Source organism: Macaca mulatta, chromosome 17 (genome assembly GCF_049350105.2).
Source record: "Macaca mulatta isolate MMU2019108-1 chromosome 17, T2T-MMU8v2.0, whole genome shotgun sequence".
Lineage (NCBI taxonomy): Eukaryota > Metazoa > Chordata > Mammalia > Primates > Cercopithecidae > Macaca > Macaca mulatta.
The window spans coordinates 34,756,729-34,828,817 of record NC_133422.1 but is presented as its reverse complement, the minus strand read 5'-3'; positions in this window follow the sequence as shown (position 1 = coordinate 34,828,817).

Sequence of the window (72,089 nt, the reverse complement as noted above, 5' to 3'; positions counted from 1 at the left end):
ATGGTAAGACTGGTGAATAATTTTATATTAATGATTTTATCTGCACTGCACCTAAAATGATTAAATATTTTCTGAATTAATTTAGGGGATGTCTGACTAGTACTCATCTCAAAATAAAAGAGAATAGAAAAATGCAAAAAAAAAAAAAAAAAACCAAAGATGAGTAATTTAGGCAGGTACGTTCTATAATTGTATTTACATCATTGGAGTCAATATATATAACCAATATCAATCCATTTTTTAAAAAACTGTTGATTCTGAAAATTATTTTAATAAATTTCAAAACTTCTAGAAGTAAAGTAATAGCTTGTTTAAAAAATTATCTAGCCTTTAGAAAGGCTGAGATAGACATACTAAGGTACCTCCGTTCGATGCCATTGAGAGGAAAAATAGAATAGAAATGAAGAAAGGTAAGAAAGATATCCACAGCTGTGCTTTCCTTTCTTGAATATATTTTCTGATAATAAATTCAGGGCTGAGAGAATGAGAAATCGAACAAAAAGCAGAGTCTAAATGACTAAAAAGATTAGGGACACTTTCATTACTCTCAACAGAATGGGGAAACAGAAGTGTAGTTCAGGACCGAAAGAAGGAAGAAGCCTCAGTAAAAAACCAGGTTTGTAGTTCGACCCCCAAAGGGCTACAGCTTAGGAGCAAAGACAAACCAGAAATGGACTAATCTTCACAAAAATTAAAGGGTAAATTTATAACAGTTCAATCTCTGATTGGATTGAGGTGATCTGTCTCTATAATATTGTATGTCAAGGTCTTAAGTAAATTTTGTTAGGAATAATAAAACATCATCCAGAGTTTCGATTGTTTCCATACATATTTCAAACACTATGTCAGGCAATCAAAAAAAAAAAAAATTACTAGGCATAGTAGCAGACAAAAACGCATGGTCAGAGCTGGGACTCTTGCAGAATCAAGTAAATTCTCAATGTACCATAATTCCCACAGTTACCCAGTATAAATAAAACTGACCCAATAGTCCCATAGTCTCCTTTCTTTCTTTCTTTCTTTCTTTCTTTCTTTCTTTCTTTCTTTCTTTCTTTCTTTCTTTCTTTCTCTTTCTCTTTTTCTTTCTTTTTCTTTCTTTCTTTCTTTCCTTTCTTTCTCTCTTTCTCTTTCTTCCTTTTTCTTTCCTTCCTTCCTTCCTTCTTTCCCTCCCTCCTTCCCTCTTTCCCTCTCTCTCTCATTCTCTCTCTTTCTCTCTCTGTCTCTCCTTCCTTCCTTCCTTCCTTCCTTCCTTCCTTCCTTCCTTCCTTCCTTCCTTCCTCCCTCCTTCCTTCTTCCCTCCCTCCCTCTCTTCTTTCCTTTTCTCTTTCTCTTTCTTTCTTTCTTTCTTTCTTTCTTTCTTTCTTTCTTTCTTTCTTTCTTTCTTTCTTTCTTTCTTTCCTTTCTTTCTTTCCTTTCTTTTTTTTCTTTCTTTCTTTCTCTTTCTCTCTCTTTCTTTCTTTCTTTCTTTTTCTTTCTTTTCTTCTTTCGTTCATAGAAATTGATCCTTCTCATCTTAAAGCTTAAAATATATAATTTCTTTTTATCTGAGTTCCTTCCTGAGGAAATGACCTTCAGACGTCTCCCAAAAAGTATCAAAAAACTGAAACTCATCAGATCTCCACATCCAGACAAGAGATGCGGGACCCTTCATTCATTAGGATTGCTTCCCTGCCTCTCTCGAGTTCTTGTTTTCTCATACACTGCACATTTCTTCCGTGTTATTTAAAGTCTAGTTTTGGTCAGTTAGGGAGACTGATTTGAGATTGAGCACCTGATTAAAGCCTTCGTCCTTGGCAATACTTGTCCTTTCAGTGATTGGCTTCCTGTTCAGTGAGCAGCAGAATCTGGACTGAAACATTGGATTTTCGGTAACATTAACTCTGGAATAAACGTCGACACAACTGCTAAAAGTGATTTCTAAAAGCAATAGGATTTTGGGCGGGAGGGAGTGAACACAGAAAAAAAAAAAAAAAAGATACCATGACAAGTTTCCCCCCCCACACACCCCCCGTTTTTCCAACATTTTGTTTGAGTACAGGTTATGATAAATATGCACTGGGTATATAAAGTTTGATTGCACAGTCTTCTTGGACTGGTAAACCTAATAGAGTTTGGAAAAACTAGACCCACTGGAAATAAAGGAGATAATCACATTTTAAAAAGACAGCAGGCCAAGTGTGGTGGCTCATGCCTGTAATCCCAGTGCTCTGGGAGGCCGAGACGGGCGGATTACGAGGTCAGGAGATCCAGACCCTCCTGGCTAACACAGTGAAACTCCATCTCTATTAAAAATACAAAAAATTAGCCGGGCGTGGTGGCGGCTGCCTGTAGCCCCAGCTACTCGGGAAGCTGAGGCAGGAGAATGGCGTGAACCCGGGAGGCGGAGCTTGCAGTGAGCCGAGATGGCTTCACTGCACTCCAGCCTGGGTCATAGAGCGAGACTCGGAATCCAAAAAAAAAAAAAAAAAGAGAGAGAGAGAGAGCAAAAGTGAAGAAACCTCAAATTCTATGCGTAAACTTTTCCTAATTTCTGACTGACCCTGGAACCCACGTGTGCAAGGCAAACTCAAAGCATACCAGCTAAGCAATTTGAAAACCCATTCAAAAGATATATTACTGTTTTACTCAAATCAGGATATAAGTTACTATCATTTAATACATAATCAGAGGATAACCAAAAAAAGTTACCCTTTCTCAAGAGAAAAGGCAATTAATGGAAACGAACATTGTAATAATTCAAATCTTAAAAATGACAAAAAATTTAAAGCAGTTTTATTATTATGTTTATGAGAAAAGTGCATGAATAAAAAGAGAAAGCTTAATGATAGTTATGGAACTAAAAAGAAAATATCATTCTATTTATAATTTATAATAGCAATGTATAAATTTTAGAAGAAAAATTCAATGGATTTGATGACTGTAGCCTGCAACATAATCACTCTGAAGAATAAACGGAAAAATCAGTTGCTGAAGCATGAACAACATGAGCAGAAACTCAGGTAGATGTGGGGCAGGAAGATAATCTATATGTAATTAGTGTCCTGAAAAAGAAGATAAACAGAATGAGGTAGAAAAGTATTTTAAAAACCTATAACCCCAAATGTCCCAAATTTTCCAAACTTGGTGATCAGATTAAATAAGTTCATTGCCTTATTTTTCTGTGCTGCTCTAATGAAATACCACAGATTAGTTAACACATAAAGAACAAATATTTATTCTTACAATTCTTGAGCCTAAAACTTTCCAAGATCACGGTGCTGGCATGTGATGAGGACTCTTTTGCTCCATTTTTCACATAGCACAAAGTGGAAGGTACAAAAACAGACAAATTCAGCCTCTTATATGGCAGAAGATCAGAAGAGAGTGAACTTACTCTCAGAAGTCCTTTTCATTGTGGTATTAATCCATTCATGAGAGGAGAGCCTTCATAGTCAAAACATCTCTCAAAGGTCCCACCTTTCAACACTGTTTCATTGAGGATTCAGTTTCTAACACAAGGATTTTAGGAGACACATTCAAACCATAGCACTAAGCAAACACTAAGTAGAACTAATATGAAAAAGAAAAAGCCATGCCTTAGCACATCATTTTCAAAAGGCTGAAAAGTAAAGATAAAAATTTGACAGCAATAGGAGAAACATTATAAAAACAGAAGAGTAAAAATTCCCAATGAAATTCCAAATGAAGACTTAAAGACATCAGTGAAATAAAAATAATAAAAGCCATAAAACCATAATCCTATATCCACCAAAAATATCACTCAGGATGAAATCAAAGGGAAGACATTTTCTGAATTAAATTAAAAGCGCTAGAAGTATTTGTTGCCAGTAGACCTCCACAAAAGGAAATGCTAAAGGATGTTTTCCAGACTGAAAGAAGTGATAGCAGATGGAAATCTGGATCTACAGGAAGGAATAGAAAGCACTAAAAATGGTAAATGTCTGGGTAAATATGAAGAAAAAATACATTTTATCTTTTCTTTCCTTCTTTTTTAAAAGCATAAAACTTCTTAAAACAAAGGAATAAAACAGTTGCTGGTGGGATTCACAGCTAGAAGAGTAAATGATCCTAATAAGCTTTTAAATTTTCTATGTCAATACTAGTAGACTGTGGATAGTTCAGTAGCATATATTGAAATCCCTAGATTTCAGTGAAATTAAAACATTGAAAATAGAAATATTTAGTATAAGAGCCGAAGACTCTAAAAATTTTTGAGTGTACAAAAGGACTTGTTCATTTCAGAGATACAGTATTTTCATGGATTTGAAGACTTAAGATTGTTAGTGTTAAAGTTCTATATATCCCTATAATTTTATATATTAATGAATTTTAATCTTATTAGAATTGTATAAATGACAAGCTGAATACAAAATCTACATGAAAATTAAAATAAGCAAAATTGTCAAAATCATCTTCTAAAAGTAGAATAAAGTTGAAGGGCGAAAAATACATGACATCAAGACCAACTATAGTGCTACAGTCCTTAAGACCAGGTAATTATGTCATAAGAGGTAACACATTAATCAATGGAGTAGAAAACAGAGTGCAGAAAAAAATACACATTATTACTATCCTTTGATTTTTAACAAAGATGCCAAAGCAACCAATAGGGAAGTTAAGGTGTTTTCAAAAAGTGAACAGGAATTACTGTATATCAATAATGGGAAAAAATAAACATAAACCTCTACCTCACACTATATTATAAAATAATTAATGTGTATCACAGACAGAGTAAAATTAGAATCCTTAGAGAATTTTATCTCTTTCAACTTGAGGGGTACATGTACAGGATGTGCAGGTTTGTTACTAGGTAAACATGTGTCATGGTGATTTACTGCACAGATCATCCCATCGCCCAGGAATTAAGCACTGAACCCATCACCTATTCTTCCTAATGCTGTCCCTCCCCCAAACCCCCACAGGTGACCAGTCTGTGTTGTTCCCCACAACATGTCCATGTTTTCTTATCAATTAGCACCTACTTAGAAGCAAGAAAATGCATTGTTTGGTTTTCTGTTCTTGCGTTAGTTAGCTGAGAATAATGGCTTCCAGCTCCACTCCATCCATGTCCTTGCAAAAGACATGATCTTGTTCCTTTTTATGGCTGCATGGTATTCCATGGTGTATATGTAGCATATTTTCTTTATTCAGTGTATAATTGATGGGCATTTAGGTTGATTTCATGACTTTACTACTGTGGATAGTCCCACAATAACATACAGGTACATGTATCTTTATAACATAATAATTTACATTCCTTCGGATATATAACCAGTAATAGGATTGCTGGGTCAAAAGGTAGTTTTGCCTATAGGTCTTTGAGAAGTTGCCACAATGTCTTCCACAATGGTTGAACTAATGTACACTCCCACCAACAGTATGCAAGTGCTTCTTTCTCTGCACAGCCTCACCAGCACCTGTTGTTTTTTGACAATTTAGTAATAGCCATTTTGATTGGCATGAGATGATGTCTCATTTGTGGTTTTGATTTGCATTTCTGTAACGATCAGTGATGTTGGTTTTTTTTTTTTTCATATGTTCGTTGGCCGCATGTATGTTTTCTTTTGAGAAGTGTCTGTTCATGACTTTTGCTCACTTTTTCATAGGGTTGCTTGTTTTTTTGTTTTTCTTTTCTTGTAAATTTAAGTTCTTTGTAGATTCTGGATATTAGACATTTTTCAGATGGATAGATTGTAAAATTTTTCTTCTATTTTTTAGGTTGTCTGTTCACTTTGGTGATTGTTTCTTTTGTTATGCAGAAGCTCTTTAGTTTAATCAGATCCTATTTGTCAATTTTTGCTTTTGTTGTAATTGATTTTGTATTTTTGTCATGAAATCTTTGCCCCCTACATCTAGAAAATCCCATAGTCTCAGCATAAAAGCTTCCTAAGCTGATAAGCAACTTCAGCAAAGTTTCAGGATATAAAATCAATGTGCAAAAATTGCTAGCATTCCTATACATAAGCAACAGGCAAGCAGGGAGCCAAATCATGAATGAACTCCTATTCACAATTGCTACAAAAAGAATAGAATATCTAGAAATACAGCTAAAAAGGGAAATGAAGGACATCTTCAAGGAGGACTACAAACCATTGTTTAGAGAAACCAGAGAGAATGCAAACTAATGGAAAAGCATTCCATGCTCATGGATAGGAAGAATCAACATTGTGACAGTTTTAGATTCAGTGCTACTCCCACTAAGATACCTTTGACATTCTTCACAGAATTAAAAAAAAAAAAATAAAAATTAATATGGAACCAAAAAAGAACCTAATATAGACAAGTCAATCCTAAGCAAAAAGAACAAAGCTGGAGGCATAATGCTACCTGACTTTAAATCATACTACAAGGCTACAGTAGCCAAAACACCATGGTACTGGTATAAAAGCAGATATATGGACCAATGGAAAGAATAGAGAACCCAGAAATAATACTGCACATCTGCAGACATCTGATCTACAACAAACCTGACCAAAACAAGTAACGGGGAAAGGATAGCCTATTTCATAAATGGTACTGGGAGAACTGGCTAGCGATATGCAGAAATTAAAACTGGAACTTTTCCTTGCAGTATATACAAAAAATTAAATCAAGATGAATTAAAGACTTAAATGTAAAACCCAAAACTATGAAATCCATAGAAGAAATCCTAAAGCATTTGTTAAAAAAAACTTAGTACAATATCTTTGTGTTTGGGGATGGGCTAATGCATCTTAAGAGAGAGAAAGTAACATACACAAAATTGAAAATTGAGAAATAGAATTTCATTAAAGTTAAAAGTTTTGATCATCAACAAACATCATTAAGTAAATGAATAGGCACGTCACATACTGAGAAAATTATTTTTCTATTGTGTATCTCACAGAGTTGGTATTCGGATTATGGAAAGAATGCCCATAACTCAAGAAAAAGTAAAAGAGAAAATGCCCCAATAAAAATGGGCAAAAAGTTTGAGCTACCTTCATAAATGAAGACTCATGAATGGCCAATAATTGTATGAAGAATTTATCAAAATTTTCCATTACGATAATGCAAATTAAAATTATTAAGGAAGTTTCACTACACATATACCAGAATGGCTAAAATTGAAAACAGTGGAGAAAACAAATGTTGGTGAAGATATAACACAATCAAAAGTCTCAAACACTGTCTTTGGGAATATAAAACATACAATCATCTTGAAAAAAGTTCTGGATACTTTCATATCTTTTTTTGTTTTTGTTTGTTTTTGCAGAATTTTTGAAAATTTTTATAATAACATGTTGGAGATGAAACAGAAAAAGTAAAAACAAGCAACTGTGAAATTCATTGAAAGTCGAGATTTTCAAGTTATATAAGGAGTTAAAGTCAGGTAAAGAGTTTTAAATAATTGTGGTTAAATGTATTGGAAATTACATAACCAGATAAAGAATTGAGGCAGAGTATTCGAAACTTTGAGATAAAAGCCAAGTGCAAAGACTGAAAAATACATAACCAATTAAGTTATAAAATGAGTCTAATGGTAGATTAAACACAGAAAGTGGGGTAATCTGAAGGATAGATAAGATGAAGTAAATAAGTTGGGAGAAAAAAGTATGGGAAATACAGTCATAGCTAACGAAGAGACATGAGGTCTAATTTACAAAGTAAATTGAGAAATAGAAAATTCAGTAAAACACTGAATTTTTCATCCATAAAATAGACATAACACTACATAATCATTATACACTTTAGGTATAACATATGTAAAATGACTAAAATTAGTGAACACTGAATAAAAACCAGTGATTTTAAGAGTGGTGATTATTAGTGATGGTAAAATTGTCATTAATAGTCAAGATTATAGCCTGAGCATAATTTGCTAGTAATATCACATTTTGATATTTTAACTATATGCATTATTATCTCTGTCTCTATCTTTGTCTCTACCTCTATCTCTGTATATTTTATTGACATTGGGGTCATAATTTACCTCTCTTTTTATACCTAAGACATTAGCAGGTGTTAATGCAGACTTTGAATAAACATTGGTAGAACTTTCAGCATGATATATCAAAGATGACTATGCATATTCTGTGCACCAGCAATTTCAGTCCTAAGTGAACACCTAAAGAGTATGCAAGAGTGTTCATTGCAGCATAATTTCTTTTCTTTTCTTTTTTTTTGTTTTATTTTTCTTCAGACGAAGTCTCGCTCTTGTCCCCCAGGCTGGAGTGCAATGGCGTGATCTCAGCTCACTGCAACCTCCGCCTCCCATGTTCAAGTGATTCTCCTGTCTCAGCCTCCCAAGTAGCTGGGATTACATGTGCCTGCCACCATGCCTGGCTAATTTTTGTATTTTTAGTAGAGACAGGTTTCACCATGTTGGCCAGGCTGGTCTCGAACTCCTGACCTCAGTTGATCCGCCTGCCTCAGCCTCCCAAAGTGCTGGGATTACAGGCGTGAGCTACCATGCCAGCCCACTGCAGCATAACTTCTAATAGCAACCAACTGGGAAAAGAAATTAAAATATCTATTAGTAGAATTGGTAAATTAAAAAATAGATAAGTAAATTACCTTGTATTAACAAATTGAATGCTAAACAGCAGTGAAAATCAACCATAGCTCGAGTGAACAAAAAAGGCATATTTGCTGAATACAGTATATAGAATAGAACTTAGGTAAGAACTAATACGTGCAATATGATTTTAGTTATGTAAAATTCAAAAATAAGCCTATATAAAATATAATCTATGTTATTATAAATTATTATAATGTTTACCTTAAAGGTTTGTGACTGTGAGTGACTTACGAATGTATTTTTCAGTACAGTTAATGCTCTATTTCTTTAGTCATATTGGGATTAAATAGTTGCATTTTAATTGTAATCATTCAGATTCCTTGAGCTGTACAGTTAAGATATGTATATGAAGTGATAGTTCCATAAAACACAGATAACATTTGTTTTTCTAATCTTCAATTTGTACAATACTTAATAAATGGAGCTATTACTAGTAGGCCAATTCACATATTGTATGCATTATTCAATTGTATCACAAGGCATATTTGTGAGAAATCCTGATAAAAGCAATGATAATTATGAGATAACAGGTATGTCCATTTATATATACAGAGGAACAGAGAGAGGCACTTTATTTTGCTCCTATCTGCTATATATAATAATAAATTTTGGAAATATTGTAAAATGCAATAGTAGAAAATCTCTGAAAAACTGGTAACAGGAACGTAATCTTGTTTGGGGTCCCCAGGACTGGACAAACAATATAGTGGAAGGACATTTTAAGTCTATTGACCCAACATAAGAAGGTGACTCAAACCCAGTGTTTTTCCAATCCCCAACCTAACAACAGAAGTCAGCCCAGGTAGGTTTATTGTTCTGTTAGATCAAACAGGCGTCCCCCCAAAAGACAAGGGAAGTCTGGCACTGCAGGCAAGAGGATCTATTGGAAGATCTGCTAACAATAGGCAATTAGGGAAAGCACCATGCTTCACCATTGGCTTTAAGAGTCTTCTTCCATCAGTATTGCCCTATCTACTGCTGATTGATTTGGAACAGTGGGTGAGAACACCAAGAAGGATCCTGAAATGATAAAGTGACCCCAAAATGCTGGGACTGCCAGTGGGCAATGGCAAAAAGGATGTCAGCACAACAGTGAGCACTGGCCATAGCTCCTTATGAGTATCAGCCATCTCTCCTTCACTGGGAGATATAAAGGTCATTGGCAGCGCTATTAAGAAGAGCACAATAAGTGGTCTTGCCCAAGAAGTTCTTTGTCCTTGTGGGCCTGGCACATCTGTCACCACTGGAAAGCATGAGGGTAACCAGACAACACTGACAGGAGAACACCCAGCATAACAAGTGACCCAGCTGACAAATTCTGTCTGTCTCAGTACACCTAAGCTACCACAGCCTACCAAGAGATAACCTATTTGCTTGGGAGTACCTGTACAGTGGATTCTTTCATGACAATTACTGGTCCAGGGAAGCCCTTTCATTTTCATAGGCTTGATTCCCTTCCCGTCTAAGATAAACTCAGTGACCCAGCCTGGGAAACTCCATTTGACCCCTCAACCACCACCTGCAGGGACCAAAGGGAGCCTCAACAACACCAGATAAATCAAACCAACTGAAAATACACTGCCAAAAAAACAAAAAAACAAACAAACAAAAAAAAACCCACCTCACTGGATGGGCTTAATAGTAAAATAGAGATGATTGAAAACAGAATTGGTGAACTTGAGATCAACAGAATTTACCCAATCTGAACTCACAGAGAAGGTGGACTGAAAAAAGAAAAACAGAACCTCAAAGGCATTTGGATATAACAAAAGACCCAACTTTGTATTATTTTACTCCCAGAAAGAGATAATAAACATAATTAAGGTGAAAGTGGTATCAGAAATAATAATGGCTGAAAGCTTTTAAAATTTGACAAAAGAGCTACATACATATGCAAGAAACTTAGTAAACTCCAAGCATAATAAATGTAAAGAAATCCACAGCATATCTAACATTTGAAAATAAGAAGGAAATAAATTATTTTGAAAGTAGCCAGAGTGAAATAACACATTACCTATACGGGGAACACCAATTTAACTGACAGCAGATTTCTCATCTGAACCATAGGGGCAAGGAGGAAGTAGCACAGTTTTTACAAGCCGAAAGAAAATTTCCATCAGTAGTGAATGCTGTATTTGACAAAAGTATCCTTCAGGAATGAAAAGCATAGTGTAATAATATACTGTTTATAATAAACTAATCTCAAACTCAACAACATAGTTTGATAGAAAAATATGGATAAAAATATAACATGTAAACAGTAATCAAGAAAAAACCTGGCTATATTAATACTGAGTAAAGAAAATGACTAGAGACAAATTATATATTAAATAATGATTAAATGATCAAACCACCAAGACGACACATGATCCTAAATGCAGTAACCTTATAACAAAGTCTTAAATTACTAGATGCAAAAACTGATAGAGTTAAAAAGAAGAACAGATAACTTTACAATTTTTCTGGGAATATTAATAACTCCCTCACTTCACTTTGTCAGTAACTGAAAAAAACTATGAGAAAATCAGCAAGAATACAGATCTTAAGAGCACAGTCCTTCAACAGAATCTAACCGATGCATATAGAACAATTGCACCCAATAATAGCACTCCTGGAACTTTATCAAAAGAAAGTTTTCTGTGTATTAAATCAACATAACTTTGGAATTCTATTTTGATATATGCATAGTGTTTTTAAGGCATCTCTTCACGGAGCTTTTTGGAGGGAGTTGCTCTAGGTATTCCACTACATATCCATAATATATCACAATCTACTGGTGTTCTCGTTTTACTATTTAAGTATAAAAGCTTTCTTTCTCTTTATGTCTCTTCACTTCCCTCATTTTATAATATATTTGTCTTAAATATTCCCTCTCCATACACTTAGGAGCACATTACAGAGTTTGTAATTTTGCTTTAACCATCAAACATAATTTAGAGGAATCAAGAGGAAAAGCAATGCCTATTTTATGTACCCATATTTTTGCTTATTGTATTCCTTTTTCCCCTCTTACGTCCCTAGATTCTGTTTTTAAGCCTTTCTTTCAGTTTAGCACACTTGCTTTAGCCATTATTTTATGGTAGGTTTCTTGGCCATAATTTCTTTAGTTTTTCTTCATGTGAGAATGTCTTAATTTTCCTTTAATTCCCCAAAGGTATCTTCACTGGGCATAAGAGTCTGAACAAACAGTTCTTTTCTTCTGGTACATGAAAAGTATTGTTTATTTCCTATTTCTGGCATCCATGGTTTCTGATGAGGAATACAAGTACTGTTTTATTTAACTTATTTTTCCACTATAGACAAATACTTTTTTCGTTTCTGGTTGCTTTTAAGGTATGTGCTTTCATTTTAGTTTTCAGGAAGTAATTATGTTGTGTCTTGGTGCAGATTTATTTGGCTCTATCTTGTTTGAAGGTAGCTCAGCTTCTTTAATCTATAAGTTTATGTCTCTTGCCAAATTTGGAGAATTTTCATCCATTATTTCTATAAGTCCTTTCATAGCTCCTCCCTCTTTTGCCTCTCTTTCCAGACATTCAATTACATGGTATTAAATCTTTCATTATTGTCTCAAAGCTACTGAGATTTGTTCATGTTTTCCAGTCATATTATCCAGATTGCATAAATTCTATTGTTCCATCTTTCAGTTCCCTGTTTTTTTTTTTTTCTTTGTTGCTATCATTGCTATTTTCCATGACCTCCATTTTGCTGCTGAGCCCATCCTGAGATTTTAATTTTAATTATTGCACTTTTCAGTTCTAATATTTCCATTTGGTTCTTCTTTACATGTTCAATTTCTTTGAAGAGGCTCTCTGTGTTTTCATTTTTTCAATTATGTTTACAATTGCTCATTGAATAATTTTTATATTGACTGCTTTAAAGTCTTTGTCATATATTCCTAACATCTCAGTCATTTCAGCATTGACATAAATGAACCTTTTTAAAAAATTTAATTTGGAGTCCAGGCACGGTGACTCACATCTATAATTCCAGTACTCTGGGAGGCAGAGGTGAGAGGATCGCTCGACCCCAGGAAAAAAAAGACTGCAGTGAGCTGTGAACGTGCCACTGCACTCCAGCCTAGGCAGCAGAGCAAGACACTGTCTCATAAACAAAGCAAAACATATCTAATTTGGAATCTTCTGGTTCTTGGTATAATGATTGATTTTTCAACTGAAGCCTAAACATTTTTTATTATGTTATTCGAGTCTGGATCCTATTTAAATTTTCTCTTTTAACTGGTCTTTTCTGACACTGTTCTAGCAGTGGAGAACATTGCCTTGGTGCTGCCAAATGGTGGCAGAAGCCCAGATTTCCCGCACAATCTCTATTGATTCCTGGGGTGAGGCATTGTTCCTTGTGATTGCTGGGCTAGGATAAGGTAGGAGTCATGACCATGTAGATCTTTGGAATATGTTGCACTTTTTACAAATCCTTATAGGTATCTCATTTTCAATATTTTTTTTATTTTTTCATTTTATTTTATATTTTTTTGCAAGCCTCTTGTTTGCCCTAATTAGTATATTCAACTCAAGCAGCTGTGATGTTAAACAATTGCCATTGCTTTTTTTGTTTTGAATGCCCTGGCTAAGGGTTTGTTTTGTTTTCTTTTCTTTTTTCTTTTTTTCTTTTTCTTTTTCTTTTTTTTTTTTTTCGGAGTCTCTGCTCACTACAACCTCCGCCTCCCAGGTTCCAGAGATTCTCCTAATTCAGCTTCCTGAGTAGCTGGGATTACAGGCACGCACCACCACGCCTGCCTAATTTTTCTACTTTTACTAGAGACGGGATTTCACCATGTTGGTCAAGCTGGTCTCAAACTCCTGACTTCGCGATCCGCCCGCCTTGGCCTCCCAAAGTGCTGGGATTACAGGCATGAGCCACCGCGCTCAGCTCTGGCTAAGGGTTTTTAAGTGAGAGAGCTCTGATGCCTCTGCAAACAAATGCTGTGAATTAGACTTTTCCAGGAAACGGCCAGACAGGCCAAATAGTGACAATCTTTAAAGATGGAGACTCTTTGAGAACCTGCATGGCCATTCTGGCCTCTGTAATGGCAGTTAGGCTGCTGGTTTGGACAGCTCTCATGGTTGTGAGGCTGCTGGATTCAAGGCTACAATAGAGCTGGGGCTACGGAAATGGAAATAGGGCAAGTTAAAACCCCACAAAGCTTCTGTCTTTACAATTAAGTCATGTTTCTTGGATAGCCACCTTTTCAATTAGCCTTTGGTTAATTTCCAGAGTTCTGAAAAAGTCCATTTAAGTTTTTGTGTTAGTGTTCTCATTGTTTTTATGGAGGCGCATTTTTTATGGAGGTGCATATTTTCTTAGGTGAATATTTACTCCGCCATTCCAATGTTGCCAAGGTACTTGCTTGAAACTGCCGAAGTTTGGGCATGTTTGTTTTGTAGCAATAGATAACACAGAAAACCTTCGAATGGTGGGGGAGAAAAGTGTAAAAATGAAGCATAATGCATTTTAAAGTCTGCATATATTAGTATGGCCTAGAAAAAATAAAATAGCTTCTGAAATCTACTATTCCTTTTTGAATTCTGATTACTTAGCAATAGTTTAATATTTTTCTGACACTGTAGAGTGTTCTTTATTGAGCAGTAGGCTTTATTAGCCATTATTCTACTCCATACAATTAATAAGCCATTTATATCAAAAATTGCTTCTTTGATTAGTATGAAATAAAAAGATGCTCTCTTGTTGATTAAATGTATTGTTGTTTTAATTCTGTTTTACCCCTTAGGCCACTATCAATGTCAAATTTGTTTTAGCCAAGAGGCATGACTACAGTGTTTCATCATGAAATATACATGGTCATAAATTATGAAAAAAGTTACCAACAACTCATGTAAATTTACGTATTTCTATTTAAGGTGTAGACTTATAACATATGTACATTATCTTCCCAAATTTAGTAACTTTGCTTGTTTGATATAAAACAAAAAAAAAACACAAAAAACTAATGATAAAAATAAAAATACATTATTCAATAACTTCATACATCTATGAAATAGGCTAGTTCCAGAATCATGTATTATTATAGATTATAATCTATTTGTTGCTTTGCTTTTATATAGTAACAGAGTAACATACTTCTTTTTTGGACAAACTACTCTACTTGTCTTAAGATAGACAGGACAAAAATGTTTGGAAGTAAATTAACTAATATTAAATTTTTTGCTCATTACAACTTTATATACATACATACATATATATATATGTGTGTGTGTGTGTGTGTGTGTGTGTATATATATATATATATATATATATGCCGGTCCTTGTAACTATGACCTAAGCCACTCTCCAGAATATATAATTTTAAAGTATTGTACCCTATAAATACATATGATTATTATGTGTTAATTAAGAAAAGAAAAAAAAAAAAACTAAAGACAGAGTAAAGTGAAATGCAAAAACCACAGAAGTAAAACTAATCTTTCAATGATAGTATCTAAAAATATTAGGCAATCCACAGTGTAGGATAAAATATTTGGAGGAAATACATACATATATAGTCACACACACACACACATATATGTGTGTGTATATATATGTATGTGTGTATATGTACATATCTATGTATATGTATTTAATATACATGAAAAACAACATTTATCCAGAATACATATTTGAAATTTCTAGAATTCAATAATAAAAAAATTACAAAAGAGACAAAATATCTGTATTGATCTCCAAATGGAAGATAAAGGACTGTAAGCACATACAAAAATATTTAGAATTATATCAGGGAAATGCAAGTTAAACCTCCATTAGATAACACTATTATTCTACTAGAATGACTAAAAATTAAAAATTGACTACAGCAATTGTTGGTGAGGGTATGTAAAGACCAGATCAATCCCAATATTGCTGATAAGAATATGGACATTGCATATTGAAAATGGCTCTCGGTTTCCTACAAATTTAAACAGACACCTACCATATGATCCAGCAGTTTTATTTATAAGAATCACTATTGTCAAATGGAAATCTATATTCACACAAAGACTAGTACTGAGAATGCACATAGCATCCGTATTTGTAAGAGACACAAACTGAAAGCCACTCAAATGCCCATCAACCAGAGATCTGATAAATCGATCACAATAGATTTATACTTAACAATAAAATGAACTAAACTACTGATACATATAAAACTTGGATGAATCTCACAATAAAAAAAATCGGACAAATGAGTACATTTATAAGAAATTTGTGTTTCCATTTATACGGAAATGTAGAATGGGCAAAACTGGTCTTCCTGGAAAAAACAAGCTTAGTTTACTTTGTGGGGAAAGTGACAGATAAAAGCAATGAAGAAACTTCCTGGGGTGATGTAGATGTTCTGTATCTTAAAAGAAGTGTAGATTACATGCAGTATTCATTTGTCAAAAGTTATTGATTGTGACCTTAATATTTTTTATTTTGCTCTGTATAAAATTTATCTTTGAAAAATCAGTAAATATTGAAAACTAGCTTATGTATTTGTTTTTCATAGTGATATGGGCTAGAAATTATGAAACTATCTCCTGTGTCCTAGCATTGAGCAAAGGAGTAAATATATTGAAAAAAGGGACTTGTAGTTTCTTTCTATCAGGGAAGAAAATTATAAATATTCATGGGGAAAGTTGATAATGCATTTTGTGGCCTTGATTGGAAATGGGAGTATCAGTGAAAACAAGTGGTGCATGGGAGAAGGCAGAAAAAGGTAGAGAAGAAAAAGTCCCGTCTTCTATGAGAGACTAGAAGCAATGTCACATCAGCAACAATGCGCGTATTTAACACTCAGACTTCAGTTTCTAAATAATATCCTCCATTGAAAAAAAGCCAGAGATCTTAAAGGAAATGCTGATTTCAGAGTCACAAAATGTCAAAAATAAGCCTAAAATACTTTGTTTCAGAAAGCAAGACAGTCCTCAAAGAATTATGGTAACCTGGTGATAGAGCACAGGAGGTAGTTTGAAATGGCTCTTCCTGGTTAACTCTGGGAGAATTTTATCATGAAAATAAATAGCAACATTTTGTGATTATCACTGAATAAAGTGGGAATCCATAACATCACTTGTATAAATCAATGAGTTAATGAACAATAAATAAATGAAGATAATGTTCTTCATTGTAAAATGGTAAATAATAAACATAAAAGATTTGAAGGAGTTATAAAAATATCAATGGAGGCTGTGAAATTGTAGCAAGAAACAGAATATTTAAGACTCTCTCAGTACCTTCCAACAAATTATTTAACAAAAAGAGAATTAGTAACTGTATAGTCAGAAATCCTGGTATGTACAACCATAAACAAGTGTTTAAATGTAATAATGGGATAAACTGCTGTTCTTTGCCCCTTGATATAATGAACTTAGATACAATGTTACTTTTGTACAAAAAGGTATGACATCACCTAATCAAATCATAAGGAAACATCAAAAAATGTAAATGGAAAGATATTTCTACAAAATAATTGGCCTGTACTTCAAAAAAAAAATCACTATGCAAGGCTATGGAATTGTTCTAGATAAAGTAAACCAAACAATGAAGTATTAAAAAATGATCTTGAATTCAATTCCTTATTAGGGAAGAAAACTACCATAAGGAACATTATTAGGATATCTGATGATATTTGAAAATGGACTGTGAATTAGATGGTAATATTGTTTCAACATTGCTTTCTGATTTTTATAACTGTTCAGTAGAGTATGTAAGAGAATGTTCTTATTCTTAAGAAATATACACTATTTAAGGTTAAAGAGTACACATACCTTTAAATTACCTGCAAATGGTTTACAATGGTATGCATGTGCATGTAAATATATATGGATTGTCTGATAAAGGAAAAGAGAGAAAATATAAATGATGGTTGAATCAGAGTGAAGGATATGTAAGCATTCCATGTAAGGATTTCTGAAATTTTCTGTAAGTTTGAATTATATCAAATTGAAATTTTCAAAATAGATGGAAATGTTAGAAACAAAATTCATGAGAAAAGAAGGAAGTTGAAATAATAGAATCACTGAAGTAGCTTCTAAGTGTAGAGATATCTATTCTTAGGTGTGGTGGTACTGTAAACTGTTCATTGTACAATGTTTCACAACTTTCATATGTATTTCTTACACTATGTATCATATCACATATTACACATTAACAATTGAGGTGTTTATGGAATACCATTCAGCCTTTTTAAAAAGCAAGAAATTCCATCATTTGTAATGTGGATGAACCTGGAGGACATTATGCTAAGTGAAATATGCCAGGTACAAGAAGACAAATATTGCATGATCTCTCACTTACATGTGAAATATAAAAAAATCAAACTCATAGAATTAGAGTGTAGGGAGGGGGCAGGGAGGTGAATAGGGAGAGGATATACATTGGTAAAAGCATACGAAGTTTCAGTTAGACAAGGATAGGTTCTGGTGGTCTGTTGCACAGCATGGTAATTATAGTTAGTAATAATGTACTGTGTATTTCAAAATAGCTTTAAGAAGTAGATTTTAAATATTTTCACCATACACAAATGATAAGTTTTTGAAGCAATTTTTATGATAAAGGGCCAGATTTGATCATTCCATCATTGTATTCCATGGAATACAATGCATGTATTCCAATGTATACATGCATTGAACTATCACTGTACCCCATACATTTATATAACTATTAATTGTTAATTAAAAGTAAGATAAAAGTTTTAAAAAGTTAAAAATTAGGTGTATGAAAAATTCGGATGAAACAATAGTTAGAACCATAATTTGAAACTTCTTGTGATTGACCTTTATTTCATTGTTTACCACAGCAAAAAGCCACTCTAAGATATCAGTAGCATAAAATATAAATAAAAAATGAGTCATTAATTTCAAACTATAGATTATAAAGGAAGCTGACATTTCTGCCCAGAGGCAGCGATATTTTGAGGCTTTAAAAATCACTACCAGTATCACAGACATCAGGTGTCTTTTCTGGGACAGCACATTAGCTTCCCAAGGACAAGATTTTACATATCCAAAATAAAAGAATTTTGTATTAACTTACATCTTGGTTTTAGTTCCTCAGTTCTTCTTTTTTTTTTTTAATCAGTGCAGATCCTTTCTATTTGTTTTTACTTTTATAGTTCATTATCATTCAGCTTCACTGAGCAGTTTATACTGACAGTGAAAAAAGGAGACTTTCACTTTATAACTCACCTTGATCAACTGATAAATAACTATGAAGTTACTGACCATTTTATGTTATTGAGAATACTAGAGCACTTTCGAATTGTTGAGAACTGAAAAGAAACCTGGTGTTAATCTACTTATATCCGGATTTGAACAATGATTATTTTAAAATTTTGTTTGGAACTATTTGGTACGTTCTTTCTGTGGTGTAAAAAGGTTTTCAGCAATCATTGCTTGATAAAACTTCACAGGTGTATGAGTCTGCCTTGTTTGTGGTTTATAAAGAATTTTTAACTTTCAAAAGTTTTGTTTTATAAAATTTCGGGTTAACTTCTCATCAGAATCTTGACTTTATTAACTGATATAACAAAAATAAAAGAAGTAATTTTATTTCCTTGCTGCTGAGGTAGTCATTTGAACATAAGAGATGTTATACATATATGCATGATGAGACACACTGCTAGTAATTAAATCTAAATTCTGGTGCGTAGTTTTCTTCGAACTAAATTAATTTTCGTGAAAAAGAAAAATTTTTTTTCTTAAGATTTCTAACTTTTTTTAAAAAAAATAAAACATTTTTAAGGGGCAGGAGTGAGAAGGAAAGCCACTCTTTCAAATTCTGTAAATACAACACAAAGCTGCTGAAGGCAAGTGCTTACTATTCCACTCTTAACCCTATAATAATCAGGTTATTCCACCTGGATTAGCACCTCTCTCCCCATTTTGGGCCTTATATAGCTAAAAAACACGTTGAAAACTTACTAATACCAGTAGGTTGCAAATTTCATTACCTAACTTTAAGAAACATAGTAGTATAACTACATGTAAAAGTAAAATAGAGGGTATTGAAAGTTTATGCCAAGTGTCCCATAAACATTCCAATATTAGAAATATAAACAGATGTTTTAAATAGTTTTACAATATGATTGCAAATATCATATGCTTTCTTATAAATGGGAACCTATATATAAGGTAAGAAATCCAATTTAAATTTCCAGGATTGTTTATTTTAAATTAAAAAGCTTATGGTTTGTTTGTTTCATCCATTATTTTGTCTTATTATTTTTAGGTCAGAACCTTGTTAAGAAACAGTAAAGGAAACAATAGAAGATGGCTTGCTTTTCATGTAAGAAAAGATGTTAATTGTAGTAATTTTACTTAGAATCAGAATTAATGAATAGAATCAATAGTTATGCAGTCTTTATAATCATCCCAATAATGACTGATATAAAATTTCACCTGATTTCAAAATTACTTTACTTTTTTTTTTTTTTATCTCATTGCAACTAGCAATCACATGATACAACAGAACACATGTGTCTTAACTATCAGTTAATACAATGACAGTAATCAGGTCAACTGTCATACTCAAAGAATTAATATCTATGCTGAGATTACAATTAGAGTCCAACAAATATATGTTGCTTTGTAATTATCCCTGTGTCAAGTCCTCCCTTTCTTCTTTTCTTCCTTCCTCCCTCCCTCTCTCCTTCTCTTCCTTCCTTCCTTTCTCTTTCCTTATATTATTCTTATGATACCCAATTATGTATAAGTGCTATAAGTGCTACTCAAATTGACCTTAATTATATGAATAAGTCAATGAAACGCATCATTTAATTAAGTGATAAAACCACGTTTAACGGGAAACAAAACAAAACAGGAAAATGGTCTGAACCTTATTTTCAATTGGCCTAGAAATTGTTTGTTAGATTTTCTCAGAGTAAAAACACAAAATTTTATCTCAAAGGAAATGCATGATATCACTGTATTAGCATGAAAAAACTAGAAAAAGAATGAATAAGAAACAATAGCATTTGCATAACTACATTGTATATTCACTATATATATTTACTACATATTTATACATTACTACAATATTGAATAATACAACATTATATGTGAACTGTTTACTTTTATTGGTAAATAAGAAACTTTTTAAAAGGTTCAGGTGTGTGTGTTTGTGTGTGTGTGTGTGTGTGTGTGTCTGTGTGGTGTGTTTAAATATTTATTTATTCAGCAAACTTTCTTCTCTACTGGTATGTTAAGGTATTATTTAATATGGTATAATATAGTGTAGTACAGTAACATACGGTAAATTTATAGTTCAATTCCCAAAATGCTTCCAGCAATATGAGTGGCAAAAGTCTAGAGTTTACCCAGTAGCCTTCCCAACAATTAAATTACGTAGGAGTACTTGAAAAGCCAAGGAAAAATCCCCAGCTTCTTAATCATTATCAGAACTGCTTCTGCACTGGCACAGAGGTTCCATGTTCATTTCTCTTAATGTCCTTTTGCTTTGTTGAGCCTGGTCCTAAAGCAAATGGGTTCCCACTATTATATACACCAATAACCTTTTTACGCCTGTGCTCATTACAATGAGCCTCTATGCCCTTACACTTGATCTCTGAATACCTGAGATTTACTGCTCTTCTCTTTCTTGATGTGTTCTTTCCAAGCAGACTTCCATATTCTAGCCCCCACTAAAAAGCACAGTTTTTCTAAAACACTGCTCTACAAAGTGTGGGTTATAAGATATTAATAGGTGTGGAATCAATTTTGTGCATCATTATAAGAAATTTTAGTTAAAATACAGGTATCAAATAGAAAATAGTGCATTACAGTAATTAAGAATGAGATTATTTTGTGAAGATTTTGGGTGTTAAGTTTTCGTTTTTCTAAAGAAGTTCTGCGGCCTATTCATATCAAGTAAAAATAATAATTCAATAATCAGTAGGTCAATGAAAATGTTAAAAGAAAAATTAAAAAGTAAATTTAAAGCAAACGAGAAAAGAAATAGAACATATGAAAACATAGGGGGCATAGGAAAATCAGCTCTAAATGTAAAGCTTATAGCAATGAACATCTACATCAAAAAAAAAAAAAAAAGAAAATTCTCAAATAAACAACCTAATGTTGTACCTCAAGGAACTAGAAAAATATAAAAAGAAATCAAGTCCACGGTTAGGAGAAAGAAGGAAATAAAGATCAGATGAGAAATAAATGAAATAGTGACTTGAAAAACAATAGAAAAGGTAAACAAGAGGGTTTTCTTTTGAAAAGATAAACCAGATTGACAAACCATTAGCTAGATTACCTATGGAAATAAGAGAGAAGACACAAGTAAAATTAGAAATAAGAAAGGAAATATTACAACTTATACAACAGAAATACAAAGGATCATAAGAGATTTTAATGAATAGTCATACACCAACAAATTGAGTAATTTAGAAGAAATGAGTAACTTCCTTGACATACAACCTACCAAGATTGAATTATAAAGAATTAGAACACCTGAGCAGACCAATAACAAGTAACAATGTTGAAATAATAATAAAAAGCACTCCATCAAAGATAAACCCAGGCCCTGATAGCTTCACTACTGAGTTCTATAAAGATACTAAAGAACAAATACCAATTATTCTCAAACTCTTCCATGCAATTTAAAATATGAGAATACTTCCAGACTCATTTTATGAGACCATCATTACCCTGATAGCAATGTCAGGCAAGGATACTAAAAATAAGGCAACTCCAGGCCAATATTCCTGGTGTATGTAGATGCAAAGGATCTCAACAAAAGCCAGCAAATATAATTCAACAGCATATTAAACAGGTCACTCACCATGACCAAATGGCATTTATCCCAGAGATGTAAATATGGTACAGCATATGCAAATCAGTAAGTGTGATACATTGCATTAACAAAAGGAAGGAACAAAACTATATGATCATTTCAATAGATCTAGAAAAAGCATTAAAATTTCAGCATGCTTTTATACAAAAACTCTCAACAAATTAGGTATAGAACAAATGTTCCTCAACACAATGAAGACTATATATGACAAATCCACAGCTACCACTATACTCTATGGGGAAAATTCAAAGCTTTTCCTCTAAGATCTGAAACAGACAAGGATGCCTATTCTCACCACTCCTGTTCAACAGAGTACTGGAAGTCCTAGCCAGAGCCGTATGGCAAAAGAAAAAAATAAATGCATACTATTTGAAAAGAAAGAAGTTAAATATTCTCTGTCTAAAGGCATTGTCGGCTGGGCTCAATGACTCATGCCTGTATTCCAAGCACTTTGGAAGGCCAAAGCTGGCGGATCACTTGAGGTTGGGAGTTCGAGACCAGCCTGGTCAACATGGTGAAACCTCGTCTCTACTAAAAATACAATAATTAGCTAGGAATGGTGGCACGTGCCTGTATTCCCAGCTACTTGGGAGGCCAAGGCAGAAGAATCAGTTGAACCAGGGAGGTGAAGGTTGTGATGACCGAAGATTGCACCACTGCACTGTAGCCTGGGCGACAGAGCAAGACTCCATCTCAAAAAATAATAAAATAAAATAAAATAATTCAAAAAATAAAGGCAATATGAACTTATATATAGAAAAATATATGTCTTATAGACTTATAAGACTACAATCAAAACTGTTGGAACTAATGATCAAATTCAATAAAGTTAGAGGATACAAAATCAATATGCAAAAATCAGTAGCACTTTTATACACGATGAACCGTTTGAAAAATAAATTTTAATATCCCACTTAAAATAGCTACAAAGGTAAAATACTAAAGAAGAAATTTAACCAAGAAGGTGAAAGATCTTGACAATGAAAACTATAGAACATTGATGATAGAAATTAAAGCAGACACATATAAATAAAATATATTCTGTGTCCATTGACTGGAAGAGATAATATTGTTAAAATGACCATACTACCTAAAGAGACCTTTAGGCTGAATGTAATTCCTATCAAAGGACCAAAGATAGTTTTCACAGAAATAGAAAAAAAATTCTAAAATTTATATGTAATCATAAAACAGTCCAGATAGCAAAAGCAATCTAAAGCAAAATTTAATAGTAACAAAGCTGGAGGCATTATCCTAACTTACTTTAAAATATACTGCAAAACAGCCAGGCATGGTAGCCTGTAACCCCAGCACTTTGGGAGGCCGAGGCAGATTAATCACTTGAGGGTAGCAGTTTGAGACCAGCCTGGCCAACGTGGTGAAACCCCATCTCCACTGAAAATACAAAAACTAACCAGACGTGGTGGCACACACCTGTAAGCCCAGCTACTCAGGAGGCTGAGACAGGAGAATTTGCTTGAACCCAGGAGGTGAGGCTGCAGTGAGCCAAGATGGTGCCACTGCACTCAAGCCTGGGCAAGAGAGAGACTCCATTTAAAAAAAAAAATTATATATATATATGTATATATACACACACACACAAACTACAAAGCTATCTTCATATACTACTAAAATATACCACAGATCTAATATGAAAATAGAATGATTTCATAAGAATAGACATGTAGACCAATGGAACAGACTAGAGAACCAAGAAATAAATCCAGGCATTTATGACCAACTGATTTTTTTATTTTTTATTTTTTTTTTAATTTAAATAGGTTACTGAGGAATAGGTGGTGTTTGGCTACATGGATAAGTTCCTTAGCAATGATTTCTGAGATCTTGGTGCACCCCATAACTCAAGCAGTGTATAATGTACCCAATGTGTAGTCGTTTATCCATCAGCTCCCTCCCATCCTTTCCCTCAAGTTCCCAAAATCTATCACATTATTCTTATGCCTTTGCATTTTCATAGCTTAGCTTCCACTTATGAGTGAAGATGAAGTTTGGTTTTCCATTCCTGAGTTACTTCACTTAGAATAATGATCTTCAGTTCCATCCATGTTGCTGTGAATTCCATTATTTCATTTCTTTTATGGCTGAGTAGTGTTCTATGGTGTATGTATACCACATTTTCTTTATCCAGTCCTTGACTGATGGGCATTTGGGCTGGTTCCATATTTTTGCAATTGCAAATTGTGCTGTTAATGACATGCATGTACAAGTATTTTTTCCTATAATGACATCTTTTCCTCTGGGTAGATACCCAGTAGTGGGATTGATGGATCAAATGGTAGATCTACTCTTAGTTCTTTAAGGAATCTTTACATTGTTTTCCATAGTGGTTATACTAGTTTACATTTCCACCAACAGCATAAAAATGTTCCCCTTTCACCACATCCATGCCAACATCCATTACTTTTTGATTTTTTGACTAAATATGGCCAACTAATTTTTGACAAAGTTGCCAAGAGCACACAATGGGGAAAGGACGGTCTCTTCAATAAACATACATTCTAATGTATGTAGAAAAATGAAACTAGACCCATATCTCTCACCTTATATAAAAATCCAATGAAAATAGATTAAAGACTGATTTTTATATAGCCCCCAAAGCGCAGTCAAAAATAAAATAGACAAATTGAATTATATTAAACTAAAAAAACCTATGTACATCAAAGAAAACAGTCAACAGATTTAAGAGACAACCTACAGAGTATGAGAAAATGTTTGTAAATTGTACATCTGATAAGGAGTAGATATCCAAATATATAAGGGACCCAAACATAATAAGAAACTCAATAATAAAATCCAAGTAATTCAATTTCAAAATGGTCAAAGGATGTGAATAGATATTTCTCAAAAGAAGACATACAAATGAATAACAGGTGTGTTAAAAATGCTCAACATCGCTAATTATCAGAGAAATATAAATCAGATATTATGTCTCACCTTTTAGAATGGGCATTTATGAAAAAGACAAAAGTTAAAAATTGGTGAGGATATGGAGAAAATATTGGACACTGTTGCTGGGAATGTAAATTAATACATTATGTAAAGCAGTAGGGAGGTTTCTTAAAAAAGTAAAATTAAAATTACCATATGATGCAGCATTCCCACTACTGGATATATATCCAAAATAAATGCAATAAGTATGTCAAAGAGATATCTGCACTGCCATGTTCATGGCTGCATTAATCACAATAACTAAGATATGGGGTCAATCTAGGTGTCCATTAACAGAGGAATGGATAAAGAAAATGTGGTATGCACAATGAAATACTATTCAGTCATGAAAAAGAAGAAAACCTCATCATTTGTAATAACATGAATGAAACTACAACGCATTATGTTAAGTGAAATAAACTAGGAGTAGAAAGACAATATTACATAATCTCATTCATATGTGGAATCCAAAAAAGTTGATCTCATAGAAGTAGAGGTTAGAAGGGTGGGTTCCAGAGGCTGGAGTGGTTGGCAGAAGTTGGGGAGATGTTGGTCAACGATTAAAAAATTCAGTTTGGAGGAAAAAGTTCAAGAGATATATTATACAACAGCGTTATTATAGTTAACAATATATTTTATTCTTGAAAAAATGCAAAGGGAGTAAAGTGGTCTTACTATGGAAACAATAATTATGTAAGGTGATGCATATGTTAATTACCTAGATATAGTCATTACACAATGTGTATGTATGACTTTTAAATTACTTCAAAAGTCATTTAATACAGAATATATATAGTTTTATCTGTCAATTTTTAAAAAAGAGAAAGAAGCCAATTCACATTTACTGAGCACTTTATATTGATATTTTAATGTAATCATGATGAATCTATATATTAGGAATTTATTAATCCTATTGTATTCTTTGAGATAACAGAAACTAAGATATTTGAAATATCTTGCCCCAGGTCACAGTTCTAATTGGTGACAGATCTGAGACTCAATTCTTTCTCAAACCAAACAATGTTCCTAGGCCCAACCAGAAGTCACATTGCTAGAAACATGACATGACAGTAAAGAATTTTGACAAGTGTTCAGTGACAGAAAACTGCCCTAAGTATCTGGAAGGCTTTTCATCTTTCCACAGGTAGGACTAACCAAGTGTCATTTCTGACCTAAACACACTCTATAACACAAAGCTACATGGATAAAAAGTTGGATTATATACCAAAATTTATAATATGTTAACAATATGTCTAAACTGTGGAGTGTTCTCTTTTTTAATAGTTTTTCATAATTTCTAATTCTTCTAAAATTAATATTTATAAATAAGTAAAAGATAAATGAAACAATGTTTACTCTCTAAGGTCTAGTGGGATTGTTGGTTTTTGTTTGTTTGTTTCCTAAGAAGAAATATGACAGTAACATTGTAACAAAGGAAATGCATACAGCTTAATTGTATCAATGGGAAAAACTGGCTGGGACCCACAAATCCAGCGGCAATCATTTTGCCTGGCAAAAAGCTCTCCTAGCCATGCTATATCCATTTCCATTACATTCTGAAGAAAATACTCGCTTAAAGTGATACTGTTTAGCTTTCAGATCTAGACAGATCCAATAATGATGCTGATTGACATTAGTGAATAAGACAGCTTTATCACTTTGAGTCATCTTCATGTTAGAAACTGTCTGCCACTGGAATAATTCCACTAGTGACAAATGACAAAATCTTCTATTTAGATGGTGATATGGAAAATTTGTAGTTAACAATTTGAAAAAAAAATCTCATTAGAACATCCTGTGTCAGATACTGTTTTCAATACAGAAGAATTCTGCTTAATTTCCTTAAGTTTTGTTGTTGTTGTTTATCCCGGCCCGCGGGATAGTCGAAGCAGGCCCTGGAGGAGGGGGTGGGAATTTGGGGAACAAGAGATACGAGAAATGGAGACAAGACAGTGCTCTGATCAAGTCTCGTTTAATGGCAGTAATGCAGTGCCTTATATACACTTGGAGGGAAAGGGGTTGGGCCAGAGGCGGAGATGATCTCATCGCAGAGGGCGTGACCAAGTAGGTATTGGTTTCTCTGGTCGAACGTCATGTTGCACCTGCGCTGTCAGGTAGTAATTTTCGCGGGCGCGGGAAAAATGGGTGAAGAAGAAGCAGGAAGAGCGCCATCTTTTATGAGGTATTAATACAGGGAAAAAAGGCAAAGATAGGGAGAAGGTGTGGGGTGGAAATGAATATAGCTCAGGCGTTTTTAATCGTCAGTTATTATTCGCTATGGCCGGGGCGTGCAGCTCCGGACAGTTGTTGATATTATTCAAGACTTAACTAGAATTTAAATACTTAAAAACACAAACATAGTTGAACAAGATTTTGTCAATGTATTAGTCCATTTCTATACTGCTATGAAAAAATACCTGAGCCTGGGTAATTTACAAAGAAAAAGAGGTTTAATAGACTCACAGTTCCACATGGCTGGGGAAGCCTCACAATCATGGTGGAAGGTGAAGGAGGAGCAAAGGCATGTCTTACATGGCAGCAGCCAAGAGATCATATGCAGGGGAACTGCCCTTTATAACCCATCAGATCTCGTGGGACTTACTCACTATCACAAGAACAGCATGAGGAAAACCTGCCACAATGATTTAATTACCTTCCACCAGGTCCCTCCCATGACATGTGGGGATTATGGTAACTAGAATTCAAGATGAGATTTGAGTGGGGACACAGCCAAACCATATCAATTAATAAACATAATACTAACATGCTTATAATATTCCAAATATAACTAATAAGGAAAAAGAAAATAAAATATCAAAATGATTTTTAAAAATCAATAAAATTAAGAAAAGGCTAGAGATATCAGTAATTGTGAGATGAAAAAGTGTTGAATAAAGAATTGAGAATGGGGACAATCAAAAGTTATACCAGTTACATTCTACTCCTGCCTATTCATTCTTTATTTCTTATTATATCAAAATGGGTGAGAACAGCTATTACTTCTTCAAGGAATATGCCATTAACTCCTTATCATATTTTAAAATGTATGTGCACAAATGTCTCTGAAACAAATAATAACAACACACATTTACTTAGTGTTGTTAAGCCCTTTTCTAACCACGTTGAAAGCATTAATATTTTTCTACTTAATAATAGTTCTGGGATTATTCTTTTGGCATTCAGGGTAAAGTGTGTGTGTGTGTGTATGTGTTTTATACAGATATATTATATTCGAAGCCAGAAATATCCTCATATACTATCAATAAATGCTATGTATGATGTATACTAATGAAAATGTAGTAAAAATTTATTTTAAAGGTAAAAACTTAAAAATAAATTTTCAAAAGAAGAAGAATGTCAAAGGGAGTTTTTAGCACTTCTAAATCTTGATGCACTAGGCACTTGAAGTTTTAACTCTTTTATTAAAAATATAAAACAAATACAACTAACTAGGGAGGTAAAAGATCTCTATAAGAAGTACAAAACACTGCTCAAAGAAATAAGAGATGATAAAAACAAATGGAATAACATCCAATTTCTCATGAATAGGAAGAATTAATTTCATAAAAATGGTTATACTGCTCAACGCAATTTGTAGATTCAATACTATTCCTGTTAAACTAGCATTGACATTCTTCACAGAACTAGAAAAAAAAATTAAATTTATATGGAACCAAAATACAGCCCAAATAGCCAAGTCAATCCAAGCAAAAAACACGAAGCTGGAGGCATCATGCTACCTGACTTTAAACTATGCCTCAGGGATACAGTAACCAAAACAGAATGGTTCTGGTACAAAAACAGACAGATTAATGGAACACAATAGAGAACTCAGAAATAAGGCCACACACCTACAACTATCTGATCTTTGACAAACCTGAGACAAACAAGCAACAGGGAAAGGATTCCTTATTCAATAAATAGTGCTGGGATAATTGGCTAGCCATATGAGGAAGATTAAAACAAGACCTCTTCTTTAAACCATATACAAAAAATTAACTCAGGATGGATCAAACACCTAAATTAAAAACCCAAAACTATGAAAACCCTGGAAGACAACCTTAGCAATATCATTCAGGACATAGGCATGTGCAAAGATTTTATGACAAAGATGCCAAAAGCAATTTCAACAAAAGCAAAAATGGAATAATGTGACCTAATCAGGCTAAAGAGCTTCTGCACTACAAAGGAAACTCAATAGAATGAGCAGATGACCTAGAGAATGGGATACGATTTTTGCAAACTATGCATCTGACAAAGATCTAACATCTGACATTTACAAAGAACTTAAACAAATTTACAAGAAAAGAAAACACAACCCTATAAAAAAGTGGTCAAAGGATATGAACAGACACTTCTGAAAAGAAAACACTCATGCAGCCAACAATCATATGACAAAAAGTTTCCACAGCACTGATTATTAAAGAAATGCAAATCAAAACCCCAATGAGATACCGTCTCATACCAGTCAGAATGGCTATTATTAAAAAGTCAAAAAATTACATATCCTGGTGAGGTTGTAGAGAAAAAGGAATGCTTATACACTGTTGGTTGGAGTGTAAATTAGTTCAATCATTGTGGAAGACAGTGTAGTGATTCCTCAAAGTCCTAAAGACATATCTATCATTTGACCCAGTAATCCATTACTAGGTATATACCCAAAGGAATATAAATCATTCTAATATAAAGATGCATGCATGTGTATGTTCACTGCAGCACTATTCACAATAGCAAAAACATGGAATCAACCTAAATGTCCATCAGTGATAGACTGAATAAAGGAAATATGGTACATATACCACAGAATACTATGCAGCCATATAAAAGAACAGAATAATGTCTTTTGTGGCAACATGGATAGAGCTGAAGGTCATTATCCTTAGCAAACTAATATGAAAAGAGGAAACCACATATCTCATGTTCGTACTTATAAGTGAGAAGTAAATGATGACAACACATGGACACATAAAGGGGAACAACACACACTAGGGCCTCCTGAAGGATGGAGGGTAGGAAGAGGGAGAGGATCAGGAAAAAGAACTAATGGGTACTGGTCTTATACCTGCGTGATGAAATAATCTGTACAACAAGCCCCCATGACAAAAGGTTACTTGTAAAACAAATCTGCACATGTGCCCAGAAGGTAAATTTTTAAAAAATACAATACAATCTTAAAAGCATAATTATAAATGTTATTTTTGCAAATAAAAGTTTTATGCAAGATATATAGCTATATAATAATAATCATCTCATAACTTATATTTATAATGCTAATTACAGAAGTTGAAAAATATTAACCAACAAACAGGAAATGAATGGCAGCTGTTGCAGACGTTTAAAAATGCAAAGCAAAAGAATGAAACTTAAAGAAAGGAAAATAAAACACTCAGAGAACTTATTAGAGAATACTATCGTATTCTCATCTGCCAAACTCAGGGAATACTATTGTATTCTCATCTGTCAAAAAAAAAGTGAAGCTGAAAAGAATGTTCACTATCTGCATACTACTAATTTGTGAACAACAGGTCAAGAATTAAAACTGATAAACTGTAACTGACATTGAAGGTTTAACCACCGCAAGCTAAATAACGAAGTCCCTGAGAAAATTAGAATGCTATAGGCCTCTCGCAAGAAAGATTTCCATTAGAAAAACAGAGCTCATTACCTTGAAGAAGATGATCTAAAGGTTCAAAAATGTAATTCCCTTTTTTTATTTGTATAGAATAATAATAAGCATTTTTAAATTGCAAAGACAAGCATGGTAAAAATGTTCTGACCGCCATCAATATTTATAAATGTAATGATTTGTTGTCTCTCTGATATTTAGTATTTAGAAACACTAAGAACTAGTAAGCCTTAAATTTAATAGTTTCTTATTTCTATGAAATACTTTTTGTCATAATCTTCTAAATAACTAGCTAAAATCATTGCAGCAAAAATATAAACATAAACACAGATCAAATCGTTAACCACAATCCTACTAAATAACACTTTCTAACCCAAATTAGAGCATTATTTTCATTAATCAAAAATGTGCTAGGTTTGTACCAGGTACCAAGGTTGTAGATATGCTAGGTGACCCTACTTCAGCTGTTGTTTTAGGGAATTTTCCCTGTGCATGTAGCGAAAAAAAAAGAGGGCTGGTGGGGGAACTGGGGAAATAGAGAGAGAATTATTTTATAAAGCTGTGGCTATCAGAATGTGTCTGGTTAAACTGCCTTCATTTCTGAAAATATCTTACCGATTCAGAGGAGAGTAGAAAGAATCTTCACCCTGCTTTTTCTCTTATTTCTCAAGTTATGTAGTACGCATGACCTAAAATAGATTTGTCTAGTGGGTGTGAGTAAAATGTAGATTACTGGATTTCCCATCATTCACATGAATCAAAGTCTGACTGACGGTCCCAAGGATCTATTTTTGGTTTTTGCTTTGAGACAGAGTCTCACTCTGTCACCCAGGCTGGAGTGCAGTGGCACGATCTTGGCTCACTGCAACCTCCACCTCCTGGGTTCAAGTGATTCTCCTACCTCAGCCTCCTGAAGAGCTGGGACTACAGACGCACATCACCATGCCTGGTTATTTTTTGTAATTTTAGTAGAGACGGGGTTTCACCCTGTTGACCATGCTGGTCTTGAACTCCTGACCTCAAGTAATCAACCTGCCTCAGTCTCCCAAAATGCTGGGATTACAGCATTCAGCCACCGTGCCCAGCCTCCAGGGATCTTTGTTTAAAACAAACACTCCAAGTGGCTGTTATAAGCATTGATTAGAGAACCACTGGTAAAGTATGACTGAAGGCTACATATATGGTACTCCAATAAGAGAGAGAAGATAGAAAGGAAATTTCCAAAATAAATTTCAGATAAAATGATAATTTGGTTCATTTCATTATCTTGAATAAACAGAGTTAAGGAAGAACCATTTGCTTATTTGAACACATAAATGTATTCTATTTAACTTTACTTTTTGGTGACCAAAGACTTAAAAAAGGATTGTCAAAATCAGATCATTTTCTCTAAAATTTCAATGAATTTTTATGTGAAATCAACATAATCTTTACTTAAAATATATTGCATTTGTTTTCATTAGTGAAGAAGTTCATGGGTTTTTTTTCCCCCAAATGTGTGGATAATATTTTCTGCTTATCATATTTAGAGATACTGTTTTTAGAGGTTTCTCAGCCCTTGGGTTGAAACTGCTCTAAAGTAAATTGGCCTTTCAATTTGTCCTTCAAATAGATGTGTCTTATGTATCCTTTCTGTTTTTTGCTAGACGACACTAGCTTCATATCTAACTCTACCATCTCTTCCTCTTGGTACAGGGCTAAACTATATTTCTCCCATTTCATTACATTCAGGTGCATCAATGTGACTAAATTATAGCATATGGGGTCTTAGTGAGTGGTATGTTTCACTTCCGGGGTTGATTTGTTAAAGTTTTTCATACAAACAATCCCATCATCTTCCCCTTTTTCACTGGATAAATAGGAATCAATATCTAGGATGAACTTGTAAACCAGGTGTTAAAACCTAGGACGTCGGATGACTGTGGAGAAGAGCAACCTGCTGTCACATGCATCCACTGCATCCTGTCAAATAAGCAATAAATACACTTCTTTTTTTAAGACTATATATACTTGAGAACATATTTATTATGGCTAGTCCATTCATATAAACAAATATAATAATTAGATATTCATGGATTACATAAGATTTTATTTTAAATATTTTAAATAGTGTTAAGCCATTTTTTCATCACCATAAAGAAATACCTGAGACTAGGAAGTTTAAAAAGAAAAGAGCATTGGATCAGGGTTCTGCAGGTGTTACAGGAAGTGTGGTGCCAGCATCTACTTCTGACGAGGGCCTCAGAAAGTTTCCAGTGATGGCAGAAGGTGAAGGAAGAGCAGGTGTGTCACATGGTGACAGAGGGAGTGAGAAACAGAAGGGAGGATGTACTAGGCTCTTTAAACACCCAGCTTTCATGTGAACTAATAGAAAGATAACTCAGTCATTGCAAGGAGGGCATTAAGCCATTCATGAGGGATCCTCCCTATCCAAACACTTGCCACCAGGCCCCACTTCCAACATAGGGGGTCACATTTCAATATAAGATTTTGAGGGGACAAATATCCAAACCATATCAACGTCTTGTATTAAAATATATTCCCTAGATTGATTGATGTTGACAAAATAGTGGACATAGAGAAATTAAGGATAATGAAACCATAATAAGGAGTTTTTGCTTTACTCAGAAACATGTGGAGATTTGAAAAATGCATTGACCCAAAGTATACAATAAAAACAAACAGGAGAAACTGCAAGCCTGCAGCTTTTCTTGAATATCAGATTTCTGAGATTGCAGGTAATACACAATCTAAAATGAGACTGGCACCTGCAAGGAGAAATTAGACAAAAGTACTCACTTACCCAAGGCAAGATTCACCAGGAAACCAGTCAAAATAATTCAAGTAAGGTGACTGGCAATATAAGGGAAGTCTACATTCCTTTGTAGCCTCTCTTCATAAAACCCACCAAATTCACAAAAAAGATTGACAGAGCCCTCAAAAAGTCTCCCTTATGGTATAAAACTGGGGAGAATAAAAGACGGTGCTATGGTATAGACATGGAATCCTACTGAGACTTTTCTTCCATATCTCCAGCAGGACACATTTCTGACCTGTGTGGTAAAGGACAACACCAACTGTAACTGCTAGGACATTGGTGAAAATCCATTGCAACAGGAGAAAGGGAACAGGAAATAATACCTCTACTCCCAGGGAAGGAGTAGATACAGGTGTGGCTCAGAAGTACTGAGAATGTTGCACCATGAGACTCAATGACTTGCCTATGGCTAAGACTTAATAAAAAAAAAAACAGAATAGAGTCTACCCCACCACACATGTAACTAGGCTAACAAATGTGCAGCCGTCAGTAAGTTGCAACAGTTTAACCCTTTCAAAAGTGCAGGACAGAAAGAATATTGAATCTGACTTTGGAGTAGACATGAAAAAAATGACCAACAGAAACCTCTGGCAAACCAGGCCACATCCTAAGCACAAGGCATTGGTAAGGGAATTTGAAGCCTCTGAGGCACTGAGGTCCACCATAGGAACAAGAAACATCAAACCCAGCACAGCTGCTAGTTATATCAACTGATTCCCCTCAAAGACCTGGAGGAAGAAAAGACATGGCTGTTATCAGATATATAAATATATTCACCCCAGTCTCTACTGTCATATACAAAATGTCAAATTTTTAACAAAGAAGTGTGAGCCACATTAAACATAAAAAAATAAACACACTACCAAGAGACAAAGCAATCATCAGATTCAGACTCAAATGACACAGATGTTAAAATTGTCTGACAATAAGAAACATTCTGGGGCATATCATATTCAAACTTCTAGATGCAATTAGAAATAGGAAATTTTAATTGCAAATGGGAAAAGAGAGTCATCTCATACAAAGAATCTTCAATAAGAATTAGAGCAGTTGTCTTTTCAGAAACCATACAAGCCAGAAGACAATAAATTGACATGTTTAAAGTGCTAAAAGAAATTAAAGACAAATAGAACGATAGAACTTGTTCATGAACCAGAACACTCAGTATGAGTAAGATAGCAGTACTCCCCAAGTTTATCTGCAAATTCTGTGCAATTCCTCTCAAAATACCAGGTGAATTTTTTGCAGAATTTGACAAGCTACTCCTAAAATTGAAATGTAAATGAAGCATCCCAGAATAGCCAAAATAATCTTGGAAAGTAAGAACAAAGCTGGAGACTCACATTTCTGATTTCAAAACCTATTACAAAAGCTGCAATTATCAACATTATCTTCTAATGGCACAGGGATAGCCATATTGGTTAATGGAATGGAATCAAAGGTACAGAAATAAATTCACATTTCTGCGATCAACTGATTTTCTAGAAAATTTATATTTCTGTGGTCAACTGATTTTCTAGAAGGATGCCAACGCCTTTCCTTGGTGAAAGAATAGTCTTTTCAAGCAATGGTGCTCGAACATTGGATATTCACAGTTAACGAATGAAATTACACTTCACTTTTATAACACTTAAAAATGAACTCAAACTAAATCAAAGACTAGATTGCAATATCTCACACTACAAAACTCTCCAAAAAAGTATAAATCATTGTAGATTTTCGTTAGGTAACGGTTTCTAAGATATGACACAAATAACACGCAACTGAAAAAAATAGATAGTTTGGACTTCAAATTAAAAGTTTCTGTAATTCAATGGACACAATTAAGAAAGTTTTCTTTTTTTACAAAATGAAAGAAAACACATGTAAATTATACATCTAGACTACATAAAGAACTCTTGCAACTTAACAACAAATGAACTACCTGGTTACAAAACAGGCAAAGGGCTAGGCATTATAGACCTTACTCCAAAGAATTCACTAAGCATTACTCCAAAGAATACTAATGGTGAAGAAGCATATGAGAAGGTGCTCAATGTCATTAGTCATTAGAAAAATGCAAACCAGAACCATGATGAGAACAACTTTACTCTCACCATGATAGCTATATTTTTTTAAGTGTTGGCAAAGACGTGGGAAAATTAGAACTAAACATTGCTCATGGAAATGTAAACTTATGGACCTGCTTTGGAAAGCAGTTTATAATTTCTCAGTAAGGTAAACATAGAGTTTTCACATGAGCCAGCAATTCTATTTCTAGGTATATACCAAAGAGAACTGAAAACATTCTTCACACATAAGCTTATACTAGAAAGTTTATGGCAGAATTATTCATATTAGCAAAAATGTGAAAATAACCCTAATTTAACTGATAAATAGAAAATCAAATGTGACATATACATATAATGGAATAATATATAGTCATACAAAAGAAATGAATTACATTCTACAATATGAGTAAACTTTGAAAACATTATGCTAATGGAAAGAATTTGACCATAAAAGCCACCTACTGTATGATTCCATTTATATAAAATGTCCAGAACTGGCAAATCTATAGAGACAGAAAATAGATTAGTTGTTGTCAGAGGTGAGCGCGAAGTGTCTTTGTGGAGACTGCTAAAGTGTATAAGCTTTCTTTGGGGAGTAATAAAAATATTCTGGAGTTAGGAATTGGTTATAGTAGTTGCAAAATCTTGTGAATATACTAAAAATCACTGAATTGTATATGTTAATGGAGTGAATTTTATCTTAATTTAAAAAGGCTTGGTATATTAAAAGTAAAAGAATGAACAAAGTACACCATAATATAAACATAAAACAAAATGAAGCAGAAATTGCCATATCAATATCAGTGAAAGAAGGCTTTAGAAGAAGGGATATTATTAACATTAAAGTGAATATTAAAAAATGAGTCAAATACCCAGGAATACATAAAAATACTAATATGTATGATCCTTTAAAAGTTTCTATTATGTAAAACAAGAAATGATGAATTAAAGGAGAACTAAACAATACAAAAATATATTTGTATGTTTCAATGCTAGTTTCTCTCTTAGTAATCAAAAGAAAAAGTAGGCAGAAAATCAATACTGAATAGAAGACCTGAAAACCAATATTCACTAACTGGATCTAACTTGGTTTTTAAATATTATTTTAATTTTGTTTTTATTCATTTTCATTTTCTTTTATGTTTTCTTTAAGACTAGTCAAGTATTAGTGAGAGGGAAACAGTAGAACAAGAGGTTTCATCTGTAACTGTCAGTGAATGATCAACTGCCATAACTCACTACTTTTGGAGGAGCCCATTTTTTTTTTATTGACACATAGGAGCTATACATATTTTTGAGGTACATGTGATATTTTTATATATTTATATAATATGCAAAGATTAAATCAGGGTAATTGGAATATTTACCTTAAATATTTATATTATCTTTATGCTAGGAACATTCAAATTATTCTGTTCTAACTATTTTAAAGGGTACAACAGATTATTGTTAATTATAGATACCCTACTGATCTATCTATCATTAGGCCTTATGTCTTCTGTCTAAGTGTGTATTTACATCCATTAATCAACCTCTCTTTAACTCTCACACCCCTCTTTCCAGTCTCTGGTAACCACAAATCTACTCTTTCTTTTTATGAGATCCACTATTTTAGCTCCCACATATGAGTGAGAATATGCAGTATTTGTCTTTATGCACTTGGCTTATTTCACCTAACATGGTATCTTCCAATTTCACCCATGTTGCTGAAAAATGACAAGATTTCTTTCTCTTCTATAGCTGAATTATATTCCATTGTGTATATGTACCACATTTCTGTATTCATTTATATATCGATGGATACTTAGGTTGATTCCATACCTTTGCCATTGTGAATAGTACTACAATAAACATGAGAGTGCAAGAAGCTCTTTGATATACTGGTTTTCTCTCCTTTGGATACATAGCCAGTAATAGAATTGCTGGGTCATATAGTAGTTCTGTTTTTCATTTTTGAGGAACTTTCATATAAATTTCCATAAGTGGCTGTACTAATTTACATTCCTGCCAACAGTGTACAAGGGTTACATTTTCTCCACATCCTCACCAGCATCTGTTAATTCCTGTCTTTTTGGTTAAAAACAAAAAACAAAAAAAAAAACACTTTTAATTGAGGTGATATGTTATTTCATTGTGGATTTAATTTATATTTCTCTTTTAATTAGTGATGTTGAGCATTTTTTTCATATAGCTGGTGCACATTTGTATATGTTATCTTGAGAAATGTCTGTTCAGATCTTTTCCCCATTTTGAAATAAAATTATTTGGAATTTTTTTGTTACGAAGTTTCTTATATTTTCTGCTTTATTTCTTGTCAGAGGTGTAGTTTGCAAATATTTTCTCCCATTCCGTGTGTTGTAACTTCACTTTGTTGATCATTTTCTTTTCTTAGCAGAAAGTTTTTAGCTTGATGTAATACCATTTGCCCATTTTTGCTTTTGTTGTCTGTAATTTTGGATCCCACATACACACATACACAAAAATCTCTGCTGAGAAATATCCTGGACTGTTTCCCCAAAGTTTTCTTCCAGTAATTCCATGTTTTAGGTTTAAATCTTTAATACATTTTCATTTAGAGTTTTGTATATTGTGAGAGATAGGGACCTAGTTTCATTTATCTCCATAAGATTATCTAGTTTCTCCAGTAACTTTTATTGAAGAGCCTGTCCTTTCCCCATTGTATGTTCTTGGTGTGCTTGTCAAAAATAAGTTGGCTGTAAATGTGTGTATTGATATCTGGGATTTCTATTTTGTTCCATGGGTCTGTGTGTCTGTTTTTACGTCGGTACCATGATGTTTTTTGTTGAGAATTTTGTTAGCTAGTATTTTGTTGAGAAATTTGCATGTATGTTCATCAGTAATATTTACCTGTAGTTTTCTTTTTTGGTTTACCCTTGTTTAGTTTTGGTGTCAATGTATTGCTGGCCTCATAATATTAGTTGAAATATTTCCTCCTCATTTTTTGACATTTGCATATAATTGGTATAATTTCTTTAAATATTTGGTACAATTCAGCAGTGAAGTCATTGGAACCCAGGTTTTTCTTTGACACTTTATTACAGCTTTGACCTTATTTCTCATTATTGCTTTGTTAATGTTTTATATTTCTTCATGGTTTAATCTTGGTAGTATGTATTGTCAAGGGATGTATCTATTTTTTCTAGGTTTTAATTTGCTGGCATATAATTGTTCATAATAGCCTGTGATAATTCTTGTACTTCCATGGTCTCAGTTGTTATTTCTCCTTTTTGTTTCTAATTTTACCTGTTTCAGTCTTCTCTCTATTTTTCCTTAGTCTGGCTAAAGGTTTGTTGATTTTGTTTATCTTTCCCCCAAAATCAACTTTTCATTTCCTTGGTTTGTATTTTTTTTTTTACTTTCAGTTTTATTTCTTTTGCTCTGGTCTTGTTATTTCTTCCCTTCTATTACTTTGGGCTCTGGTTATTCTTTTCTCCTACGTTGAAGTGCATCACTGACTTTTTTTGAAGTCTTTATACTTTTTTTATGTAGTTGTTTACTGCTTTAAACTTCTCTCAGTACTAATTTTGCTGTATCCTATAAATTTTGTTGTCTTTCCATTTTCATTTAAGATATTTTTAAATTTTATTTTTAATGTATTCATAAACCTATTTATTGTTTAGGAGTATTTTGTTCAATGTCCAAGTGTTTGTGAAGTTTCTAATGTTCCTTTTGTTATTGATTGCCAGTTTTATTCCATTGATGTCAGAAGTGATATTTGTTATAATGTCTAATTTTTTGACTTGAGGTTGTTTTGTGGTCTAGCATATGTTTTATTCTGGAAAATGTTCCATGTGCTCATAAGAAGAATTTGTATTCTGCAGCAGTGGGGTGGAAGGTTTTGTAAATGTCAGTTAGGCCTATTTAGTCTAGCATGTAGTTTAACTTTAAATTTGTTGATTTTCTGTCTAGATGATCTCTCCATTAATGATAGTGGGGTGCTGAAGTCCGCTACTATTATTATATTGCAGTCCATCTCTCTCTAGATCTACTAATGTTTGCCTTATATGCTTGGGTGCTCAGATGTTAGGTGCACAGCTATTTATAATTGTGATATCTTCTTGTTTAATTAAACCTTTTATCATTATATAGTGACTTTTCTTTGTATCTCTTTACAATCTTTGACCTATAGTCCATTTTATCTGATATAAATATACCTTTCTGCTTCTTTCTTTCTTTCTTTCTTTCTTTCTTTCTTTCTTTCTTTCTTTCTTTCTTTCTTTCTTTCTTTCATTCATTCTTTCTTTTTCTTACTTTTCATTTAGCTCTTGGAAAATGTCATCCCTCTCCCTCCTGGCCTGTATGGTTTCTGTTAAGAAGTCTGTTGCAAAAAGAATTAGTGCTTCTTTATATGTTATTTGTTTTCTTTATCGTGCTTCTTTTAGGATTCCCTCTTTGTTCTTGACCTTTGAGAGTTTAATTATTATATGCCTTGGTGTAGTCTAATTTGCATTGATTTTTTTTTTTAATGTTTTCTGGCCTTCCTGTGTCTGAATTTCCATCTCTTTCTTAAGTTTTGCAAAGTTTTCTGTTATTATTTCTTTGAATAAGCTTCTACCCTGTGCATGTCTAATTCCCAGTAATTCTTAGATTGGTCTTTTAAAATAATTTTCTATATCTTATAGATGAACTTCAACTCTTTTCATTTTCTTTCTGCTCATTATATATTTTCAAAAGGCCTGTATTTGAGCTTACTGATTCTTTCCTTTCCTTGATCCATTCTGCTATTGATAGCCTCCAGTGAGCTTCTCAGCTTGGCAAATGTATTTCTTAATTCCATGATTTCTGTTTAATGTTTGTGTTATTTCAATGTCTTTATTAAAATTCTCTGATATTTTTCTGATTTTCATTTTTATGCTATCCTGAGGATGACTGAGTTTCCTCGAAACTGCTATTTTGAATTCTTGATAAGAGAGCTTATCTGCTATCATCTCACTAGGGTCAGTTTTTCATCCCTTTTTTTTTTTTTTTTTCCATTTGGAAAGACCATGGTTCCCTGTTTGCTATTGTTTCTTGTGGGTGTATGCCTATGTCTTTGCATTAGAGGATTAGTTATTTACTCTACTCTGCTCTGTCTGGCTTGTTTTGTTTTATACTGTCTATATTTGGTTCCTTTTAATTTACTTGATGGTTATCTTTCTTTTTTTTTCAAATTTCTTACTAGATCACCTGATTTTCACTGTAGGAGGTAAGTGCCACAGTTTCCTTTGCATGAGCACCTTGTCAGCTTACCCATGCAGCTGAGATATTTGTTTGGGACCTCCACCATTCAGGACAAGCAGTGCTCTAATTATTTGCTAGAGCTGATGGGAAATCTGGGGTTATGGCACAATCTGATAGTGAAAACTACATCGTGATCAAACGAGATTTATCTTACGATAGTATAACTGGTTCAACAATGAAAAAGCAATATACAGCCAACAGACACATGAAAAAATGCTCATCATCACTGGCCATCAGAGAAATGCAAATCAAAACCACAATGTGATACCATCTCACACCGGTTAGAATGGCGATCATTAAAAAGTCAGGAAACAACAGGTGCTGGAGAGGATGTGGAGAAATAGGAACACTTTTACACTGTTGGTGGGATTGTAAACTAGTTCAACCATTATGGAAAACAGTATGGCGATTCCTCAAGGATCTAGAACTAGATGTACCATATGACCCAGCCATCCCATTACTGGGTATATACAAGGATTATAAATCATGCTGCTATAAAGACAAATGCACATGTATGTTTATTGCGGCACTATTCACAATAGCAAAGACTTGGAATCAACCCAAATGTCCATCAGTGACAGACTGGATTAAGAAAATGTGGCACATACACACCATGGAATACTATGCAGCCATCAAAAAGGATGAGTTTGTGTCCTTTGTAGGGACATGGATGCAGCTGGAAACCATCGTTCTTAGCAAACTATCACAAGAACAGAAAACCAAACACCGCATGTTCTCACTCATGGGTGGGAACTGAACAATGAGATCACTTGGACTTGGGAAGGGGAACATCACACACCGGGGCCTATCATGGGGAGAGGGGAGGGGGGAGGGATTGCATTGGGAGTTATACCTGATGTAAATGACGAGTTGATGGGTGCTGACGAGTTGATGGGTGCAGCACAGCAACATGGCACAAGTATACATATGTAACAAACCTGCACGTTATGCACATGTACCCTAGAACTTAAAGTATAATAATAATAAAAAATTTAAAAAAAGATACACAAGCAAAACAGAAAAAAAAGAAAAAAAAAGAAAAAGCAATAGATAGATTTACCATATTAACAGTTTAAAAAAGAAAAAATATATAGTAATCTCAATAAACTCAGTAAAAACATTTGACAAAATTCCAGTTATTAATTATGTATCTTTGCATTTGATTAATATCCATTAATGGTATTCCGAATAAATAAAACTGCTCATTGAAATTATGACAATGGAAGAAAAAGCAAATAATAGCTTTTATAAAGACTAATTGTAAAAAGAGATGAAATGTAAAGGCATAACATTGATTGCAGTGTTACAACATATAAAATAAAGCCATATGTCTTGGTAAAAATGTACTGTAAGTAAATAAATAAATTATTTTAATTAAGCCATGAAAGTCTAGATAAGAGAAATATTTTGGAGCATGGGTAATCTAGAGTAATGTTTCAGATGTCTTTAATAGTGACAGCTGAGAGAAAATATATTTGAAAATTTTAAAATCCACAAAGATGCTCCTAATACCATTTCAATTGAACCTTAAACACAAAAGACTAAATCAATTATAAAACAAAACATAGAACAAAACATAAAGAGTTTGTTCTATAATAGTTAAGTGATCTTAATTTGATTACACTTTTTATTTTTATTTTTTAATTCATTATTTTCAAAATAAAGGTGTTGATGAATATTTGAAGGGAAGTGTAATACAGCTAGTTTGGAGATTGGTAGCAAGTGAAGACTCTTTAAAAATGTGGGTGAACTTGAGAGCAATATTAAATAAGGAAAATCCGTGAACATACACAGTCGATCCTTTGTATCTGTGGATTCTGGATCTATGGATGCAACCAACTGTGGGGTCAAAAATATTCAGAACAGTTACAGACTTTTTTTGGGCCACTTTCCTCTAAGCAATACAGTATAATGACTTTTTAACATAACATTTACATTGTATTCGGTATTAAAAGTTATTTATAGATGACTTAAGACAATGTGTGTGTGTGTATATATGCAAATACTGCATTATTTTATTTAAGAAACTTGAATATCTTCAAATGTTGGTATCTGCTGTGTGTGTGTGCTTGTGTGTGTGTATATCCACATATACACATACATATACACTGAGAGGAAGAGGGAAAAAGGATAAATAGCTGATAACTTTAATTTTATTAAATCTACAGAATGAAAATTCACTGAGAGGAAATAGGAAAATAATCCTTGAAAGAATGTTAAATATTTTAGAATTTCCTAATATGCTTAGGAAAAAAAAATTGTATGATGTCTCAGTCTGTTTAATGTTGCTGTAAGAGAATATCTGAGATTGGATAGTTAATTTAAAAAGAGGTTAATTTGTCTCATGATTCTGGTGATTAGAAGGTTGGACATGTGTATCTGGTGCTTCAGGATGCTTCAATCTGCATGAAAAGTGAAAGGGAAGCAGATGTGTGCAAAGAGATCACATGATCAATGAGGAGGCAGGAAGGGGGCAGATGCCAGGCTCTTTTTAACAATCAGTTCTTGTGGAGACTAATAAAGTGAGAATTCACTCACCTTCTAGGAAGAGCATCAATCTTCTCATGAGGAATCTACTCCCAAACATTCACTTTTTTTTTTTTTTTTTTTTGAGACCGAGTCTCTCTCTGTCGCCCAGGCTGGAGTGCAGTGGCAGGATCTAGGCTCACTGCAAGCTCCGCCTCCCGAATTCAAGCCATTCTCCCCTGCCTCAGTCTCCCGAGTAGCTGGGACTACAGGCACCCGCCACCAAGCCTGGCTCATTTTTTGTTCTTTTAGTAGAGACGGGGTTTCACCATGTTAGCCAGGATGGTCTCGATCTCCTCACCTCGTGATCCACCCACCTCGACCTCCCAAAGTGCTGGGATTACAGGCATGAGCCACCGAGCCGAGACCCCCAAACACCCACTTTTAAGCCCCGTTTCCAACACTAGGGGTCAAATTTCTACATGAAGTCTGGAGGGGACAAATATTCAAACTATAGCATATGATAAATATATTTCAAAAGCAGTGGGGTTTTGTTTAAAATTATCATGAATTTGTTCTGGAGTAGACCCCTTCATCAAATTTCATAAACTTTTACAGTAGTGGCCCATAACTCAAAGAATAATACAGAAAAATAGACTACATAATCTAATCTCGTTTTTTTTTTTTTTTTTTTTTTTTCAGTGAAAGAAGGCTTAGAAAATAGATGTTTGTGCAGCACCTTGGTTTCTATAGAAATTAATTTAGGAAACGATTTTAGAGCTACCTAGTAAAAGAAAAAATATCGATAGTATAAGCATAGGTTTTAGGACTCAGACAAAGCAGTGTGCATTTTGAATGATATATATTTGAGAGAGAGAAATTTCACTAACACATTCTCTTTCATGTCTGAATATCCACTCAATGCTGAATTAAATAAAATTGAGTAAAATGTAGTGATTTTTTTTTTTTAGTAAAGATACTTGCAGTGAAATTGGTGTTGATAGTGAATTAAGTGGAATCAATGCTCTGTTTTATAAAACAGTAGTATATATACTAACCCTAAAGTTAACTGAGGTTTTCTATAGTAAAAGAACACACAAAAATATACATAAACTCTGTCTCTGTATCATAATACTCAGAAAACTAGATTCATATTTTAAATGAACACATAAAAGGGCATTACAGATACTCAGAAAACATTTTGTTTTACATCCAATTAAACATTAAAAGCAAGCTTTTCTCTTACCTTCTCTATTGGAACTTACCCTTTGCTTGATTATAATAGTGATGAGATTATTTAACACCATCCTCACAACCCTGGTACATTCTAGCATTAGCTTAGCAACAGTCATAATGAGGTGTGATTAAGATAATATTGGACTGCACCACCAACATGACAACCCACAGCTTTAAATTATCTTACTTAATCAATGTACCAGCAAGGGAGCAGAGGCTGCACAATGTCAACTAACTGTTTCACGTATGTTTCATGCGGTTGTGATAAATCATTCTTCTCCTGCTAAAACATTACCTTGTTAGCGCACACACCATTCTGTAGCCTTTCTTGGGGAATTCATTTCATTGACTTCAGTTATGATTGAGCAAAGGTGTATTGATTCAGACCCTAAAGGTTTAAGGTAATAACTTTTCATAGATCTAATAAATAATTGCATTGCCCCAATTCATCAGAGTATACCACTAATCTTTTATAAGAAAGATTTATTCATAGAATATAACGGACACCATTTTTACACTGGCACAAATTCAAAGCCATAGATCTAGACAACTGCAGTTTTATATATACATTTGTGTTGCCTATAATAGCATGAATTGTCTGTCAAATCATTATCACACTTACGGACACTCTTGGCTACCCACTTCAAGTGTTGGCAGTCTATATTCTATATTAACAAAACACAGATTCCTTCTGCTTTGATTGAAATAGCTATATATTAATTAGTTAAAACAATCACCACAAAAATGCTTAGATATAAGCCTATAGACAATGTAAAATTCTTAAACAAATCTGAAGAAAGTTATTTCTCAAGGTCTCTTAGATAAAACAAAACAAAACAAAACATATACCACAACACCAAATAACTTTATCCTAAATCTTACTTCATTCTGGATTGGGGAGCTCAGTCAGATTGATTAACATAATGTTTGGAATTGTCCCAATTTTTAGGAACAGAAATGTTGAAAAGAGAAAGTCCAATTTTATTGTTTATATCAAGGTCATTTTGTTAACCTTCTCAATAGCTGAAGTAACAAATTACAAACCTCAATGTCTTAAAACAGCACAGATATATTTTGCACTTATGCTACCTAGCCATTGAGGCTTGCCTAAGACCCTGCCCCCAAATTCTGCTTCCCTAAGTAGCCACCACAATTAGATTATTTATAATAATTCTAACCAATTAAACAGGACAGTTTTGTTTTTTCAATTTTCCCAACACATTTTTTTTTATCATCTTATAAACTTTTCCTTGTTTTCTTTTACAAGCCTGTAACCATTTCTTCAGAATGCATGCAGGTTGTGAGTAAAATGAAATGGACCTATTTACCACTCATCTTCTGCCATTAATTTCCTGCCACTGGAGAGTGGCCATTTATAAAGCTACAGTTTTCTAAATAATCAGCACTATTCTTCCTGGGGTTGCCAAAAGCAGTCTTTGAATTCAAAGACCATCTAGCAAAATCTTGCTTAGCTGTGAAAATAAGCCTGAGGATGCTCCACCAAGCATACAGCCAACTAGCTAAATCATTTACTATAATCCACAACAAAGACGCTTTTAAACAGAAAAGGAACTGAGTTGGAAACTTTTCCTCATGAGCAATAGCAGCAGCAAAGCAAGGGCAAATAAATGAAAGAGATATGCACACTAGTTCATAGAACCAAAGCAGTGAGAACATTGTGATGTGTTACAATGTACTGCTAGTACTCAATTTCGAAGTATGTATATTGGAATATTGCCTGAAAATACTATTATTATCTAAAATCTACTTATGTGTTACTTCACTAGCACTAAGAATTATTGATATTATTGAAAATGACAGTATAAATAGTAACTTATCCACTGAAATGCCTAAGCATGAGGCTTTCTCGTTTGTGCAGGCTTGCCATACAATTGATACAAAACTGATCTTCATAGTTGACAGATTTTTTAAAGAAGAAAAGGGACCATTCCATTTTCAGCAAACGGAGGAATATAAACATCATGATCCACCAAGGAAGTACAAATATAATCATGTGATTGATAAACCCTTTTGTAAGAAAAGTGTTTTAAGTCACCTTTGCTATCTGACAATGTTGTTATTTGTGAGCAGGTGCAAAACAGAGTATGACAAGCCTTCTATAAAGTAACACAAAAGATCATTAAAAGAGACTCATTTATTGTTAGAGAGGAAATATAAAACAATGAATAAAATAAAGATTTTAAATCAGAAAGCCTATGTTAAAATCACAGGCTTTCCACTAACCAGGAAGCAATTTCATGTAAATAACTCCAACCTAATTTCATGTAAATAACCCCAAGCCTTAAGGTCTTCATCTGGTAAATAGAGGAATAGAATCTTGTTTGTTGCATGTGAATATATAGTAAAACACTATAATGTTCACAGTATTGACTAATGAAAAATCAGTTATATTTATAATAGAACATTATAACAGAATGGCCTCTCAAGTAGGAATCAGTAAATCTTGTTTTATCCCAGTTAGAATATGAATTTGATATTTTGACTTGTTCACTTATCTCCAAATTTTTCATTTTTCCAAACTATAAACTGTGAGAGAAGAGGACATGTGGATGACACCTTTCATTAAATCATTCATTCATCCACTCATTCATTCATTCGACTCTTACTGAGCATATTCTATAGGCCAAGCATAAGGCACAACGGATACAAAAATGAATAAAGCAGAAGTCTCTCTCCTATAAACACAGACTGTCTAGTGGGGGAGTCGGAGAAGTACAATGCAGCAGGGTAATCACCTTCACAAAGTACTGCTGGCACACAGTGAAGAGATCAACTAAAACTAAAACTGCCAGGAAAAGCCAAAGCTTGTTTATGGATCTATGTATACTGAAAAATACACACACACACACACGTGTGTGTGTGTGTGTGTATATATATATATATATATAAAATGTAGCTGATGAAGAAGGAAGTGAAATTAAAGAAGGAAAAACAAAAACTAAGTCAGGAATGAGTGTCTGATCCTGAATTAACAGGGGACTAGTGAGCTCAGTGCCACCACTGCTGAGGTGAGCAAGCCCAATCCAGCCTAGAGGTCTCATCTAAACAGGCAATGTGGATAGCTTTATCAAAATATCTGGATATGAGCTTCAAGTCAAATTTTGGATAGCTATTCATGAAGGATTTTGTAGAAATTGACATATAATAAAATTAAAACGGAATCTTGGAAGTGAAGAGGAAGGGATATGGTGAGTGACAGTGTTCTCCACCTCACCAATGTTTGGGAGGAAGTCTGGGGATTTGATCAAATATCAGGAATCAATAAGACAAAGTGGAAACTTGCTAAGTGTTTGAGAGAAAAGCTGTGGTCAGAAGAACAGGCATAAAGCAAGGAGACTAAATCTACCTCTGATATCACTAGGCAGATGAGCAGCCTTATATTTTCAGGTCACACTGTGTTCCTAGAATTTCTTAGCAGATATAGAAATGAAGGTTCATCCTGTAGGTGCTGACATGGTTATCGGTGACTAAGTAGGGCAAGACTGTGAACACCAACAAAAATGATAAAATCGTAGCTCTACTTTTCAAAAGATTCTTAATGCTAAACTTTCTTGTAGACCATTGACTTTTATCTCTTCCCCAAAAAGACAACTTATAACTGAAACAACTTACTTTATCTCAAAAATAATATATTTAAGATAAGGGATAGGTAAGGTAATTGCATTACTGATGAACTTCCTATTCTATCAGGAATTTATAAGGTTTGACTTGCAAATCTGTTTTAAATAGGATCTTGCTTAAAATCCAGCTTGACACTTTTTCTTTATTCACTTCATCAGCTACAAATCAAAATCAAGACATAGATTTTCTCTATCGTCTTAGATTTCAATTACCACTCATTCTCTCATCTGAAGTGAACATAATTGTGATGCTTAGCAATCTTAGTAATTATCATGCAGGAGAGAAGGTGAATTATTCTGAAATGATCCTTTAAAAGGATGAAAATTTGTAATACATGTCTCTTGTTACATTCTGAGAATTTTAAGAGATTAGAATTATTTTGTCTTAAACCTTAGAGAGAGGAAGGTAGTTTTTGAAATGCAAAAAAATAAATGTTTCTACTTTAAAGCATGTAATAGTATGGTATCATGCTGACTAAATCATTAGAAACCTATAAAATCCCACATTTTAAATGCCATGTCATTGATAGCAATCACCAGTCAAGTGAAGTTCAACATAAAGACAATATTTCTTATCTTCTCTCTTCCCTAATACTGCACTGACAATATTCCCCAGTACATTTGTTTCCTTTCTTTGTATGTGCAGACTTCAAGACATAATGTTAGCATCAGCACATTCTTATTCTTAGTTCTTACCATAAAATAAATTAGGCTTTACCTGGCATATCTGATTTTACAACTTTCCCTTTTTAAAACATAACAAATAAACTTTATTTATTAAAAAAAAAAAGACTAATCTGTGGGGAATTTCATGAGCTTTCCAAACTCGGAGGGGAGATATTTGAGACATAGAGGCATTTCCAGAATTAATCCCACAAAAACGTATTTACCTGTTGCAGGATAATATTTTAGATATCCAAATATGCTATAAACAATATGAAGATGTTGGGAGCCTGGAAAGGAATAAAACTAAATGAACACACACACACACACACACACACACACAGACACGCACACAACACACACACACAAAGGTGGAGAGAGAGAGAGAGATTTCTAAAATCATGAACCATTTCCATAGGACACTTTACTGTAACAGTTCAATCTTTAATCCAGCTTGAGGTCATATTGTATTCTTTATTCTTCATTTTTTAAATTATTCAATTTACACCAAATTACAATACCTTTTCTCACTCATAACAACATCAGTTCCCATGCATTTTCGCTTCCTTTTTATGAATATGCATAATTCTGTCTGTGCTTCTAGGTAAGCCCAATCCTCTATATGTGTACTAGATTTCATTTGTTATCACCTATGTCACCTTAAGATATACAAATAGTTTTCTGAAATCCCTTTTATACCATCAATTTTACCTTTTCTATCCGTAAGCATGAAAGTCAACTGCTGTATCTATGATTTTAAAGAGCAAATAAACAAACAAAAATGTCTCTCGACATCTCTACCCTCTTCAACTTCTGCTCCATTTCCCTATTTTTCACTCATCTTCAAAAGTATTTTTTTTCTATTTATTTTCTTCAGTTTTTCTTCTCACCATCCCTTGAACTGTTGGTAGTCTCAACATTACTAAACTTAATGATCACATGCCAGTACTCTTAGCGAATAGTCAGCAGCATTATTCTTTCCCATCTGGAAATGCCCTTTTGCTCCAAGAATAATCCGTACTACTGATTTTCCTCCTAGATTTCAGAATGCTCATTTTTTAATCTTCTTTCTCAAATTTTATTATCTTGAGTTCTTAAATTTCATAACTATCACTGAATAAAAAATACTGTTCATCGGTTAGGTAAGAAGAGGACTAAATTTTGACTACTGGATCAACAAAAGGAAGCCTTGATGAGCGCTATTTTAATGTAGATAGAGGTGGGGCAGAAATCCTGTAAAAAACACATTCAAGAAAAAACAGGAGAAAGAGAATTGGAAACACTAACTACAGAGAAATATGTTAAGGAGTTTTGCTATAAAGAGGAGCAGAGGAATGGGACAATGTCTGCAAGCTTCCCCAGGGTCAAGAGAGAGTTTTTAACGATGCAATATGTATTTCTGCTCTAGGTAATGATCAACTACAGAGACGAATCTTGTTGATAAAGAAGAGAGAGAGGATACTTAGAAGAGTGATACCCTTGGATAGGTGACAGAACATGAAATCCAGTTGCACAAGGGGCGGGTTTGATCTCACTTAAGCATGTGTACAGTTCACCAGTTTACACTAAGGGAAAGGAGAGTATGGAGCTACAGAGAGAAGCAAGTTGGTGAATGCAGTGGTTCAAACAGGTGGAATTATTTTTGTTTATTGCTTCAATTTTTCAAGGCAATATTTTATGATTTTGATGGTGTTTTGGGTCACTTCAGTCTATTGAACAAGAATTTAAAAACAGAACCATAAGAAATGGTTGAGGTTTGTTTTTTTTTTCCATCTTGGTTCGGTGTTCTGGTGCATGTGCATAGTTGGTAAATATTTTGATTTAATTAGTTTTGGAATTTTGTAAAACTAGTCAGATCACCTGAAAGTAAATGTACAAGATATGTATTTGCTGAAATCAAGTAATTATATTAAATATTTCATAAGTATTAACAAAAAATGAAGAAATGATTTTCAGAAACTATGAAGTGAGGTCATGGGTAAAGTTTTCTTTGTGACTTTATGTGTAATTGATTAAAAGAGGTTGATGAGACAAAAACGTTAAACATCTACCAGTTTTGGGAAACCAATTTAACGCTGTGAAAAATAAATATAACATTTTCACCACAAAGTTACATATAACACTTTAAAAACAATGTCAGTACGTTTCTTGAATACTATTTTTATATGATTTCCTTTTTCACTTTTTGGGGGATTCTATTCATTTTGCATTTGTTTATCTTCAGTCATCACTAGGACTTTCATAAATTCTATATTGTCTTTAGGTTTTATTCAAAAAATTGTTTCATTTGTTTGTCTTTGTAAAACTTTTTTATATATTACAAGATAGACATAGAGTTTGTTTTAAAACAGAATGTAATATAATACAAGTTATGATAGACATAACATTTAGACTTTATATTAAGAATAAAAAGAAAAGAGTTCATATAAAATAATCTTTTTTTTTTTTTTTTGAGACAGATTTTCGCTCTTGTTGCCCAGGCTGCAGTGCAATGGTCCCATCTCCGCTCACCGCAACCTCCACCTCCCAGTTCAAGCAATTCTCCTTCCTCAGCCTCCTGAGTAGCTGGGATGACCGGCATGTACCACCATGCTGGGCTAATTTTTTGTATTTTTAGTAGAGATCGGGTTTCTCCATGTTGGTCAGGCTGGTCTCGAACTCCTGACCTCAGGTGATCTGCCTGCCTTGGCCTCCCAAAGTGCTGGGATTACATGCATAAGCCACTGTGCCTGGCTGTAAAATAATATTATTACCAGAGGGAATTCCTACCCTCGACCTGCCCTTATAGAAACAATGAGAGACTGTACAATTTGTCACATTGTAGAAATTACTTTAAATACATTATCTGAATTTATCTTAAAAATAATTCCGTGAACTAGTTTTTAATCTAGATTTTACAGATAAGATAATTGAGCCCTTCTTTTAGTCACAAAATTCAGATTTTGTAACTTCAGAGGTTTTTTTTGGCTAATATTACTGATGATTAGAATTGATCCTTACCTAATGTTTCAAAGCTCAGTTAATTTCAAAGTTCAGTTAGTAAGATGCTATCATAGTTTTCCTTTTTCTTCTTACTTGTACCTTTAACTACTATATATGATTCTGTAAAAATTCACAAGAGCTCATGAATGATTACAGGTAATTTGGATTTTCTAAGGGGCAGACAGTGCACATTTGATGACAAAACAAGTTTATCTGCTACAAACCTATTCAGAATCTTGCAATTACACAATAAGACCCAAATTATTTTAAATTTGTTTCAACACAGATGGCACTTTTAGGTAATAAATATAGCGATATTTATTTTGAGATAGTCATTGAGAATACCATAATATTTTCAGGGACAAAAAAAGAACAGGCAAGGATTTTTGAATGAGAATCTAACAAACGTGCCAATTACAATAAGATTGCTCTAAATTTTGTTAAACAAAGAAAAGTCTCTAATGTCCTCTTTAAGTTTAAGTGGCATGCCATCTGTACTATGTTGTTTTTAAAATTCAGTGTGTATATTATCTATAGAAGCAATGCAATTTTGAAGACTTTTTAGTTTCAAACCAGTTATAAATGCATAAATAGTTTATTAAAAATATTTTAGACATGTTGAATTGAGGCATTAAGAATAACTTTATTGACTAGTGACAATTGTTAGTTTCTCTGTATGTTAAGTCTTTCTGACCAGTATATAATTCTTTTAACATTTAACCAAAAACAGTGTTAATGGCTTTTTACAGTTGATCAATCTTTTATTGCAAATATTTATCATACTTAGACATATTACTAGTTTTGAATATTGAAAATTTTAGCTACTTTAAAAACTTTAAAAATTATACTATACTTATACACATTTTTCTAAAACCTCTTCAATAATGAAAATAAATTAAAGAGTAGTATGATTACAAAGTTCACTCAGAATATTAACTTTTATATTCAATAATTAAAATAAATTACTCATAATGGAAACAGAAATTTAATGTAGCAAAATTATTTTTAATAAATGAGACCAAGTTATATTTTTATTAAAAAATATTGTTTGAAATTCTATACACTCATGGCTTTCTTCTAAAATTTATTCAAAATTTATAAAAAATATAATTCTCCAGTTTTCACTATTAATTATGACCCTCTGAGAAAAACAAACTTGGTCATGAGCCCTTGTCCAATGGCTTTTCTTGCTGAATTGTATTAAATAGTTATGAAGGTATAGAGTAACTTGAATTGCTAAAAAAGTAAAAGTGTTCTGTATCATGTACTGTCTCAGTTTCCTTAAGGAATAAAGAAACTGATGTTATGTTATCTGAATAGCTGCTTCTGTTGTCTTCCATTTGCCTACTGCTAATTTTATATGGAAGGAAAGGGTACGTAAGCTTTAATATTAATGTTCTTGATTCTCAATGTTAATAATGATTTCAGATCCAATTTTAAAGTATGATATTCATGTTTCTGTACTCTAATCTCTGTCCACAGAATTTGTGTGTGCCACTCAAGGAATTGTAAACTGACACAGAGCAGAAGAAAATTGGATATGATATGATATGATATGATATGATATGCCCCTAACATTGCACTTCTACTTTTTTCTGCTTTAATTTTTAGCTTTATCTTCTGTTCTTTAGAGCAGATATGTGACCCACCAAAGTCAGGCCTTTCTCATTTAATTCTCAGTGCTCAGCACGGTGTCTGGCTGTGAGAAGATGCTCCTATACAATTTATCTTTAATGGATTACTGCTAAGCAGAGAGAAAAAAATCATAGTTATACTGAAGTAGGCATTGATCAATCTCATTGGGAGAAGACTTGAAGCAAGATATTAGTTTTCAAATATTTTGCAAATAAAGTAAATTTGATCATATTTGATTGTAAAATTTATAGTTTAACTTGGGAAGTATTTTTATATTTAGCCAACTGTGTGTCCTCAACCATGTATAAGGGTTTATCTCAAAATTTATATTTCCCTCTCATGTCCAAAGAAAAAGAGTTTAGAAAGTTTTTGAAATGGTGTATATATGTTGGCAATTTGTGCAAAACTGGTTCTTTAACACTGGTTGGAATCAAAGTAAATCAAAGCAAAATATTTACAGAAATAAATGTGTGTGTGTGTGTGTGTTTTTTTTTTTTTTTTTTAACAGAGTTTCACTCTTGCTGCCCAGGCTGAGTGCAGTGGCACAATCTTGCTTCACTGAAACCTCTGCCTCCCAAGTTCAAGCAATTCTCCTGCCTCAGCCTCCTGAGTAGCTAGGATTACAGGTGCTCTCCATCATGCCTATTTTTTTTTAAATTTATCATTATTATTATTATTATACTTTAAGTTCTAGGATACATGTGCATAACGTGCAGGTTTGTTACATATGTATACTTGTGCCATGTTGGTGTGCTGCACCCATCAAAGAACTCAAACAAATAAATGTGGTTTTAACAAACATCTCAAAAGCAGATTTACTTGAAATTCCCGTTCATGGAGCCAACAGTAATAAGCGAAATTCATGCCTATTTTGGGGAAGTGATTGTTATTTTTGGAGTACAGATAAGTTAATTTAGGTTAGAAATACTTTTACTTAGTAAATCTCCACATGTTAATGTACATGAAAAAGGCAGTATGAAAGCAAGAGAGAAATTATAAAAAGAAATAGAAGTGGAAACGACAAAGATCAGAAACCATAGTACAATATATGTACTTTAATAACTTACAGATGCATGCAATTAATATACTGTATATCCCTAATTTTTCAACTGAGTAACAAGGGGCTATTACGTTTTCGTTTGTTTTGTCCAGTGTAGGTGGATAATGTGTGTGTGCATGTGTGCGTGCACACACACGCACACATGCATGTGATGCCAGAGTCTAAACAGGAGGAATGTAGAGTGGGTTTTTAACCATAGTTCTGTGTTGCTCAGGGTTCCCTATCTAACACCTTACATCTCTGGCAATAATTTGGAAACATTGCACTACTCTGTCTTTAACAAATGAAAATTACAATAAGTAAATTATATTTCTATAAAACCAAGATCTTAGGTTCCTTTTAAAAAGTATTAAAATATATAAAAATTGGCTTCATCGTGATATAAAGGAATTTTTTCAAAGTTCCTTATAAGTCCATTTGAAGATTAGAAGCTGACAGCCCAGGAAGATGTCAGCCATTTCTATGCTTCTAGGAATAAACAATGGGAGGGGACTCTTTTACGTTCTCTGAAAAATGACGTATTTCCTCAGTTTCCTAAGTCTCTATACAGCCTATATAATTTGCTCACACAATAGAAGATTGTTTTTCTGGATTGAAGCAGGGTTGTGACTTTTATTCTCCATTTCAAAGACATTATTAACTAACTCCAGATACCCATGCTGGCATAACGAATTCCCCAAGGGAAAGTTTAGAAGTAGCAGTAACCTTAGAGAGCGTCAAGTCCCACCTCTCATTTACTGGTGCAAACTTCTGGCTGCAGCACAGAACAAATGTAAAGCAAATGAGTAAATATATACAGAAATGAAACAGCCACACCAAGCAAAGCATACCCTCTTGCCCCCAATTTCATGGGAAAGGGTTCCTCAATTTCACTTGGTAGCTGTGCTGTAATGCTATGGTGCTGCTGCACACTGCCTGCCTACTGCTGCTCTCAAACTGCTCTGTGCCCTCCTCGCTCCTGGTACCACAGAAAGATGGTGCACACTAGTTTATATTTGCTCTTACAGGCTTTTTATCAACTGTGACTCCTCTGGGATGAATCACTTCTGCTTTGGGGAAAACAAGTATTTTTAATGTGTCCTTTCTGATTTTTAATGAATTCCTATCACATGATAAAGTATGTGATATCCTTTGATATCATGTAGTTTTAAAGAAAATGTCTTCTATGGTTCAGGAGAATTTTCTGTATTGCACATTTTAATATTACATCTCGGCTAAAATCAATTAGAAATAGTAATCAACTTGATTTGCTGGTTTGCAGGAGTTGGCAAGTGGTCAAGGTGAATTAGTGATGAGTTTGAGAAGCTTTAAAGACATATGGCTGTGTGTTGCTTAACTTAATGAGATATAACTTGAGAAATGCATTAAGAAATTTTGTCACTGTGTGAACATCACAGAGTGTCCTCACACAAACCTAGACGGTGCAGCTGACTACACACCTCAGCTATATGGTATAGCCTATTGCTCCTAGGCTACCAACTGTACAACATGGTACTGTACTAAACATTGTAGGCAATTAAAACACAATGGTAAGTACTTGTATATCTAAACATATCTAAAAAAAAAAAAGGTACAGTAAAACTATGGTAGAAAAACTAAAAAATAGTATCCCTGAATAGGGCATTTATCATGATTAAAGTTCGCAGGACTGGAATTGACCCAGGGTGAGTCAATGAGTGTTGAGTGAATGTGAAGGCCTAGGACATACACTGCTGTAGGCTTTGTAAACACTGTGCACTTAGGCTACCACTAAATTTGTGAAAAAAAATTTTTTGGTAATAAATTAATGCTAACTTACCATAATTTTTTTACTTCATATATTTTTAAAATTTTTTAACATTTTGATTCTGGCAAAACTACTTAGTTTAAAACACAAACACATTGTAGAGCTGTAAAAACTATTTTTTCTTTATATCCTTATTTTCCAAGCTTTTTTTCTATTTTTAAAGTTTTCTGCTTTTTTTTTTTACTTTTTGAATTCTTTTATTAAAAACTAAGACACAAGCACAAACATTAACCTAGGCCTACAAAGGATCAAGATCATCAGCATTACTGTATTTCACCTCCACATCTTTCCTCATTAGAATGTCTTCAGGGGCAATAACACATATGGAGTTTTCATCTCCTATGATAGCAATGCCTTCTTCTGGATACCTCCTGAAGGACCTGCCTGAGGCTGTTTTATCGTTTTTTATTTTAATAATTAGAAAAAGCACACTCTAAAATAACAATAAAAAATATAGTATGGTGCATATATAAACCAGTTACATAGTTTTTTTATCATCATTATTAAATATTATGCAATGTACATAGTTTACTATCCTAGACTTTTATACGAATGGCAGTACAGTAGGTTTGTTTACACAAGCATTACTGCAAAAACTTGAACTAATGTGCAGTGCTATGATGTTACAATGACTATGATGTCACTTAGCAATAGGAATTTTTCAGCCTCATTATAATCTCAGAGACTACCTTTGTCTATGTGGCTCCTCCTTGACAATGCAGCATACTATTTTTATAAAATTTTTATAAAATAGTATTAAAGGATGAGAGACTGGTTTTCTGCAATTTACCAACAAACAACCATTGAAATTACCAATAAATTAAAAAATTAGAAATATCTTGCACTGCCACTGCAATGTAGGCAGGAATGATGTTCACAAACTGGGAACAATGATAAAATAATTATTTTCTGATAGAAAAGTGTGTATGAATCAATGTCAAAGGAATATTTGACAATATTTCTGTGTATAAAGCAGCAGCAAGGCAAGAAATGAGAGGACAATGTCTTTGAACAGAATCTCAATAACACCTCCTACCTTAGTACAAGGGAAAGAATAAATATCAGATGTAAAATGGGCTAGCTGATGGTGCAACTGTTAGTGCCCTTTCAGCTCACAGTATTTAGGAGTGCCAGATTTAGCAGATAATAATACAAGATGCCCAATTAATTTGAATTTTAGATAAAAAAGTATTAATGTTTTCAGTATATGTACATCCCACACAATATTTGGGACATACTTTACTAAAAACATTTCCTACTTATCTGAACTCAAGTTTAACTGGAAATTCTGTATTTTGTACTCCACAAACCCCATACTATATGGAGAGCCTGTCCTAGAAGATTTCATCTCAATTAACACTTGGCTCAGTTTTTCTGAGAAAACCATGACTGGGACCACTAATTGAAAAACTTCCCGCTTCCATCTCAAACACTGATTTTTCTTCTCTGAGGTAGTGCCCAGTGATTGGATTGCTTCCAGTCTCATCCCCTCTGGGCTGCTGGGTGTACAAACTATTCACAGAAATTCACTGGAAATCAAAGTGTCCCCTTTGAATTGCATCCAGAATCAAAGAAATCAGGGAGGGTCACACAAGACTTCGTGAATTCTGAGCTAGCTTAGTCACCAATGTCCAAGGATAAACTAAGAGAAAATACCAGACATTAACAGAAATTGTACTACAAAGAAATAAACCAAACTTAGTTACTCTAAAAATGTCATTCTATAAAATAGGTTTTTAGAAAAAACACAACATGGATTTCAAAATATCTAAAATGTCTCTCCAGTAAGATTTAAATTGATACTAAATTTGTAATGTAGAATATAGTAATCATGAATAGATTCTAAGTCCAGAAAAGAAGTCATGAAGACAACAGGAGTATTTTTAAGCAACAAAAGCAGTAGTAGCAGAGTAGATACTGCATAAAAGTACATTTCACATACAAATAAAGTTTGGAAAGGCACAAACATACTCACTTTTATGATATTGATATAATTATATAACTAAAAAGCCCAAGTGAATCAACTAATTAAAATACATACTATTTCTTTTCATTGTTATTATTCTTTAACAAAATATCTGTAAAAAACTAATAAATAAATATATATTTGTATATTTAGTTTAAAATAATACATTTGACATTTTAAAAACAGGTAATAGTGAGATTATATTCATATAATTATTTTAGAAATAAAAATGGATTTAAAAAATCAACCATTCACTCAATCTAAAAAATGCAAAAAAAAAAAAAAAAAAAAACTAACAAAAATTTTATTTTATTTTTTGAGATGGAGTTTCACTCTTGTGGCCCAGGATGGAGTGCAATGGCATGATCTTGGCTCACTGCAACCTCTGTCTCCCAGGTTTAAGTGATTCTCCTGCCTCAGCCTCCCATGTAGCTGGGATTACAGACGCCCACCACCACGTCCAGCTAAATTTTGTATTTTTATTAGAGACCAGGTTTCACCATGTTTGCCGATCTCGTGGTCTCAAGAGATCCACCCACCTCATCCTCCCCAAAGTGTTGGCATTACAGGTGTAAGCCACCACACTCAGCCTTAATGAACCACGCCCAGCCTTAATGAAAATTTCTAGGAGAATAAGTATATGTGGCTAAAAAAGTAACTTGCAAAAGTGTACACAACTAATTTGTAGAGGATCTGGTATTCTGTTTCAGTCAGTCCTCCCTCTCACTAGTGTATGTAACACTTCCTATATGTTTACTTTCACTAGTAGTCAAAGTGAACAATATTTTATTGCATTTCACCTATATAAATGGTAAGCATTCTAATCGGTGGAACATAGAGTTAAGCAGGAAAAAGTAAAGTGTTGGGATTTTTTTCACTGTAGTAAAGAAGGAGTGATTTGGTAATACATATTGTGGTCTTTTAATGCTTGTACCTTTTGATGAAGTAATTTCCTTTCTGCAATTTATTTCAAAGTAATAGTAATCATGGAGTTCTATGATATTTACAAAGTTTTAAATCTCATTATTAATAATAATAAAATTTGGGATATAGAATAAATTCCCAATATAATATAATGCTTAAATAAGCAATGCTATATTAACAGAGTGGACAAGTATGCAGATATTAGTGTGTTGTGCAGAATTTTAAAATGGCCCTCCATGATTTCCTACTATTATCTCCAGGACTGTGAAATAGATGAGCTACCACACCCACGATTATGTTAAGTTATTTGGCAACAGGAATTTTGCACCTGCTGTTAAGGTTACAAGTCAGTTGACTTTGAGTTAATTAAATGATAAATTATGCATTTGGGCCTAATCTAATCATGTGAGCCCTTTTAGGAGAGTTTTCTCAGCTGGTCACCTAGGGTGTATCAGAGAAATGCAAAGCAAAGGAAAGGTTCCATGTGCCACTACTGGCTTTTGAGATGGAGACAACCAAGTGCAAAGATAGGGGAGTGCTCTCTAGGAGTTGAGACTAAACCTTGGAGAACAGTCAACAAGGAAATAGCTTCCTCAGGCCTACTACTGCAAGAAAGTGAGTTGTACTAACAACCTGAATGACCTCTATGTTTGTCAGGGTTCTGTAGAGGAACAGAACTAATGGAATACACACACACACACACACACACACACACACACACACACACACACACACACACACACACACACACACACATAAAGGGGAGTTTGTTAAGTATGAACTCATATGATCACAAGTTCGCACAATAGGCCATCTGCAAGCTTAGGAGCAAGGAGAGCCAGTCTGAGGCCCAAAACTGAAGAATTTGGAGTCTGATATTCAAGGCAGAAAACATCCAACATGGGAGAAAAGATGTACCCTGGGAGGCTAGGCCAGTCTAGTTCTTTCACATTTTTCTGTCTGCTTTATATTCTAGCCATGCTGGCAGCTGATTAGATGGTGCCCCCCCCAGATTAAGGGTCTGCCTTTTCCAGCCCACTGACTCAAATGTTAAATTCCTTTGGCAACTCCCTCACAGACACACACAGAATGCATACATTGCATTCTTCAATCCAATCAAGTTGACACTGAATATTAACCATCACAAGTTCACCCCTTGTCAACTTGAAGCCATACCCATAATTATGACCTTATTATTGTCTGTATTTGAAGGTTATGATATCATACATGATCTTCAAATGAAGACAATAATAATACGGTCATAATTATGCCTGATGTAACACAACTATTCTTCCTACAACTGGAAACACATCAATCCCCAACCAAACTGCTATTACTTAAAGTTAACCATACATAAATGCTGATATGAAGTCAATAAATCTTATGAAGCATGATAAAGGAAAAATGAAATAAAATTAACATATTTTCTTAGTACAAGTGTATACATGCACAAACATGTTTTTAACAAAAGAAGCAGGTCATACTCATGACAATTACAATCCTCATTTCTGCAGCTGGTCACGTGGTCAAAGCTAATACTGATGACTCCCTTATTCTACTAAGCATTCTGTATTCTCTTTGCCTTCAGCAATCACCTCCGTAGATTGTGTTTTTTTTTCCTGGTGGAGTGACCCAAATCTTCATTCCTAAAGGGTCTGGGTCATTTGTAGTCCTGCCTGGATTGGGCTTTTGTAGTTTCCTATTAACCTTAATCATGGGACATGGTAATGCAAAGAGACACCTTAATGGATCTCCTGTATTCCATGCATACTCTTCTTCACCTCCTTTGTGGAGTGGTAGACTGATTTCACCTTTATAGTCCAGGTCAATCACCCCAGCCAACACTGTAACTCCCTTCTTAGCCTGTTAGCTTAAAGGTAAGAGGAGCACAAAGTGTCCAGGTGGCAATCTTAACCTCCAGTTTAATAGAATCATGGTTGCATCTCCTGGTGGCAGCGTTCCTCCCTCTGGAAGTAAAACATCTAAGCCAGCAGAATGTAATATTGTGGGAACAGGAAGAAAAAATTTTGCCAGTGGATCACTAGAGGTGATGGTGAATGGTGCCACTTCCACCCCTTGCTTTCTGGATCTGTGAATCCTGACTATGGGAGAAACAGTACCATATACTTGACCTCTGGTTCGAAGAATACACGGTCTTCTGGAGAACTTTGCTCCAGCCCTGCAAAGTATTGCCAACTAGTTGGCATTGTAATTGTGACTTCAAAAGGCCATCAATCCAGCTGTTTCATGATGATGGGGAACATCATAAGACCAGTAAATTCCATGAGCATGAGCCCACTGCTGCACTTCTTTAGCCATAAAGTGAGTGCCTTTTTCAGAGGCATGTTTTGTAGAATACCATAACCATGGATAAGGGATTCTATGAGTCCACAGATGGTAGTCCACGGGCAGAAGCATTGTGTTCAAGATAGGCAAACCCATATCCTGAGGGGTTCTGGGTCTGTAAATCAGCACAAGTCTGGAAATTGCTTGACTGGTCATGATTCTCTGTTTTTATAATTCAAATTAGTCTTTTGTACATTCGACCTAGAAGTTTTCTTCTTATATAAATTAAACAGGAATGCAGTAGGCTTCCTATCAATTTCACTTATAGGAACACCATGATTAATTAGCCAATGCCAGAACTCTACATAAGTCAGATTATTCTGATTGCTGCTTTGTTTCTGCTGTCCATTATTGTAGCTGTGCCTACCTTACCTTTGACTGTTGAGTGCCACCACTAGACCACTGTCACCTTGTGATCCAATTATTCCCATTGTATTTACATTTTGTAGTTGAGTGACTATGGTTACCACTGTTAGATCTGACATACAGAGAAGAGCAATTACAGGGCTCTTCAAAGTTGTAGGTGCTGCCCTCACAAATCTATTTCACAAGTCATTGGTCAAGGGCATATCTTCTGGACCCTTCCAGCTGGGATGAGTAGGTCTAAAGTGACTAATCCCCTCAACCATCCCAATCTCCCTAAGCCTTTGGATGCCTCCCTCTACATTAATCCAAGGGAGATGAGGCATTTGCAGCTCACTCATAGTGGGCCATCTTTTAATCCATATTTCTGCTAACCAGGCAAATAAACTATTATAACCTTTTTTAACTCCCTGAGCCGCAATGTTAAATGAAGAGTCCCTACTTAGTGGTCTCAAATCAATAAATTCAGCCTGATCCAACTCTATGTTCCTTTCACCATTATCCCACACCCTTAATATTCATTCCCATGACTGTTCTCCAGATTTCTGTTTATAAAAATTAGAAAACTTGGACAGGCACGGTGGCTCAGAGCTGTAATCCCAGCACTTTAGGAGGACAAGGCGAGCAGAACGCCAGAGGTTGGGAGTTCGAGACCAGTCTGACCAATATGGAGAAACCCCTCTCTACTAAAAATACAAAATTAGCCAGGCAAGGTGGTGCATGTCTGTAATCCCAGCTACTCAGGAGGCTGAGGCAGGGGAATCACTTGATCCTGGGAGTTGGGGATTGCGGTGAGCCGAAATCTTGCCATTGCACTCCAACCTGGGCAAAAGAGTGAAACTCCATCTAAAAAAAAAAAAAAAAAAAAAAAAAGAAAACTCAAGTATTTTTCAAGAATAGTGCCCCTCCTCATGGTCCTACTGTCAATCTCACCTCTAGGAGACCCACTGGGACTTTAGTTATATGTCTAGAAGCATACAGGGTTTTGGGGGTGGCACATGAGGAGAATCAACATTATCTTGCCTGGCAACTGCCTCAGGGGAGGCCATTACTGTTGCCTCAGGCAGTGCAGGGTTTATCTCCTCAGACAAAGGTGGAAAGGCTGATGGCAGCGTGGGTCCAGGAGGGTATGTTGCCACTACTGGGGGAGGGAAAGTTGTTTCTTCTCTTAAAACAGTTTCATTAGAGTCTAGGAACTCACTGTACCCAGCCTCATCAGAGTCCTCCCACACATCCCCATTGCAAGTTGCAGAGTCCCAATATTTTCCAATCAATGCCCTCACTTTAACAGTAGACACCTGGCAAGGCTGTGCATGCGCTTTTCATGGCAGGTCAGCCACTCGCATAATAAGAACTTGTGTCTATTTTTGCACAATTTCAGCTCTTTCTCTACAAGAGGTAAGACTCTCACTCAGGCCAATCTTAGCAGATTTGAGGCTCAGTATCTGTTTCTGAAGCCGGGTGATAGAATCCCTGATCTCATCATTTTCTTTCATCACTTTGTCCATTAAACTTGGGAGCAACCAACCAGCTTCATTATGTTTCTTGGTTCTCCACATATGGTCAAAAGTAATACGTATAGAGTCACTAAATTCCTTGCCTCTCACGAGCGATGAATCAGGAGTGTCAAATGCATTTATTTTGCATAACTCTCTAAGCAGTTCACAACAAGGACTATCACTGTTCTCCATACTATTAGAAGTAGAGTCCTTAGCATTTTGGGGTATAATCATATTAAGCAGCCAACTCCAGGAACCACAAAACCAACAAAATAACTTCATCCTTAATATTCTGCTCCTCTAGAACCACTCCTCTAGAACCATTCCATTAGTTTATATATTTATATATAATATAAAATATATGTAATATATGTGTATATGGGTATATTGAGTTTCTAGACTCTGATAAAGAGAAGTTTATTAAGTATTAACTCACATGATCACAAGGTCCCACAATAGATCATCTGTAGGCTGGGGAGCAAGGAGAGCCAATCTGAGGCCCCAAACTGAAGAAATTGGAGTCTGATGTTCAAGGGCAAGAAGAATCCAGCAGAAGAGAAAGATGTAGGCTGGGAGCCTAGGCCAGTCTCTCTTTTCACATTTTTTTGACTGCTTATATTCTAGCCATGTTCACAGCTGATTAGATTCTGCCCACCCAGATTATGGATGGGTCTGCATTTCCCAGTCCACTTACTCAAATGTTAATATTCTTTGGCAACAGCCTCACAGACACACCCACGATTAATATTTTGTGCCCTTCGACCCAATCATGTTGACACTCAGTATTAACCATCACAGTTGTATACATGGATTACTTCATTTAAACCTAATACCCAGCCTATAAAATAGTAAAACTATTATATTACTCCCATTTTCAAGATGAAAAACCTGAGACAGAGTTTTCGCAAGGTCACAGAGCTACTAAGTGGCAGAATGTAATGGTTGATTTTACGTGTTAACTTGAATATATTCCCTACTTGGTGAAACATTATTTTGGGGTGTGTCTGTGAGGGTATTTCTGAATGAGATTAACATTTCAATCAGTAGACTGAATAAACCAAACTTCTCTCTACATGTGGGTCTCATCTAATTTTGGCTATCTTTGAGCTGAGACACAAATCTTCTCTTACTTTCATTTTTCTTTCTCCTAATCTCTTAAGGTGCTGCAAATCCAGGTGTGTGTGTTTTTGTTTTTTTTGAGACAGGGTCTTGCTATTGCGTCTGGAATTGGTGGATTATTGGTCTTGCTGAGTTCAAGAATGAAGCCGCAAACCCTTGTGGTGAGTGTTACAGTTCTTAAAGATGGTGTGTCCAGAGTTTGCTCCTTCAGATGTTCAGATGTCTCTGCATTTTCTTCCTTCTGGTGGGTTCGCGGTCTCGCTGGTCTTCAGGACTGAAGCCGCAGACTTTCCCAGTGAGTGTTACAACTGATAAAAGCCGGGTGGACTCAAAGAGTGAGAAGCAGCAAGATTTATTGTAAAAAGCAAAAGAAAGCTTCCACAGTGTGGAAGGGAACCTGAATGGTGGCCGGGCTGGCTGGGCAGTCTGCTTTTATTCCTTATCTGGCCCCACCCACATCCTGCTGATTGATCCATTTTATTCCTTATCTGGCCCCACCCACATCCTGCTGATTGATCCATTTTACAGAGAGCTGATTGGTCCGTTTACAGGGAGCTGATTGGTCCATTTTGACAGAGAGCTGATTGGTGCATTTGCAGTCCCTGAGTTAGACACAGAGTGCTGATTGGTGCATTTACAATCCTCTAGCTAGACATAAAAGTTCTTCCAGTCCTCACCAGATTAACTAGACACAGAGCACTGATTGGTGCATTTACAAACCTTGAGCTAGACACAGAGTGCTCATTGGTGTATTTACAATCCTTTAGCTAGACATAAAGGTTCTCCAAGTCCCCACTAGATTAGCTAGACACAGAACACTGATTGGTGTGTTTACAATCCCTGAGCTAGACACAGAGCAATGATTGGTGCATCCACAACGCCCCCCACCCCACTAGATACAGAGTGCTGATTAGTGCATATACAATCTTCCAGCTAGACATAAAGGTTCTCCAAGTCTCCACCTGACTCAGTAGTCCAGCTGGCTTCCCCCAGTGGATCTCTCCCTGGGGCTGTAGGCTGAGCTGCTGGCCAGTCCCGCCTGCGCGCCTGCGCGCCTGCACGCCTCAGCCCCTGGGTGGTGGATGGGACCCGGTGCCTGGGAGCAGGGGGCGGCACCTGTCCCGGAGACTCAGGTGGTGCCGGGGCCCACTGCCCCGGGGCTCAGGCATGGTGGGCTGCAGGTCCGGAGCCCTGCCCCGCGGGGAGGCTGCTGAGGCCTGGCGAGAATTCCAGCACGGTGCGGGCGGGCTGGCAGTGCTGGGGGACCCGGTGCACCCTCCGCAGCTGCTGGCCTGGGTGCTAAGCCCCTCACTGCCCTGGCAGCGGCGCCAGCCAGCAGCTCCCCAGTTCGGGCCTCCGAGCCTGCGCCCACCCGGAACTCGCGCTGGCTGGTGAGCGCCACGCCTAGCCCAGGTTACCCTTGATGCCTCTCCCCCAACCCGGAACTCGCGCTGGCTGGTGAGCGCCACGCCCAGCCCAGGTTACCCCTGAGGCCTCTGCCTCCGCACCTCCCGGCAAGCAGAGGGAGCTGGCTCTGGCCTCGGCCAGTCCAGAGATGGCCTCCCACAGTGCAGTGACCGGCTGAAGGGCGCCTCAAGCGCTGCCAGAGTGGACGCGGAGGCTGAGGAGGCGCAGAGAGCGAGGACTGCTAGCACGTCGTCGCCTCTCACTATGTTGTCCAGGTAGGAGTGCAGTGGTGAGATCATGGCTCACTGGAGCCTGGCCCTCCTGGGTTCAAGTGATCTTCTCACAGCCTCTCAAGTAGCTGGGAGTACAGATTCATGCCACCATACACAGCTAATTTATTTTTTAATTTTTAATTTGTAGTGACATGGTCTAATTATGTTGCCCAGACTGGTCTGGAAATGGGCTCAAGTAATCTTCCAATCTCAGTCTCCTAAGTAGCTGGGACTACAGGCATACACCAACAAACCTGGCTTCTTGCCCTCTAACTTGGACTTAGGCAAGGAATCTACACCTGGTTTGCCCTCACTTTCAAGCCTTCAGACTCAGATTAGAACTTACTCCATCAAATTTCCTAGTTCTCAAGACTTTGGAATAGGGCTGGAACTATAACATTGGTTTTCCTGGGTCTCCAGTTTGCCCACTTCATATCTTGAACTTCTCAGTTTCCATAATTGCATGAGCCAGTTTCTTACGGTGAATCTATCTCCTGTCTTTCTCTCTTTCATAATAAATAAATATACAGATATCCTACTTATCCTGAATCTCTTGAGAATTTGGATTAATATACAGAGCAAGAATTTATAAGCAGTTTTTACAGCTATGTAACATACACACTTAAAGACTGAACTGTCACAAGCATGCCCTTTTGAGTGATAGGCTGCATGTCTGCATTAAGTAACACACTGTATTAACTGCACAAACACCACTTTAGAAACTATCACTGCTGCTCTTTTGTTAAATAGTTCTCTGCATATATTGGGTAAAAATGTGTCCATCAACATTTGATATAAAGCAAAGTGATGTATTTTATTGAATGCCAACCTCTGTCTTTGAGGTAATTCAGTTTTGTAGCACATATCTTCTCTTTTAGAATGGTTACCTAATCATGTTTGACTCTTCAACCTGATAAAACCCTGTTGTATTTGCTGCCACAATGGTGTACACTATAATAACTGCAACACCATCAAACTGTTTATGCAGTTGGAGAAACCCACCCACAGGCAGAAAGCACAAAGAAGGTAATAATATATAACACTGTGTATTATAAAGCACAAAGAAGAAATAGTTTGGCCTTTCCATCCTGACAAACCTGAGACTTCTAATTTGTTTTAATGAGGGAGAAAGAGAGAAAGAAAGAGAGAAGGAACAAAAGGAGGAAGGAGGGAAAGAAGGAAGGAAAAGGAGACAAAGAGAAAGAAGGAAGGAAAGAGGGAAAGAAGGAAGGAAGGAAGTTAGTTGAAAAAAAAAAGAAAAATGCATTTCCAGTTTTCAGAGACCATATAACAGTTTTATCCATAGGGGAAAAAAAACAACAGCAAAATGTCTAAAATTTCTGTTGTTTCTAGAAGGTAATTTCCTTCAGAGTGGAAAAGAGAGAACTGTATTTTGTACCTGTAGAAATCAAAACAGAAATGTTCGCTAAATCCTCATAACCAGATATACTCAATGTTAATACGTGAAGTATTCCCTTAAAGCCTCTGAAATGTGCATATATATTTGAATTTATTTGCTTAACTGTGAACATTAAGTAAATTGAGTTATTTTTATTCTATGTGAACATTTTATTTTCTTATTATATTCACATATTCATATGCATTATTAAAGACTGGCTCAGTAAATGCAATTTCAGTAAAATATTTAAAATATATAAACTGTAATTTTATTATTTAGAGTTAAGTAACATTAATGTTTTCTACTAATGATTGGGTTAAAGTCCTATATTTATTTATGTACTCTTAGTTTTTCATGATACATGACATATTAACTATTATCCCACAGTTTCCTTGAAATTATGGTTATTAATTGTGTTAGTATCCTATAACCATAAGAACTACAAACTCAGCAGCTTAAAACAGCCCCCTTTATTCGCTTGCAGTTTTATAGCTAAGTAGCCCAGGCAGGTTCAACTATGTTGACTGCTCAGGGTTTCCCAAGACTGAAATCAAAGCGTTGATCAGACTGGGCTCTTATCTGGGGCATTTAAAGATAATCCAGTTATGAGATTGTGATGGTTAATACTGTCAACTTAATTGAAGTATGCAATGTATTAATCCTGGGTGTGTCTGTGAGGCTGTGCCAAAGGAGACTTTTTTTTTTTTTTTTTGAGAGGGAGTCTTGCTTTGTGGCCCATGCTGGAGTGCAGTGGCATGATCTTGGCTCACTGCAATCTCCACCTCCAGGGTTCAAGCAATTTTCCTGCCTCAGCCTCCCAAGTAGCTGGGATTATGGGCATGTACCATGCATTCAGCTATTTTTTTTTTTTTTTTTGTATTTTTAGTAGAGACAGGGTTTTGCCCTGTTGGCCAGGCTGGGCTTGAACTCCTGACATCAAAGGATCCACCTGCCTCAGCCTCCCAAAGTGTTAGGATTACAGGCGTAAGGCACCGCGCCTGGCCGTGTCAAAGGAGATTAACATTTGAGTAAGTGGGCTGGGAAAGGCAGACCCACCTTTAATCTGGGTGTGTACTTTCTAATCAGCTGCCAGCATGGCTAGAAAATAAGCAGGCAGAAAAATGTGAAAAGAGAGACTGGCCTAGCCTTCCAGCCTACAGCTTTCTCCTGTGCTGGATGCTTCCTGCCCTCAGACATCACACCCCAAGTTCTTCAGTTTGGGACTCGGACTGTCTCTCCTTGCTAGGACTGAGCAGACCCTAAAGGCACAATAAGTTTCATGAGGAAGCGGCTCAAATGACCATGATCTCCACTCCTTCCACCTGCTTTCTCTCCCCCAGCCTGCACCGTTGGGCTCATGGGGAGTTTCCTATGACCAATTGATAGAGGAAAAGAAGACTAGTGCCTGGTTCACAGATGATTCTGCATGATAGGGGCCCATGAAAAAAGTGGCCATGGTGGCAGGGATGCAGGTTACTCATGGGCTCAGCAACATGGACTTTGACTCAGCAAGGCTAACCTGGCTGTGGCCACTGCTGAGTGCCCAACTTGCCAGCAGCGGAGACCAACAGTGAGCCTTCAATATGACACTGTTACTTAGGGTGATCAGCCAGCTACCTAATTGCATGTTGATTATATTGGACCTCTTCCATCATGAAAAGGGAAGAGGTTTGCTTTCACTGGAATAGGCACTTAGTCCAGATATGAGTTTGCCTATCCTGAACACAGTGCTTCTGCCCAGATTACCATCCATGGACTCATGTAATCTCTTACCCATGGTCATGATATTCCACCAAGCATTGCCTCTGACCAAGGCACTCACTTTATGCCTGACAAAGTGCAACAGTGGATTCATGCTCATCAAATTTGCTGGTCTTATGATGTTCCCCATCATCCTGAAGCAGCTAGATTGACAGAATGATGTAATGTAATGGCCTTTTGAAATCACAATTACAATACTAACTAGTTGACAATACTTTGCAGGGCTGGGGCAAATTTCTCCAGAAGGTGGTGTATTCTCTGAATCAGCATCCAGTATATGGTACTGTTTCTCCCGTAGCCAGGATTCACAGGTCCAGGAAGCAAGGGGTAGAAGTGGAAGTGGTACCACTCACCATCACCCCTAGTGATCCACCGGCATAACTTTTGCTTCCTGTTCCCGCAGCATTACGTTCTGCTGGCCTAGGTGTCTTTGTTCCAGAGGGAGGAACGCTGCCCCCAGGAGACACAACAATGATTCCATTGAATTGGAGGTTACGATTGCCACCTGGACACTTTGGGCTCCTCCTACCTTTAAGTCAACGGGCTAAGAAGGGAGTTACAGTGTTGGTTGGGGTGACTGACCTCAACTATCAAGATAAAATCAGTTTACTACTCCACAAAGGAGGTGAGAAAGAGTATGCATGGAATACAGGAGATCCATTAAGCTGTCTGTTTGTATTATTATGCCCTGTGATTAAGATTAAGGTCAATGGGAAACTACAGCAGCCCAATTTAGGCAGGACTACAAATGAACTAGACCCTTCAGGAGTGAAGGTTTGGGTCACTCCACAAGGAAACAAAAACTAGAGCTTGCTGAGGTGATCACTGAAGGTAAAGGGAATACAGAATGGGTAATAGAATAAGGTAGTCATCATTACCAGCTGTGATCACGTGACCAGCTGCAGAACTCAGGACTGTAGTTCTCATGAGTATTTCTGCTTCTTTTGTCAAAAACATATTTGTGCATGTGTACCTTTGTATTAAGAAAATATCTTCATTGTATTTCCTTTCTCCTTTATCATGTGACATAAGATTTATTGACTTCACATCAGCATTTAAGTATTGTTACGCTTATGTAAGAGTATTTGGGTTCCGGATTGATGTGTTTCTGGCTGTATGAAGCCTGGTTGCATTATGTTAGGCATAATTATGAACTTATTGTTGTCTTTATTTGGAGATCATGTATGATCTCAGGAAATGTGTATGGGATCAAGTTGACAAGGAGTGGACTTGTGATGGTTAATATTGAGTGTAAACTTGATTGGAGCGAAGAATACAAAGTGTTGTTCCTGGGTGTGTCTGTGAGGCTGTTGCCAAAGAAGATTAACATTTGAGTCAGTGGACTGGGAAAGGCAGACCCACCCTTAACCTGAGTGGGCAGAATCTAATCAGCTGCCAGCATGGCTAGAATATAAGCAGGGGGAAAAATGTGAAAAGAGAGACTGGCCTACTCTCCCAGTCTACATCTTTCTTCCATGCTGGAAGCTTCCTGACCTGAAACAACGGACTCCGAGTTCTTCAGTTTGGGGCCTGGGACTGGCTCTCCTTGCTCCTCAGTCTGCAGACAGCCTATTGTGGGACCTTGTGATCATGTAAGTTAATACTTAATAAACTCTCTCTCTCTTTCCTCTCTCTCTCTCTCTCTCTCTCTCTCTCTCTCTCTCTCTCTCTCTATATATATATATATATATATATATATATATATATATGTGTGTGTGTGTGTGTAGTGGCTCAAATGACCATGATCTCCACTTCTTCCACCTGCCTTCTCTCCCCCAGCCTGCACCATTGGGCTCATGGGGAGTTTCCTATATCAATTGATAAAGGAAAAGAAGACTAGTGCCTGGTTCACAGATGATTCTGCATGATAGGGGCCCATGAAAAAAGTGGCCATAGTGGCAGGGATGCAGGTTACTCATGGACTCAGCAACATGGACTATATATATATATGTGTGTGTGTATCTATATATATGTGTGTGTATATATATGTGTGTGTGTATATATGTGTGTGTGTGTATATATATGTGTGTATATATATGTATATATATTTCATTAATTCTGTTCCTCTAGAGAACTCTTGAGTCATACAAGCACTAAAAACAGCATTGCCCAAATAACAAGTACTCAATAAATGTTTGCTAATATAAATTCTCAATAACATTAGTCAAAGTATAACAACACCAGATATTGCCATGAAAAAAATATTGTTGCAATGGAGTTCTCAATCCCCAGCAGAAAGTTTTTCTGATATTTTTTCTGTAATTGGATAGTAGTGTGTTTGCTCTGGAATAAATCTCAGAAATAATCTAGCCAAATATTTTCTTTAAACCTATGAGGTTAGGTAAAACAAGAGTGAGATGTAGCAGGGAAAAAAAAAAAAAGAACCTAACCCAGTACTCTCAAATTGTCACTGTGTAGCACAGGGACACTTCAAAGTTGAAGTCTGTTGGAACCCTGTGTTTCTGATTCAGTGGCTAAGTGGAAACTGAGACTCTCTGCATACTCCATAGGATGCTAATGCCACTGTTCTGTTGACCACACTTTGTATGCAA